Source organism: Echeneis naucrates, chromosome 12 (assembly GCF_900963305.1).
Source record: "Echeneis naucrates chromosome 12, fEcheNa1.1, whole genome shotgun sequence".
Classification (NCBI taxonomy): domain Eukaryota; kingdom Metazoa; phylum Chordata; class Actinopteri; order Carangiformes; family Echeneidae; genus Echeneis; species Echeneis naucrates.
The window spans coordinates 3,409,152-3,481,240 of record NC_042522.1 but is presented as its reverse complement, the minus strand read 5'-3'; the positions used below and the strand labels follow the sequence as shown (position 1 = coordinate 3,481,240).

Genomic DNA, 72,089 nt, shown 5'->3' with positions numbered 1-72,089 from the left:
CGTGTGGCAGCACACCTGTACGATTGGGGTAGGGTACAATTATTAAATTTATATCAATCAAATAAAGCCAGACAATGCCACCCTAGGAACTAGTTTTCACAGTACCAGCACAAGGCACTCACGTCTGTTTTGCTTTAGTTGAGAGATGTGGTTCTGGTTAAAATACAAAAAAATACTTTATTGCACAAATTGATAAAATTTCCTCATAAAAATAACATGCATACAGGGATGTGAAGGGAAGGGAGGACTCTAACAGGGCTGGAGCTTACCAGTGGGGGGAAACTGGGGTAATGAGGAGGTGAGAGGGACCCCAGGAAAAGAAGCACCCCAGTCACTCGTGTAACTCACACATGCAAACACACAAAGGAAAACCAGGGTGTGGCACAGCACACAGAAGGGGACACCAGGACCACCACCGTAAGCTTCTAGTACCTGAAAGGGAAAGAGGAATAATTAGTGGGGAAACTCAAATGAACCATAAGACCCATAAACCAATAAACAAAACTTTCAGGGGTTGGCAGCAAACAAATTTACAAAGTTACCAAATTAACATAAACTAAATTAATTTAACTGCCAAAAATAATTCAGGGTGATAATTCAACAGAAACAAAGAAACAAACCGATTTAACAAAAACTAAAGTACACAAAAGAATCATAAACCGCACTAGTCAAGCCAGCAGTGCAGTTCAACAAACAAATGAAATAATCTAATTTAAAGAAAAAAAGTACAACTTAGTCAAAATAACATTAACAGAAGCTAATGATACAACTCAGAGATAAACAAAACAAAAACAGTAAATGAAACGAACTAATTTAATCCACTTTAAGTGGTCACTAAACAGACTTAACCCCGCCAGCTTGCACAAATAAAATATAGACCCAAGGAAAACGGGCTAAGAATATCAGCGCATGCAGTCCGGTGTTAGCTGCACGAGCTGGCTATCCACGCTGACCACCCATGCGGCGAGGCAACAGTATAGTGGCCACTGGCAGAAGCAGGGCAGGAAGGTAGCAACACCTTAGCAAGGCATGGCAAGCAGCAGCTGTGACATGTTTAAAACCAACTTACTATGTTTGTGGTATGTTTAATACTAACACATAATAACACATAATAATAATAATAATAATAATAATAATAATAATAATAATAATATGTTCAATACTAATACTAATACTAATTGTGATGTGCTTAATACCAATACACTATGATCCTGCAATGGTTACTGTTACAAGTTTAGACTGTGTGAACAATGAGAGAAGTAAACTGTTCGTCTCAATGCTACATTCACACAGAGGAGGAGATGAGTCAGCATAACGAGAGAAGAGAGATCACTTTGAAGGGAAATATCCACGCAGGTGCAGAGCTGTGGGAAAAGTATCAAACTCTCTCAAATTGCCAGTTACTGATAAAAACGCATGCTATGGCCTTGTCCTTGAGAATAGAAGCACTGAGATGAGACAAACGCATAGCCTTTGAAATGTCTGAGATATTGGGGGGGGACTGAAAAAACGATTATAAAGCTGTGTTTCAGAAGGGTGGATCAGATCTCACTGGTGTTGATGCAGAATTGACTCTGCATTGTGTGAACTCCAAAGATATTTGCTTTTAATTAAGTCTAGGTGACAGTACTTGAACAGCTCCGACTGATCTTCTCACATCAACCAACTCGGGGAAGTATGGTGACTTCAACACAACGCAGAGGAACAAAACTGTGAGGCAAAGCAGCAATAGTTCCCAGCCAGCAACGTTACACGTCCCACCATTCAATGTCTACCAATAATAAAAACCAAAACCAAAATAAATACTAAGGCTGTAAGCAAAGAGACATGTTGATGTGCGCTGTACATACTGATCAGGCTGCGTCAGACCACAGGTGGAAGAGGAGAGCTTCACACTCAGCTGGCTGCAGTGACAAACCGTGGCTGCCAATAAGCCACATACGTCGGAATGGAGATTCCCTGAGAGTCGCTACATTGGCACAGTGTCCAACAATCCAACCTCTGCACCAGCAACGGTGAGAAAGGGGAAGTGATGCGACTAGAAAGTGGGCGGTCCTCAGAGCCAAAGAGCAAGAGGGTGACAAAATGGGCACTGCCTCCTTATATACAGTGGCCCCAGGTGCTGATTGGTTAATAAGCTAAGGGGAGCACCAGGTGGCACACTCACTTGCCACGAGAGCAGGAATGATACATCTCATCCAGCTACACTCAGTTTTGCTCATATTGGGTGAAAATCTTAAATTTCACATGTGTGTGTATTTTCAGAGTGGGGAGATCTTCAGCTAGAGTGCCGAGCTGAAAGATTTGTAAATCGCCCTCACAGGCACATAGTTTCTCCAAAGTAGTAGAGATGCTTGTCCTCTCTTAAAAAAAACTGTGTCTACTTTAACAGTGAGCCCAGCAGAATTTGACCTGTGAGCCTCTAAAAGACACAGTCACCCCTCGTGTGTGCCACTTCTTTCAATGTTATTTCACAGGAGAGGAGGCGAACCGTCAGTATTTTCCATATATTTATAAATCGGTCTTGTGTCCACATTTTAGATCCTAGAAACATTAAAATACAGACATAGCTTCAGGAAGTTGTTGTGGCACTCAGCTTCTGGTCAGGAGTTACCGGTTTGTCACAAATTGCCCCAGAATCAGAGCTTCACCGAGCCAAACACTTACCCTTTTCAGGTGTCTCAGATGGTCGACATGACAACTCCTGAGCCCCTGATCTTCAGGCAGGAGAGGTCTACAGGTGCAAGCAATGAGGTAATCAAGCATTCCTCTGATATGTGAGCAGTTTACCAACGATTTCACTGACATTTCTAATCAAGATACCTTGATTACCTCATGCTCAATTTTGAGAAAGCTTTAGTTGCTTTAGTTGCAGTACATGAAATATTCAGGGTCAAAGTAGTGATGTCACTAGGGGGGGAGTAGATGTGAAAATAGTCCAAAAACTAAATACAGTAAATGTAGATTGTGTTGACAGGCACATACTTTGAACAAGACCTACAATTTTTTTCTAAAAAAAACCCCAAACAAACAAAAAAAATACATTTTTGTCTTGTTTGGCACAAGGGGTTTACTCTAACAGGAACAGCACCTGTGTTCTATATGTTGGTGAAACTATGCATGTGATCGTTTTCGGCACAAATTTTAAAAAGAAAATATCTACTAGCTATTAAAATCTGACATGATACAACCAGTCATCTGATCATCATTTTATTGGACAGCCTGTTACACTTATTCTCTCCTGTGATATCAAAGCCTTCTGCAGATGCTCACCCCCTTTGACCACACCAGAGGTAAGTGTGTCTTCTCTCTTCAGCTTTGCTAGCTTAATAGCATTAGCTTATATTAGTGAACCAACAAGCTATATATTTGAAGCTCGATATTATTCTGTCATGTTTTCATGAAGATGTTTCTATATTGCTGCTGGGTTGTTGATAACACTGACTTCAACAGAAAAACGTATGTCATTGTATAAAGTGTGTGCGTACCTATGTGCATGATCGTGAATGGCGGGAATTTTTAAAAACTGTTGGTTTTAAGAGCTCCCCAGTAACTGAGGTTGTGCTTGTAAGTATAAGATGTGATTTTTTTTTTTTTTTTAATTCATGAAGCCATACATAATTGCTTGAGATGTCCGTTTATATAGCTGCTAGCTTGGTGCTAATTCCGACTTTAACAGAATAGCATTTATGCAGTTTTGTGTTGCTACAATGGTTTTTCTGTTGAATATGTGCTGCTCTGTGGGTGTGTGTGTGGCTGTGAGGCAGTTGTTTTAACATGTTTGCTGATTCCACTGTATTTGCTAAATCTAGACATTATTCTCTTGTGTTTGACATTTGCTGAACATGTGCGTTTATATCACAGCCAGCTTGGTGCTAACAGCGACTGTAACAAAATAACATACACATTTATAACGGTGTGTGTTGCTGTTATGGCTCCTTAAGTAATAAGGAGCCATAAACACAACAATCAAAAGAAGATGGATTTAGTGTTCTTGTGAGCCAAAAGAAATGTTTTATTGACCAATAGAAAACTATTAACACAGGAACACAATTGTGGAGGAGTGTGGGATGATGTTTTTGTGCCAAATAAACTGACAAACATACAATAAAACTAATCTGACACTGAACTCAAAATGACCAAACAAAACCCTGACTCTGATCTTCAACACAGTGCTGAACCAAAAATAAGTACAAAGGTGGCACCAAGTCAGAGTGAATATTTTTTTCTGTGAAGAGGTGTTGGGCCTCCAACACGAGGTGAGACAAAGAAAGGCCTACATGTAAACCCTGGGGCCTGACCACGAGGTCACCTCCCTCCCTTTGTTCTCGGGAGACAAAAGAATCCACCTACAGACTCCATTTCTCTTCATTTCCCTTGCAGTTCACACCTGAAGTGAACACATCAGGAGGTTGCAGGCTCTTGTCTCTGGTTGGCAGAGACTTATCTACAACACAGGGAGCCGAAATAACAGGCTGTGATGCCACTCCCTCTAAATACGGACCAGGAACTTATCCTGTCCTCTTTTTGGTATCAGTATCCCTGAGAGCCCTACCATGTTTTTGTTGTACTAGCCACCGGCCTGTTCTGACTGGGCCGCCGCCATCTCCTGTTCCTGTTCCACGGCACCCCTGCCGCCGCCTCAAGAGTTTGCCGCACCCCTTCCTGAGTTCGGGGCCCCCCTGCTGCCCCCTGAACAACACTAGTTGTTCTTTGAAGATCTTTAAAGGGCCCCTGACCACATGTCCAAACACTAGTTCAGCTGGGCTGAACCATAGTGATTCCTGTGTAGCTTCACAGGTGGCAAACAAAACCAGTGAAACGCTTTCATCCCAATCCTTCTGTGACTCATGAAAAAGGTAGATGTCCAACTCTTGTCTCCTGTGCAGACCCCATCTGTCTAAGTCACATTTTATGAATCCCAACACCTACAGTACAGGCCAAAGGTTTGGACACACCTTCTCATTCAAATGAATGAGAAGGTTTTTTGTCTCCTTTTGTCTCCTTTTTATGGTTTGTCTCGAGTTAAAAATGAAAATAAAGGTTATTATATCTTGCCTCTCCCATTCTACCAACTGACACTCCGCACTCTGGGTTTGACGAAAAAGGAAATTTCCACTCGTCCTTTGAGTGCTAAGTATGAAAAGTTTCCTTTTTATATAAACACTGTTTAGTGTTTTGGAGAGAGCAGAAGTTTTCCTCAGTTTTAAAGTTTGAATCAGATTTCTACATGCAGGTATAAGAAAGCTAGGTGACTCAGAAGAAAAGTGAATTTTTTTTGGGGGTTCATTCCCATTCATTTCCAATGGGAAATTTCTGCCTTTTTTTGGGAACAACTTTGGAAAATTTTGGGCACTTAAAAGGGTTAGCCACCTATTGCCAGTGTCACTGTCGTTTTAAGTATCACACTACTTATTTGCTTGACATTTAATGTTTTTATTTTGGTCCATTTACACTGATATGGCAATATGCTAATAATACTACAATATGGAACACGATCTTGCTTTTCACCATTTCAATTCAAAAATAAAAATTGAAAGTCCAAAACTGACTTGCATATTAAACACCCCAAAATGGCTGCAGACAAGAACTATGAACCAAAAATCACAACCTCTGTATCACAAACACAACAATAACAACAATCAAAGAATAATGTGGCTACGTTCATACAGTGGCATACAATCAAAATAACAACCATATTGACTGGCACTCCGACTTAATTTCCATGTTTTTTCTAGAGAGAGAGAGAGATGCTCAGTCCTTCCCCCAGCAGCCTAGGCCTATAGCAGCATAGCTAAAGAGTAGAGGACTTTAACATTTTAACTAAGCTCTGTCATACAGAAAAGTTTTTAAGCCTGGTCTTGAAAATTGCTAAAGAGTCCGACCCCTGGGCTGATACTGGAAGCTGGTTCCATAGAAGAGGAGCCTGATAACTGAAAGATCTGCCTCCAGATTTACTCTTGGAGACTTTAGGAACCACAAGTAAGCCTCCATCTAGAGAGCGGAGTGGCTTGCTAGGACAGTAAGGAACTATGAGCTCTCTGAGATATGATGGAGCTTGGCCATTAAGAGCTTTATATGTTAATAGAATGATTTTAAATTCGACTCTATATTTTACTGGCAGCCAATGAAGAGCAGCTAACACAGGAGAGATGTGATCTCTTTTCACATTCAGATTTCAGATTTATTGGCCAAGTATATTTACATATACAAGGAATTTGACTTTGGTATGTGTTAACTCAATACAACAATAGACATGCAGTAGTATTATGTACAAATAGTACACATATAATATAGACATATACTGTGCAATAAAGGCTCCAATATACATAAAGGCACATATCAACATAATATACAAATAATACAATGGACAAATTAGTCCTAGATTAAAGACATAAATTTGACATTAGTAATAAGGCCAGTGGTGGATGATGGCTGTAAGCTGCAAGTAATAGTGCAGTGTAATGACATAGTAAAGGGAACATGCTGTATGCAGGAATGATGGGTATACAGTCTGATCAGACATCCCATAGCTTATGTAACATCACATTTCAGGAGGGTGATGGCAGTGGGAAAGAAGCTGTTCTTGTGCCTGGATTTCTTGGTGCGCAGAGATCTGTAGTGCTTGCCAGATGGAAGGAGGTTGAAGAGGGTGTGTGCAGGATGAGTGGAGTCTTTGATGATGTTCTCTGCTCTCTTCCTGGTCCACTCAGAGTAGAGAACTTGGAGAAAGGGCAGAGGGGCGCCAATGATCTTTTCCGCTGACGGAATTGTGTGTTGTAATCTGTGCTTGTCTTGATTTGTGGCTGCTCCAGACCAACATGTGATGGATGAGCAGAGGATGGATTCAATGGCGGCAGTATAGAAGATGATCAAAAACTCCCGTGGGATTCCATGTTTTGGCAGTTGTCGTAAAAAGTACAGCCTCTGCTGTGCCTTTTTAAGGATGGCACTGATGTTGGACTCCCACTTCAGATCTTGTGAGATGATGGTACCCAGGAACTTGAAGGAGTTGGCTGTTGGATACGAGGGGGGCAGTGCAATGGGGCATTTCCTAAAATCCACAATCATCTCCACAGTCTTTAGAGTGTTGAGCTCTAGGTTGTGCTGACTGCACCAGAGCACCAACCTGTCAATCTCCTGTCAATATGCAGACTTGTCACCATGCTGGATAAGCCCAATAACAGTGGTGTCATCTGCACATTTTAGAAGCTTGTCAGCTGGGTCTTTGGCGGTACAGTCATTTGTGTAGAGGGAGAAGAGTAGAGGTGAGAGGACACACCCTTGTGGTGCCCCATTTCTAGTTGTGCGTGTGCCAGACGTGACCTTACCCAGCCGCACATGCTGACGCCTGTCAGTCAGGAAGCTGACAGATGGCAGGAGAGACAGTGAGAGAGTTTGGCTGTGAGGATTTCAGGTATGATAGTGTTGAACGCTGAGCTGAAGTCCACAAACAGGATCCTTGCATAGGTTCCATAGGTCAAGGTGTTGTGGAATGAATCAAATCAAATCAGATTTATTTGTATAGCGCCAAATCATAACAAAGTTACATCAAGGCACTTTACATGTAGAGCAGGTCGAGACCAAACTCTTTATAAATTTGTTTAAAGAGACCTAACAGATCCCCCGATGAGCCAGCACTTGGCAACAGTGGCAAGGAAAAACTTCCTTTAAGAGGCAGAAACCTCGAGCAGAACCAGGCTCAGGGGGGCGGCCATCTGCCTCGACTGGTTGGGTTGAGAGTAGGGGAGAGTAGAGTAGAGAGAGAGAGAGAGAGAGAAAGAATGGGGGGAGATGTAGGCAGGAGCATGTTGCTGCATGAAGTTCATGGAGTTGAGCTGTAGTACAGAATTCATGAAGATACGGGACCAGCAGGAACATGGGATGGCGATGAGTCACCACCTGCAGGATGAGGACAGAGAGAAAGAGGAGAGGAACTGGGAGAGACAGAGACTTTGGCAGAACATGGTTAGTAAATGCAGTATAAATGCTTAGAACTGGGTGAAACTGTGTTTTTTAAGAAGGATGGTTCTTATCAGCGCATGCAAGGGGGGAGGAAAGGAGAGCGAGCAAGAGGGAGGGAGAGAGAAAGACAGAGAGAGAACCTCAGTCCTTCCCCCAGCAGCCTAGACCTTAAGCAGCATAGCTAAAGAGTAGAGGACTTTAACTTTTTAACTATCAGCTCTGTCATACAGGAAAGTTTTAAGTCTGGTCTTGAAAATTGCTAAAGAGTCCGCCCCCCGGACCGATACTGGAAGTTGGTTCCATAGAAAAGGAGCCTGATAACTGAACAATCTGCCTCCAGATTTACTCTTGGAGACTCTAGGAACCACAGGTAAACTTCCATCTAGAGAGCGGAGTGGCCTGCTAGGACAGTAAGGAACTATGAGCTCTCTGAAAGATGATGGAGCTTGGCCATTAAGATCTTTATATGTTAAAAGAAGGATTTTGAATTCTACTCTATATTTTACTGGCAGCCAATGAAGAGCAGCTAACACAGGAGAGATATGATCTCTTTTCCTAGTTCCTGTTAATATTCGTGCAGCAGCGTATCAGCGAATCAGCTGAAGGCCTTTTAGAGATTTGTTTGGACATCCAGATAGTAATGAATTACAGTAGTCCAGCCTAGAAGTTACAAATGCATGGACTAGTTTTTCTGCATCATCCTGAGAGAGGATGTTTCTGATTTTCCTAATGTTTCTCAGGTGGAAGAAAGCTGCCCGACTAACTTGTTTTATGTGAGGGACAAAGGACATGTCCTGGTCAAAAATTACTCCAAGGTTTCTTACAGTGGAGCTGGAAGCCAAAGTGATGCTATCCAGACTGATGAGATGATTAGATAGTATTTTTCTGAGGTGCTTAGGGCCGAGGGACAGTAACTTCTGTTTTGTCAGTTTGTCAGTTGTTGAGAAGTAAAAAATTTGCAGTCATCCAGACTTTTATGTCTTCAAGACATGCCTGCAGTCTGACTATCTGGGTGACTTCATTTGGCTTCATTGATAGGTACAGCTGGGTATCGTCTGCATAGCAGTGGAAGTTGATGCTGTGTTTCCTGATAATGTTGCCTAGAGGAAGCAGATAAAGCGTAAAGAGGATTGGTCCAAGTACCAAACCCTGCAGGACTCCATGACTGACTACAGTACATGAGGAGGAGCTGTTGTTAACATGAACAAACTGATGTCTATCTGATAAGTAGGATTTGAACCACCTTAGTGCAGTTTCTTTAATTCCAATTTCATGTTCCAGTCTCTGTAGTAAAATGTTATGATATATGGTGTTAAATGCAGCACTGAGGTCTAGAAGGAGAAGTATGGAGGCTGATCCATTGTCTGAGGCCATTAGAATGTCATTGGAGACTTTAACCAGCGCTGTTTCTGTGCTATGATGGGCTCTAAATCCTGACTGAAACTCTTCAAACAAACTGTTCCCATCCAGATGGTCGTGTAGTTGTTTTGCTACAGCTTTCTCAATGATTTTAGAAATAAATGGAAGGTTCGATATGGGTCTATAGTTTGCCAAAACATCTGGATCAAGATTAGGCTTTTTAAGCTGGTGTTTGATGACCCTGGTCTTAAGTGCCTGAGGTACATAACCCAGAAATAAAGTCAGATTATTCAAATATAGAATGAACGGCTCAATTAAATAAAAGATCTCTTTAAAGAGGCTAGTTGGTACTGGGTCTAATAGACAGGTTGACGGTCTGGATGATGAAACTATAGAAGCTAGCTCTGAGAGATTCAGAGGTGAGAATGATTCCAGATGTACTACAGGCGTTGCAGTTGATTCAGGAGTTGCTGTATTCAGTAGAAGATTATTGTCTAATGTAGGTAAGAGCTGATTAATTCTTTCTCTGATTGTGAGAATTTTATCTGTAAAAAAAAAAAAGTCCATAAAATCATCACTGCTCAGAGCTAAGGGGATCAATGGTTCAATTGAGCTATGACTCTGTGTTAGCCTGACTAAAGTACTGAAGAGAAACCTGGGGTTGTTCTTGCTTTCTTCTATTACAGCTGAGTAATATGAACTTCTAGCACAGTGGAGAGCTCTTTTATATGTTTTTAAGCTATCTTTCCAGGCTCTGTGAGACTCTCTGAGACTAACCTAAAAGCAGACATCAAGGAAATTGGCGTTCCAGTAACTTGGTAATCATACCACCTGACTCTGGTGTTGGGGCTGTGCCGTCACAGTATGTTGGTCCCGACAATTGCCTACATCCTTGTGCTTTTGTGTCTCATTGTTTGTCGCCTACAGAACAGAACAATGATGTCTGCAACCAGGAGCTACAAGCCGTCAAGCTAGCTCTGGAGGAGTGGAGGCACTGGCTGGAGGGCGCAGAAATTCATCATCTGGACAGATCACAAGAACCTCGCTTACATCCAAACTGCTACGAGGTTGAATGCTCGCCACTTTTTAACCCAATTTGACTTGTCACTCACCTTAACTCACTACTTTCATTGCAGCTATTTCAGAGTAAACACAAGAAACTTGTGCTACCAAAAAAAAAAAAAAAAAAAAAATGTACCAGACTCAGTGACTAACTACCTAACAACAAACTTTCACCCTGCCCTAACTAGGCCAGTGAGCAGTGATAGCTAACATGTCTTTGTAGTCATCAGGTGGGAACCTCCTTTCACAGGTGTTTCATCTAGTTAGTCCCGGGACACCTCCAGGAAGCTAGACAGTGATCAGTGGCATGGTCTCAAAGAGGCTCAAACAGGCCACACCCTCCACTTAAATACACTTCCTCTGCTTCTCCTAAGAGTTTGTCTATCTAAAGAGCCCCCCCCCCCCCAACATTTCCTTTACTCTTTTCCTTATGCTCTGTCCCCTTCCTCCTAACTCCCTCAACAAAGCAACAACAGATCTTGCTACAAACCCTCTACATCCTACTTCCACTGGACAAATCCTAACTTTCCATCCTTGCTGCTCAGCATTCTTTCCTAGAGCTGCATACCTGAGCTTTTTCTTTTCATATGCTTCTACAACTGAATCCTCCCACAGCACAGTCAGCTCTATGAAATATACTCTCATTCTATTCCTAGACCACACAATTATATCAGGCCTTAGCTCTGTACAGGCTATTTCCTGGGGAACAACAAGCTTACCTCCTAAATTTACCTGCATCTCCCAGTCATGGCATCCTCTAAGCTGCCTTGCCTCCTTGTTATCTTGTTAACTTTCCCTCCTTCTTGAACAAACTGAATTGCAACTCTCTTTGTCTTAGACCCTCCTAAATTTGCCTGCCTCTGTATAGCTTCCATGTTTGCAGCTAAGCTTTTTAAATTCTAATGTTTTTTAGCATTTTGCACTCTTAATTTTCAATGTTATTTGTCAAAATGTTTGTTGATTTTCATTTATCCCCTCTCCTTGTAGCCCTTATGTTTAGTATAATTTTGAATGCTTTGTGATTGTTTCTTCATAACTTCTCAAATTTGAATATATTTTAAGATACATTGTTTTAAAATAAAGTAATAGATTTGTTTGTTCATTTGTCTATCTCGAGTGTGTGTGTGTTTTCATGTTTGTATTCATTAGGTTATGAGCATTGTGTGTGATCTGGTGGTTATGCTGGATGTGTTTTAGGGACATGGACAAAATCTTGTTTTGGGCCACCGAAGTCCAAGGGCCATCCCTGAGCCACATGCTCAAATTTCTACCCCGACTGCTTCTGCCACTGGTTGAGACAAGGGCAAGAAGCAAGGGTGACATAGAGCAACCTCCTCTACAATAAGTGTATTAACTGACTGTAATTACAGTCCCATAATTTCTCATCATTACTGCTCAGACTTATGGGCTGAAGTGAAGACAGAAAATCAACTGGGACATTTTTACCATTTCATTTTTATTGCTTATTCATACCTTTACACTTACGGCCTGGTTCTACTGAGATCAGGAAGAACTTGCACTCCATACTAGATCACACATTCTTCACACCAATCAGCAGTTACAAAAGAATCAAACAGGATGACATTATTGGACAACATGAGAAGAGATTTGTGACATAACACTTCTCAAGCAGAGTTCATTTTAAGTAGACATATCTTCATAAATAATCAGAGAAAATCAACAGCCACAGCAGCAGCCAGCTGACATCATGTCTCTATCATCAAACCAAACCACAGATAATATGATGTGCACACCTTCACCTGCTTTTCCTCTTGTGACTTGAAGAGGAAGAGAAATTCTCGTCATGTTTACATGTTTGAACCCAGCCAGAAAGATTTGGTCTCTCATGAAGCTCTTCATCTCTGGTCTAATCCAACATTCACTGTGACTTTGAGAAACTCACAACTTGACCATAAAAATGTACATAAAAATCTGGAAGTCAAAGCCAATGCAGATGATATGAAATAGCTTATAAAATCAGTAAGGCATCACTCATGAACATCATCTGTCCCTGCATTTATCCAGAATTAGACACAGCAGATATAATGGTCTCAGTGTGTTGTTGTGACAAAGCCCTGTCTATGCACTCCCTGAAAAACTGAAACATTGATAAGTCAAACTGGTCAGAAGTCAATTGAAAGTTCAACTCTTTCATATTGTAGACATATCAGTCTCTCTCCCTAAAGCTGTTTATTGGGCTCTGGTAAATTCTTCACAATGTTCAGTTTTCAACACAATCCATGTATTTTTTTGAAGAGGAGAGGAATAAAAAAATAAGGTAGAATTACAACTAAAGTTACAATTAAGTCTATTTAATAGTGTTTATTCGGTTGCTCCTCCAATAACTTTTGACTGAGCTCAGCAGTGTTTACAATAACAAATTACAAAAAGTATTTCATCAGTACAGGATGCAGCACAGCTCGTAAAAAGGCCTATATGTCATGGAGGGCTCACATTGAGCGTGGTTATCAATGTTGGTGTTGACATGACTGTGGCAGGACAGTGACAGAAGGTTGATTGTTTGCCTAACAGGAGAAATCTACATATCTGTTATACTACTCAGATGACTTCTGGTCCTTAGAACAAGTGCTTTTTGCATTCTAGTTCCAAGAAGAATAAGGAATTAATTATTGTCGTGAAACATTTTTACAGGTCACCAGGTGTGTACATGTTCTTCAGAGTGCTGCTGCTGGCTTATCACAGAAAGATATGTCTGATCAACTCGGGGAGCATGATCACATTTGATTTGGTCAGATTTTTTCTAGGTTTGATATTTGACTGCCAGTCCATCACAGGGCCAACACACAGAAACAAACCACTAATCACACTCACACTCATACCTACGGACAATTTTAGAGTCACCAATTAACCCAAACATGCATGTCTTTGGACGGTGGGAGGAAACCAACACATGTACAGGGAGAACATGCAAACTCAGAACAGAAAGGTCCCAGGCCCAGAAACCGGGCACTTCCTGATCATATCAAGGTTTGTGCCTTTAAACATACACCTGAATACAACCATTTTATTATCTCCCAATGTTTGTGTGGTGTGGTAACTGAAGTGAAGCAGTATATTTACTGACTGAATAAACTGTTTCCTTTATCATCTGGCATCTGCCCGAGCCAAAACTTCTGACAAGTCTGTCATTGTTGGAAAGGAGCAGCACAGGGTCACTACAAAATCAGCCTGATTCACACTATATTCACAAAAAGAAATGGACCCTACACACAGCTCATGGATACTGAATCACCAAGTTCATCCCAAAGTTACTGAATGGTTCAGTTGAATTGCGAAATAAGATCATTCTGAGCCATGTGAAAGTCAGTTAAGTTCTTCAAAATCAAACTTGGAACATTGCAAGTGTTCTCACACTTTTGGCTACTTTTTACTTTTTTGTGTTTTTTCCTGCTTCACAGTTAAAGCTTACCACTGGTTTCTGCAGAATCAGATTAAAATGTGAGGATTCAAGATTTGTAAATAGCGGCTGGGTGTTCTGTGTATTGTTCTTTATAACTGACTATACATCAGTAAAACCAAAATAATTTTAAATACAGAGGAAAGTCATGAATGTTTACAATTGTAATATAAAACATACACACAGTGAAAGGTTAACACCACCTAAATATTTACATATTTAACAAAGAAGTCCTTCATTGTGCAACAAGGTCTGGAGGGTTCCCTCCCACCAACATCAGTGTGGTGCTTATCTGCAGCCTACACACTGGCTGCTATTTGCTGTACATCTGTCGCAAATAAGTGGCCTTTACAAGGATGAGTGAATGGGAGAGCATGTTGTGCGAGTTGTGACCTCTAATGGCGCCACAGGACACCAAATGACTGTTCATTCAAAATTGCAATCACATTGAAGTGAATCAAGGGTTTTTCCAGTCATTCTGACTGACTTGCACACAGAGAATAGTCACCAACTCCAATACGCCATCTTTACAGATGAGATGTATATGTACACCAAAGGTAACACAACAAAACTTCATGCACCAGATCTCACTGGAGAGATTAAGGTTTAGTCAAAACTGCTGCAAATAGGATCAGAGACTCAGCTCTGCTCTACAAAATAATAATAATAATAATAAAAAAAAAATAATAAAAATGCACACAAATGACTCTTTTGGGGATGATAGTAGGCAGGACCTTAGGTTGGTTTGCTTGATATTTGCTGGGATTCATAGGATCTGTGGGGTCAACCTCTTTGTCCATAATTTACCTCCTGTCCATGATTTGTCTCCATGGGGTCTTCTTTGAAGTTTTCACACTGTTCCATTACCTTCCTAACAAAAAAAAAAAAAAAAAGTTTAAAGGTGTTGTGCGTTAGTTCCTTACACAGGAGAATTTATGAAACTACCCTCCGCCATTTAGACTAGTTTCAGATTACACCTGTTTTTTCAAAGTCTGATCAGTTGTTAATCATTTGTGTATAATGTGCCCATTATATCCGTGTATTAGCTAGTATGAGGTAATTTTAAAAACTTTGAACATCAGTGTGTGGCAAATCAAAAGAGAAAATCCCCCAGACATTACTGAGGTATTTCATTGACCAAAGACCAAAACCATCTGTTTTGGTCTTGAGAGGTCAATATGAATATCATCTTAGAACCATGAAATCACGACTCATGTCATGTCATGTGAATGAGAAGTGATTTTTCCACATAAATTTCACTTCTAAAATAAAATACTGACACAGATAACAGATGTCACCTGTTGGAATTGATGGGACAAATTAAATGATAAAAGATTGTGGGGGATCCATTTATACAAATTTTTTATATGGCAGCAGTGGTAACATAAACCTACAGGGGTAAAAGTTTACAACTGGTAAACTTAATTCCTTGCATGTCCTGACGTTAGATGGGTACTCATATTGGACATTTCCAATTAGATTTAAGATGGCTGGTCCATTTAAGTGACAGTGATAGTGGTGTGCCTCCAGCTATTTCTGTAGAAAATAGTTCAGCAAAATGCTGAATTCCAGGGATTCCTTTTGTGGACAAATAGGAAAATATATCCCTTTAAAATGTTGTCTAAATTGGTGATGGCTTGTAAACCTTGTCCACATCATCGGCAAAGCCAGCTACTGTCTTTGACCATGGCAGAATAAATGTTGGTAAATACCTTACCAGTACTACAGAATGAAGTGCGGCTTCAAGGAAGCAGACCTGTGAATCACTCCTATATGTCAGGGGTTCTGAAACTGTTCCACAAGATCCCTTCAGGTTTGTTGGTTCAGCCATGGACCCAAACTGATGAAATTATTGCCTTCAGATGTTTTATTACAGAAAACTGCTTGAAACCTACAACCTTCAGTCAAAGATCAATGCTCCATATGTTGAAACAACAATGTGACTGACGATGAAAAACTAAATATTGCCATTAGTGTTGCCTTACTTTAGGTACATGTTCTCCCACAAGAGCAGGAGACCAACCAGCGACAAGCTGTCAACATGGGAACCTCAGCCTCATCCTTACAAGGCTACGTGTTATTTCTGATGTGCTAGTTAGGGTCAGGGTATACATCCATGTATGTGTTCTTGTATGTGGTTTTAGAAATAAAAGTCATAGAGCCTGAACTGACAGGAAATTATTTTTATTTCTGTTTCTTAGCAAAACTCAAGTGACCTAATTTGCTTCTGTGTTCAGTTCACCTAAGCTTTAATACATGCTCAAATGTGGCCTAAAAACCCCCAGTCCCAGTCAGTAACAAAGACAATCTAAAGCCATTACAATGAGTACTTACCTTGCCATGTCCTTTGTTTCTGGATGTGAACTGTCCAGTTCTAGCACTTTCTCCAAGAGAGTGATTCCTCCCTCTTTTATCAACAGGGGACAGTATTTACTCGCTGCAGGCAAAAGTGAATGGAAGACTATGAGAAATATCCCTGTCTAATAGTAGTCAGACATACTTTACTCACAAGACTCCTGAGGATGTAAAAACTAAGTGTTGGTCTTGATGTGAAAAGATTGAGAAAATCAGATACTCACAGTAAACTGACACCAGGTTGTAGAGGGCCCACGTGGCCCAGTGCTGGCTGACTGGAGAGATCCCCTGGGGCAGCAAGCGCAGGATGGGCTCAAATGACCTGTGAGACCAACAGGTCAGTTTAAAGATTCAGCAGACACAGGACTTCTAACACCAGACACCTCATAAAATAATATAATAACAAAAAAAACAGTCACATGCTTCTTTACTTGGATTTTACTCTATTAATGGTGTGACATATTTTTGGTTGTGCTTGTACTGTGGCTCCTTGTCAGGCTATTTCTTTAGGATAACACAGTTCCCAGAGGATCAATCTTACTGACTTCTTGAACTTTTTGTATAGACTCAGTGATTGAAGGGATTAAAATGAAGTTTGATGCAGCCATCTATGCTCCCCTTTCAGGGGGTATCATTTAACTTCTCATCCAGGGTCATCATTAGATCAAAATGTTTATTTATCCAAAGATAATAACCCAATACCTCAAAACTTAATTATATTCCAATTCTCTGGTTTTTGTTTGGTGGCCATTAAAAACCACTCTGAATATTCCATGTTGGTTTAACATAAATTCAGCCTTACACAGGCCCTGGAGTTTACGGAGCGACACTGTGTGTTAAACAGTTGATGCAAGATTAATGAGAACACTGGGCTAAACCTGTAGTTGATGTTACGGCGGGAGCTGACATCCCAACTCTGGATAGCATCCCACATTTTGTCCATCACTGTGTCTCTTCGTGGCTCATCCATTGCCCAAACCTCCGGCCCATCAAACATTATGTGAGAAAGCACCCCACATGCGTTGTATGACACCTCGATCCCATCTGCCTTACTGTCCAGCAGATTACTGTGAGAGATAAAATATTGGGGGAGGGCAAGGGATTTGGGGAGGGGAGTATGAGAATCAGATCTAATGAGAGGTTGACTGGTGTATGAAACAATCAAACATCATTGAAATCTTTTGAGCAGTTTACATGTCTTCATATAGTTCAATAAAATAACTATTGTGTGGGTTCTTGTGTGGTTGGAGGTCAGCTGTATTCAATGACGCAACAAAGATTAACATGCATCTCGTTCTGTTAGCCAAATTTTGTGTAGTCTCGTGCTACAGCCCAGTACGGTATGTGACGGTTAATTAGGTTCACAAACTAAATCTCACCTTTTAAAGCTCAGAACCGCTACAATCAGTAGCTGCAAGAGCAGAGACAACACACTGCTGAGTTAGTGTGAACGCAAAAACACACACTACAGAAACAAGAACTTGCTCAACCTCATTGGACAGAAGCCAAGCAAGTTGAAGTTATTCCATAAGGTGACTTGAAAACATAAGTTCACTGCTGATTGGTAAGAGAGAATTTTCATTGCTGTGCCACTGCTGTGTGCTCACTGTAGCCAACTACATTTCAGTTACCGTGATTATTATTCCACATTACAGTTAGAGAGGAGCAGCAGATGTTTCTCTGTTTGGTTTTCCTTTGTTAATGTGTGTTGCAATCAAAGAAAGGTCATGTTAGCTTCATGTGTAGTAACAACACATGACTGAAAGGAAACTACCTTTGAAAGAGGAAACTGATCAAGTATGTAAGATGAGTCCATGGAAATTGAATTGGTACCATGTGGTGGAAAAGTAGTAGGAGATAATGAAAACAGGTCCTTGTTGTTTTCTTGGTGAGAACAAATTAAGAACCATGCAGCTGTCCTACCTGAACACAGTGATGAACTGTGGGGTGACTAGTTGTGGCCTTAGAGCTTTGACCTCAGCAACGTTTCCCAAAAGCCCAAGCATGTTGCGGTGAAGTTCCTGCTTGTCTGGAAATTCCTGGATTTAGATCATACGGTAAGAGGAAAGGCATCAAGCTGCAACTAAACTAAATCAACATGACTTCAAGCTTGGTCTGACGATTCACCTGTAGACACTCCAGAAAGAGACTCATCCCATGGCAGTTCAGAAACATCTGACAGTTATCAGGCGTCTCATCAGTGATGTTCCAGAGAGCACTCCAGGAAAACTCCATCACCTGGTCGCACTGTGGCCAAACAAAAACTTTGAACAAAAGACTCTCCTGACATTCAATTTGGAATATCAATACTGAAAACATGTTTATTGCGATTTTAAATTCTTATTAACTTACTATTCATAATGGACCTTGTGTCACCATCATAATTAGTACTAATAACTAATTACTACTAAAGTACTAGTTTAATTTTAAATGCTGTTTCTTTAGTTATTCTGCTATTTGCCTATACTTATGCACTAAGCATCTCTGTCTCTCTCTCCCTCCCTCCGTCCCTCCCCAAAGCATGTACAGTACATTACATCTCACTAACTTTGTCTCTTCCTGTAGTCTGTGTTTTGTCACTGCCCTCTCTCTTCCTGTCCCCTTCCTACAGGTGCTGAATAATCTCTGCTCCATGTTCCTATATATCAATACCTGCTGCTACAATAGTTTGTGTAATGATAACCATTAGTTAACTATCAGTTATCATTTCCCATTTTTACTTCTGCTAAAAACTCTATTTCTTTTTTGCTGGAATTTTTAATGGTATCTTCTCTCCTCCTGCTTTTGTTCTGCCTCAATCTCTCTAACCCGCCACGGCCCCCAAACAACTCCATAAAACGTTTCGTCAAGACCTGCTCAATATGTAAAGTGCCTTGATGCAACTCTGTCATGCTTTGGTGTTGTATAAATAAATTTGACTTCAATCAAACTCGAGAAAAGATTAATGTCGACAAAGCAGAAAAAAGTTGCCAGAAAAAAAACTCACCATTCTGTCCTGTAGCTTCTTCTGAATTAAATGTAACATTGTCTGAAAAAAAGAAAAAAAAATGAATTAATCAAACTGTACTCATGAACAGAGTTTGGGGGTGATGTCACAGAAGTAGTCACACCACAGCAAAAAAATGTCAAGGGTCTGGATTGACAGTTTCACAAAAAGGAACATGTATTGTGTGTCACGTTCCTGGTTCCCTTCTAATTTTTTGTACTAAAAGGTTATAGCTGCAAAGGGTGGACCGACGTAATATTAAACCCTATGGATTAAGAATGTGGTATCACTTAAATTCATACTGTACACAAGTCAACGCAGGTGAGTGAATGCTTTTGGCAATATTGTGTATTTGTCCTCTTGCATCTGTAATGTACATATTTCCCTACTTTTTCATCTTTAATGTACATATTTCACTTCTGTTTTGCATATGCGGTCAGGACCAGCTGCAGCACAAACAATTTCCCCCTGTGGGGAAAATAAAGTGATTCCAATTCTGATTCGATCAATCTTGAACTTTTCTAATGACATTTAAAAGCTTGAAAAATAACAACTGGGGTATTTACAGAAGTATTCTGTCATTGTATTTTGTCAATTCAGCAAAGAACTTACAGACTTCAGGACTAGGGACAAGAGGTGATGAATACAATATTTTCATTCTCCTCTGAAATAAGAGTACACAGAGAACTTTATCACCTTCACAAATCCCATCTTCCCCACGGCCTCCTTGTGATAGTTGTCCACCTGACAGACCAAAGCATTGCAGAGGTGAACAGCAATTCTCTGGATGGACTCATCCTGTCTCGCTGGTTCCAAGATTTTCAGAAGTAGCTGGTTGACCCGACTGTACTGGAACTCCAGCTCCTCTGGAATACTGAAGTTACACAGTGTCAGGCAGCAGTTCCTTTGGACCTGGAGAAGAATATGCATCAGTAGGGATTATATAGAAGCAAAGTCTCAGAAAAGCTTTCTATCCCTAAACAGATCAGTTGCCTGTTTTCATGCATTGTCTAATTTACTGCCCTCTTGTGGTGGTGGCAGCAGCTAGCTTCACTTCCAACCAGTGGACTTGTAGTTTTTGCCATTTTGAGGCTTGACGCTAGGCATTGGGAATAATTGCTTGAGCCTTTTTTGTTAGTCAAGGTTTTTATATTGGCATTTTTGAGGGACTACACAGGAAATAAACAAGCAGTAGAGAACCCTAACCCTAACCTCACATTGGACAAGGGTGTGGTACACCCTGGACAGGTTGCAAGTCCATTGCAGGGCCAACACACAGAGACAGACTAAAACGAAGAACCACTCACAATCTCACTCAGATCGACAGTCAATTTAGAGTTACAAATTAATGAATGAAAACATGAATGTCGTTGGACGTTGGGAGGAAACCCATGAAAGCACAGGGAGAGAATATGCAAACTATACACAGAAAGGCCCCGGGCCTGAGAACAGAACCCGCAACCTTCTTAGTGTGGAGCATCAGCACTAACCAGCACTAACCAGATGATAGCGCACAGTTACTATCCCATCCTAAAATATGGTAATTTGTATTCATTCCATCTGTTTTAATACTAAAATATGCTAAATAGAAAATCATTGTCTCAGTGCAAGGCATAAACATCAGGATGATGGTGTATTATATAGTCTGCCTACTACAAGGTAGCTTGCTGAAAATCTTTTTTTGACCTTAGCTATAGAAACTCTTAGCTATAGAAGCTTTTATTAATAACAACAGAAAGCTCTCTGGGCTCAAAATGTAAAAGGGAATGTTAAGACCAACTAATCAATCCTCTCCTGTTTCGAAAATGGTCAAAAGGTATGCAAATACCTTTCTTGAATGTAGGCTGTACCTCCATTTAGTTTTCCAGATGGAATAGTACTTTTTTACATTAAACAAATACATTTAGGTACACTTGGTACATATAAACATTGCCGGTCCCAAGCCCAGATGAATGGGAAGATTGCGTCAGGAAGGGCATCCGGTGTAAAACTGTAGCTAAATCAATCATGCAAGTCGCAAGAAACTGACTTGCTGTGGTGACCCCGAACAGGGAAAACAAAATAAAAAATTGTATCTTTCACCTGTGAAATATTAGGAAAATCAGAAAAATCCTCTTGAGAGAGGATGCAGAAAAACTAGTCCATGCAGTCATTATTTCTAGACTGGACTACTATAACTCATTACTATCTGGGTGTCCAAGCAAATCTCTGAAAGGCCTGCAGTTGATTCAGAATGCTGCTGCACAAATATTAGCTTCTCTTCATTGGCTGCCGGTAAAATTCAGAATAGAATTTAAAATCCCTCTGTTAACATATAAAGCTCAGAGAGCTTATAGTTCCTTACTGTCCTAGTAGGCCACTCCGATCTCTAGATGGAGGTTTACTTGTGGTTCCTAGAGTCTCCAAGAGTAAATCTGGAGGCAGATCTTTCAGTTATCAGGCTCCTCTTCAATGGAACCAACTTCCTGTATCTGTCCAGGGGGCGGAATCTAGCAATTTTCAAGACTCAGATTCAAACTTTTCTATATGACAGAGCTTATAGTTAAAAAGTCAAAGTTCACTTTCTCTCTCCCCCTACCCCATGCACTGACATACTACTAACTACGTTTTCCCCAAAGTCTCTGTTTCTCCCAGTTCCAACCATGTGTAACCATTTACTAACCATGTTTTCCCCGAAGTCTCTGTCTCTCCCAGTTCCTCTCCTCTCTCTCCCTGTCCTCATCCTGCAGGTGGTGAATCATCACCAACTTTGCCCCTAACCCCCATCCCCCAATTGGTCGAGGCAGATGGCCGCCCCACCGAGCCTGTTTCCGCCTGACGTTTCTGCCTCTTAAAGGAAGTTTTTCCTTGCCACTGTCGCAGAGTGCTTGCTTATAGGGGGATGTGTTGGGTCTCTTTAAATAATTTAGTCCTGTATCAAAAGTTAATAAAGAGTTTGGTCTAGCCTTTCTCTATATGTAAAGTGCCTTGATGTAACTCTGTTATGATTTGGCACTATATATATATATAATTAATCTGATTTGATTTGATTTGATTAAAATATTCAAATAGGATAATCTTTGTAATTGTGGGGGTCACACAGCCTCACTCAACTTTAGGATCGAAAAACCTTTCCACTTTTTGGGTTAGGGTTAGGGTCCAACACAGACAAAGGCCACCAAACATCATTCAAAACTAGTCCTATATATAGTCCTTACCTAACTAAGAATATGGCCAAGTTTACTAGAAAGCTAAAACCCTGATAACCCCAAGTCGAGACCAGGAGTCAAAACTGCAGTTTAGCACACTTCTCTGCGCCTCAGTCAGAGCGGTTCCCTGCCAAGAGTAGAAAGAGTCTTTGTATATGTTTATTTGCATATCTAGGTCTATAGAAACTGTGTCTGTCCCCTAACCACCTAAATTTAGAAAAAATACTATACCTAAATTCAACAGAAGAGGAGCTAAAAACAAAAACTTTACTGAAATCAAAACAGTCATCAATTTGGTTTCAAATAACACTGCGATTAAATGTGGACTGTTGAATATTCAATCACTATCATCAAAATCTCTATTAGTCAATGATCTCATAACTGATCATCGTATTGATTAATTTTGTAGAAGGGAGAACTGGCTACAGCATAATGAGTATGTCAGTATGAATGAATCTACAACCCCACTCATGTTATTTGGAGAGGGGTGGCTGCGATATTTCAGTCAAGCCTTTTTATCAACCCTAGACCAAAATCTGCCTGTAGGTCTTTTGAAAGCCTCGCTCTTAGCATTTCTCACTCTAACTGGAAAATTGAAAAACCAGTTCTCTTAGTTACAGTACCTGTACTCCAAATTCCTATCAGAATTTTCAGATGGTTTAGATGATGAAACTATAGAAGCTAGCTCCGAGAGATTCAGAAATGAGAATGATTCCAGATGTAAAATAGTCGTTGCAGTTGATTCAGAAGTTGCTGTAGTCAGTAGACGATTACTGTCTAATATAGGTAAGAGCTGATTAATTCTTTCTCTGATTGTGACAATTGTACCTGTAAAAAAGTCAATTAAATCATAACTGCTGAGACCTAGGGGATCACTGGTTCAATGGAGCTATGACACTCAGCCTGGTTACGGTGCTGAAGAGAAACCTGGTGTTGTTCTTTTTTTTCTCCATAATTGGCTATAGTGCATGAGGAGGAGTTATTGTTAACATGAATAAACTGATGTCTATCTGATAAATAGGATTTCAACTATCTTAGTGCAGTTCCTTTAATCCCAATTTCATGTTCCAGTCGCTTTAATAAAATATTATGATCACCCAGTTCTGCTTGAGGTTTCTGCCTCTTAAAGTTTTTCCTTGCCACTGTCGCCAAGTGCCTGCTCATCGGGGGATCTGTTGGGTCTCTTTAAATAATTTTAGAAAGAGTTTGGTCTAGAAATGCTCTATATGTAAAGTGTCTTAGTGTAACTTTGTTATGATTTGGTGCTATAAAAATAAATCTGATTTGATTTATATTTTTCTGCTTTAAATAATAAAATGAAAAAAGAAAAAGTTGAATCAATGAAGGCCTTGTCATAGCCATGAATTTTTACAAATATCATTTTTACTCATTAGACACCATTTTTGAATCCAACCCAAAGGCGTACCCGTTGTGGAACTCTGCGGCACCGCTATACACAGGATTGTTAACTTTATAAATTTACAAGGGGTTATTGTATCTACTTAGCATTTTTTGCATCTGTTTAGACTGTTGGTTAACTACTGTTAACCTGATGTGTGCACATGGTTGTGTTCATGTACATCCCAGAACCTCCATGGAGCTAACCATCTTTTACCATTCAAACTAGGTGAATTGACTTAAAACAAAGAACACCCACAGGCCAGCTAGCCACAGCATCAAATGACAAACCGTTGCATACCCATACACATATACATACACAGGTGCACAAAGATATACATTCATCTTAAATTATATCCTGTGACCATTGTTTCTGTTGAGATTGTTTTTGTGTCCTGCCTCCTGTCATCCCTATCCCATCTCTGTTCTCTCTTTCTATTCACTCCTGAGCGTCAGTCCAGTAGCTTTATTAATAAACCAATACCATTGCCAATAAAGGCTTAGGGTTAGACACAGATGGTGACAGGAGACGACTCACACAGTAAAAATGCTTCAGCACAAGGCCCCAGAAATATTCATACTGCCTGCCCCAGCTGCTGAACAGGACAGTTTAAAAAAAAAAAAAGAAAAAAGAAAGAGACGATGGTCCAGACAGTACTTACAGTAACCTCTTGGTACTCCTCCATCCCATTTAGTACCACCTGAATGACCTCTCTACGCATCCGAACACTCTGGTCGCTGCGGTACTCTGTGTTAGTCAGGTAGAACAGGGCAGCGCTGCCAGTCACTTGAATGCTCTTATCATATTTGTGGCACTTCAGCGCTGCTATGACAAGCTAAGAAAAGGACAGAGTTTACAAGAGAGGATTGGTGAACATTCACAACACAGTGTTGTCTCACCTCCTTACTTAAACTCACAATACCTGTAAAGCTCGGAGCAATTGGCTGCAGTGTTGTATCCTAGCAATGTCAAACAGCTGATTGATGGCTCTGTGGGCCAGCTCAGGACGAAACTCTGTGTATGCCTCAATAGCATTCAGGACCTGGTCTTCATTCTTTGATCCAGTCACCTGAAAAAGCCCAGTAACATATATACATTTTCACATTTATCAGTGCTTTCTGAAATAAGTTTTGAGTCAGTGGCCTGCTGGAAGACACATAACCTTGGATGGAATCTAGCCTTCTGACACATAGTGTCTTCATCTTTTAGTTTAAGGCCTAGTTATAAGTTGCTGGCCTAGACTGCTGGGGAATGCACTGAACACCCCATCCCTCCCAAACATTTATGTCACACTGCTACATGTCATCAACTTTCTATCTTTCCTCTCCTCGATGTTTGTACTATTCCCTACCGTCCTCTCTCTCCCTATCCTGCAAGTAGTGAATCATTACAACAGTCATTACGACTTTCAACATCTGTACATTTTAAATTGCATTTCATTGTTCTCTCTTTCCTCTTTCGAGGCAGATGGCAGCCCACCCTAAGCCTGATTCATCTGATCTTTTTGCCTTTTAAGGAAGGTTTTCCAGCCACTGTCAAGTGCTTGCTTGTGGAAGCATTCGTTTAGTCCCTTTAAATAATTCTATAAATAGTTTGGGATGGACCTGCTCTTCATTTAAACTGCCTTATTTTTTGCTGCTATATAAATAAAATTTGATTTGATTTGATTTAGAAGTGGTCTTTCTCAGTTCTGGCTCTGACCACCACTGATGGAAAAAGTGAACATAAGCCAGGAGTCACAGGAGTCAGGACTCACAGGACTCACAGTAAAGGTGAGAGTTGGGGTGAAAGAGCAAAGGCAAAAGTGATGACAGAGTGAATGTGGAAAAGCAAGGGTCTATATGAGGATGATAGAGGTTACAGGTTACTGTGAAAGTGAGGATGACCAGGTAAAATTGAGGGAGCGAGAGTAAAGCAGTCAGTGTGACAGAGTGACAGTGAAAGTTTGAAGGTGACAAAGTGAGGATGACAGAGTACATGACACAGAAATTAGACTTAGACACATAACATTTTATGAAACCAATCCAACCAGTCCCACACTGGACTCTGATGTCTATCATGTCAACAGCCTGTGTGAACGTTACCTTATAGGCAGGGATGTGTGTCACATTACAGAGGGTGGTGTCATATAAGCCCAGGAACTGCAGGGGCCTCTTTAGCTCTTGGAAAGGATAGATGCTGCTCTTGCATGGCTCAAGGCTGAAAGAAAAACACACCTTGGTTCATCAATATGTTCCATTGAAGCAGAAGTAAACTCTGCGGTTAGTCACCCACCTTGGCCGTCCCATAGCTTCTTCAAAATGTGGAACTGTGCAGTTGTCTAACATGATGTGACCTGACATGTCCAGTGACACCAAGTTGACCAGACGCTGCACAACTGCTGTGAGGATCTTCCTGTTCATTTTGAACTTAGACGTTCGTCTGCTCTCCCGTGAGATGTCCAAATGCCTTAAGTTTAATAGATTGTGAGGTGAAAATAACACACTTACATTAGTCATAATCCATTGTAAATTAAAGAAGAAAAGCAAGAAACCATGAACATCAACCGTGCCTTCATAACAGCTCATCAGATGATTAAGGATAATATAAATACCTTCATCTTCACCTCTCCATCACTGACACATAGGAGGGATTTAATAGCCCCACATTTAGATCATGTGTAACACCTGGTCGAAGCTTTTCACGTTATGCAGAAAGTAACTGATTTTCATTATTGCTGACACCAGACTACAAGTTTGTCTGATCATAATTCAGTGGTAAGAAAAACATTAAATGGTCACAAACTCTGATCTGATACCACGCAGTTCTAACCTTTTCTGTTCGTTAACAACAGTCATTTAACAACACAGCTCTGCTAAAACCCAGTAAGTAAACCTTCATTTAATAAATGTTCATCTCCTTCAGCTTCAATAACATGATATCAGAAACAGGCAGCTGAGCATGGGCAACACGACCACAGCTGGGTGATGATCGCAAAGGCCTTCCTAGGCTACGTTCACACAGCAGGCCCAAGTGGCTGAAATCCTATTTCTTCACCCGCTGTGAAAAACTAGATGCAACTGGGCCAATTTCATATGTGGTTCTCAATCAGATACAAATCTTTGTTTTGTTTAGTTTTCTTAAAGCTACTTCAGACTAAACAGCCATGGAACATATATCGGAATTCAATGAAACTTTTACATCACAGCAACATTTGACATAATTGTACACAGGCAGTAGTCATAAGACAAAAAACAAATACGGAAATAGAGGTACTCAGTGACATAAAAACTAAACACTAAATGCTAACATCAGCGGAGTACATGTTTGTCATTTACAATCCTCTCCTGTTTACTTGTGTACAGAGTGCTGCATATGACATCTTGTTGTTCTTCCTTGCATGCCTGTCACATACAGGTCATGAAAGGTTCACAATGTTCTAAAAGTTTAAAGTTTTAAAGTTTTAAAAGATGATGTGAAAAGCTGCATAAAACAATCAGATTTATAAAGAAATCCGAAGTGAGCACTAAGGCTTGCAGTGTGAACATAGGCCTGTTCTAAAAAGGCCTAATCTATTAAACTGGTGACATCAGATGATGGATTGCATTCGTTAATTCTGACTTACTCACAACATTAAGCTCATGCAAGTGGCCACCAAGAGCAACTTTCACCTACAACATCAGTCCAGTGAATTATTGCAGTAAGACAAAGAAGTAAAAGCATTGTTCCTCTTTACCTGAGATGAACGAGCTCCACCACTGTACAGACCAACTCCTCTGATAAGTCCACATTGTAGAGGATCAGCGAGGCCAGTCTATCTTTCCACTGGGTGAGAAAAGCTGTTCCCAGCAACTGTACATTTGACAAATCTAGTGAGGTGAGCGACATCAATGGTTTGAGCAGGGCTTCTGCATCCACTTCATCAGGCAGACCACCCAAGTTGAGCAATCTGAGGCGGTTGAACCCGTGGAAGTTAAAGTCCGTCTCTAATGCTTGCCTAGAGGCAGGGCCCTCATCCTCCTCCTCCTCACTGTCTTCATTGCAGGCAAGTGGGGCACCACCCTTCCTGTAGAAGATATGGCTGCAGCCAAAAAGACAGAGAGAGACCAAAGTCTCACGGAAGCAGGTGAGTGTTTTCAGACTGCGGGACGACAGATTGTTGCAGTAGGTGAGGTGGAGCTCGATTAGGTCCTGGAAAAAAAAGCACACAGGAAATAATTACTGAGCAAAACACTGACAGAGAGCTTCAGAATTCAACTTTAGCAAAATATTTCATTTGAAACAACTTCCAAATAACTTTAATAATTTCTTACATTGACACACAGTTACTGATCAAAGAGGCTGACTGTTATGGGCAGCCTTCTGTAATTTTTGGCAACAATGACCGCCTCTAAAAAAAAAAAAAACCTGTAATGACAACTAATAAATTCCAGCAGCCAATAAATATACTTTCCCTAGCAATAGATGACTCGCTTCCATCAGTGGGCTAATCATGACACTAATAAGATACTAATTAAATTACTTTCTTATATATTATTTCACTATATAGCTAAAAATAGTGTCCAGAGAATGCTTACAAGTGTCCATCATTGTGACACATTACAGAAAAATTCAAAAATTTAAATATTGCGTTAGGACCAGGGTTAGGCTTTAAAATGTGTTTCCAATGACCACCTATGTGATGTCACTGACCCACTCTCAGTGTTGTGGATGTGTTCACAGCTGAACATTGGTGATGGGCTCACAAAAGATACATCTTCATACCAGGTCTGAAGAAGGCCTAAAAGTGGTTTATGTCCACTGAAATGGTTAATCTGAACCCATCATTTTCCTTTCACATGAAGAATATGACCTGTAGTCCAAGATTCTGTAGAACCGAAAAAAGTATTGCTGCATTTTTTAAAAGGCCTTAAATAGCATTTTAAAAGACTTTCAACCTGGCAGTGAGTCAATCTGACTGAGAGATGGACTTAAAAAAATATAAATATACTCCTATCATAGCCTGAAGATGGAGTTTGTGAAAAAGTAAAACATTCTGGTTGAGATGGTCCACAGAGGTATACTTGAAAATGAAATTGTTCTACTACCGATGTCATCAGCATATTGTGAGCAATTAAAATGACTTATTTGTGGCATCCTACCTGTTTTCTAATGGCTTCAAGATCTCTGTCACGCACAAAGTCTTCTCTCAACTGTACCCTGGTCAGTCTGGTGCTTCGAGGGTCCGAGAACAGCTGGAAGAAGCTCTCTTCTGGTTCAAAGTTACTGTCTGTATGGACCAACTCTATATATCTATTTCCACAAACAAAATTTCCAATTTGAGACAATAATCTGCAAGATTGTAACAACACGGGGCAGTCTGAAAGACTGAAAATTGAGAATCTAGTTTACATACGTGTTGACCAGCTTGTCACATATTTCACTTGGAAGGAAGATGTCTGAGCGCAGGCAGACCTTGTTCCTGAACCCCTGGTAGCACATGGTCTTCCTGAGGTTCCTCAGGCAGAATACTGTGGCCAGAGTCATGAGGCTTTCAGGGTTGTCTCCTGCTTTGGCTGCCATGTTAGTGTCCTCCTCTCTAGCTTACATCAAAGACAAAGGCAGTGCAGGAGATCTTTAGAGGCTGGCTCAGCTCAAAGTTGAGGGTGAGATGCAATTTCATTTGAATACAAGCAGCACCCTGTTATTAAAAAAAAAAAAAAAAAAAAAATCACAATAATCCAATGTGTGCTTCCTTTTACCACTATCTTTGGCAATAAGTACAGAATAATTCTTCAAATTAATGTACTGAGCCATATCTTGGCCTGGGACCATGTCACATTTAAGAAGGGAAACCTTTTACAGTGACTGTCCCAAAAACAAACTGTAGCATCAAATGTATTACCTGAATGTACAGTTAAATCATAATGGATGTCCATGTCTGTTTTATTTAAAAAAGACTGGGGATCATAAGGCCTCCCTGCCACCAGAAGCCAGGCCATAAATACATTTTAGACTACCTGCAGGCACCGCAGGGTTGTGCAGGTTTAGCTTTAGTAAGTTGTCATGCCCTCTGTCAGCAACTATTTGTACCTACTATGCAACAACTTATTTTTACATTAATAAAAAAACAGTTTATTCTTTATGATGTACTGAGCGGGTGCTAGATATAATAACCAGCCTGTTTTGAGTTTTGGTTCTTACTATGGATTTGTTAGCCAACCACACAAAGCAGTATCCTGAGGGAGACACTGCAGACTGTCACTACATTAGCAACCTAGCTAGCTAGGTACACTACAACACTTTCCTGACGTTTCATAGCTGTTTACAAGGATAGATCAAGTTTAGCCTACTCACTCACAGGAATGCCAAGTCCTAAACAGCAACACTTATTATTGTAATCGAAGACTTCATTTGCCGATACGGTGTCAGGAGTGCGTTTAGGCGTCCTAATTAGCTTGTCGCTAAAGAAGATTTTCCCTGCTATGATGTTAGCTAACTAAGGCAGTGAAGCTAGCGCTAGCTTAATAGCTGTGTGTAGAGAGGCGGGCTGTCAGCAGTGGTCAACGGTGTTTGGGTGCACGGCTCGGCAGCCGGGGCTCTACCTTAGCTTTCGCCAAGGCCGTGTGTCCTGATGACGGCGAGAAGCGGAGCCTTTTTCAATAGTCTTCACTCATCTGATTTTCGTTTTCGTCCGATGTCAACAAACCGACTCCTCCTCCTTCTCCCCTTTCTCTTTCCCCCTCTTCCTCTTGTTCATCTCGCTTCCTTCCAGCTGATGTTTTTATTTTGAAGTCAAAAGGGAACAATTTTATCATTTTATTACACTTACGGTTTACTCCAATTTGACCAGACATCAGTATTTCATAATTCTAATGAAAAACATACTTAACTGTGATAGTAACAGACGTAATGGATGACGATTTCTCTTTAAAACGATTAATTTCTGTGTAACCAAACTTGTTATATATATAAGCATGATTTGTGCCACGTAAAGACGTAAAGAGATTACCACAGAGTTCCCAGGATCTTTAGGGACATACGCAAACACGCATACGAGAGCAGTACAATACAGTACAATAAGGGACTCATATCACACTTCATATATGCATGTTTATTACTGTGTGTTAAAGAAGCCTACAGAGGCTGAGCCACGGTCATTTTGTTCATGTCATGATGAACCAGATCATTAATAAATAATGGGCTACACAACAGAGTTCAATGCTATCTTTGTTAAAACAATGGCACATGACCTTTTCTATTATTTGTTTTTACAATATGTACCTTGTTATTTTAGTCATTGTCAGTTATAAGAACTGAGTAACCTCACTGCAATTATCCACTAAACCTCCATCAGGGGTCCCACTCTGCGGATGAATTCTCCAAGTTCGAGACTTGGCCACCTGACACTTAATGGGATGACACAGAATTACAGACATAATTTGTGAAAGTACTGAAAAAGTTGTTGAAAGATTAACTTTCTGCTCTGGATTAAGCCACTAACTGCAGCTTTGTTGCTTTTCTTGCAATTTGTTTTAGATGATTAGATTAGATTAGATTTCCTTTATTGTCCCACAATGGGGAAATTCAAATTGTTACAGCAGCAAGATTTTTAACTTAACAACAAAGAAGAGACAACAAACAAACAAGCAAACAGCAGAGACACACAATAGCAGGTAGTACTACCCATAGCAGCAGTTGTAACTGGGTAGTTAGAAAAACATTGCACATTATGTATTGCACAGTATTATTTATTTTCACAGTATTGTTCTTAGTGTGTGTGTGGACTACTGGGGGGTCAGTCCTGGTCATTACAGTCTGGTCAGTACAACAGTCTGGCAGCAGCAGGAAGAAAGGACCTACGATATCTCTCCTTCACACATTTGTGGTGAAGTAGTCTGTGACTGAAGGAGCTGCACAGTGCGCTGATGGTGTCCTGCATGGGGTGGGAGGCATTATCCATCATTGATGATAGATTTGCTATCACCCTCCTCTCTCCCACCCTCTGCACTGACTCAAGGGGGCAACCCAAGACATTAACATTATCAGGTTATCGAGTATCTTCCTGTCAGCTGTAGAGATGCTGCTGCTCCAGCAGACCACTCCAGAGAAGATGGCTGATGCCACAACAGAGTCAAAGAAGGTTTTCAGGAGCACTCCCTGCACTCCAAAGGACCTGAGTTTCCGCAGCAGTTAGAGTCTGCGCTGACCTTTCTTATAAATTTCATGGGTGTTATGAGTCCAGTCCAGTTTATTGTTCACTTGAACCTTGGATGTTCACTGGTGACAGGGGGGCGTGATTGTCTGCCACTAGCTCCTTGGTTTTCCCTGTGTTTATCTGGAGGCGGTTCCACTGACACCAGTCCACAAAGTCCTTGATCAGTTCTCTGTATTCCCTGTCAATGCAGACAATGGCAAGTCTCTGCAATGTTTTGCATAGTGTCTCCTTTCTGTTGTTAGTTTACAGTAGTAATAGTCACAGTTTTTTTCTGCATGCAGTTAATTTTCTTGATCTCCTCTGCCCATGCCCCTGCTACCGCTTCAATCTGAGCTGTTTCAACCACCCAGTTCCCTCCAAATGCTGTGCCTCTATCCTAATCTCTTCCACATTAGGCCTCAGCCTCTGGATCACTTCAGCAGAGCAACCATAATCCATTCACCTATCTCTTTTCCCTTAAGAGAGTTTAATATGTCTCAGGGTGCTTTAAACAGGTGTCTGAGACTAGTTCTAGAAAATCAGAACACGTTGCCCATCAAACTGTTTATGCACCAAAGGGCAGCTTATAGTAGTGTTCACTACAGTGTACACTACTAAAGTAGTGTAAAATGTTCAATACACTTTTGGCATTTTACAAAAACAAGCGAAACGAAAACACACACAGACACACACACACACACACACACAGTATTTTTTTTTTTTTTATATTTATTGATTGATTAATTGGTTGACACCTTCTTGTTGTCAGTCCACTAGTGTTCATCTGTGAATGGGAAGTAAATGTGATGACTGGTTGGGAGTTACAGAGGAGATGAGAGGAGTAAAAGTACAAAGTAACAGTAAGGGAATTGATGGTTTAATGGTATTTTCTTTTTGCTTGCACAAACTTATATCTGGCAGTAACTGTTGCTAGAGCTTGTGAAAGAAACAGGCAACCAGCAATTGCCCTGAATTTTATTTATTTCTTATTACCCTACTTATGCTTCATAGATCTGGTTGCTTGTTTTTTTTGCAAGATCTGGCAATACTCTCAAGGAACTCTTAAACCCAAACTTTATTGGAGGAGAGAGGCACTGTATTAAATAATCAATTATTCATTAATCATAATTAATTCAGCACATTTGGTCTGGTGCAAGACACACTTGTCTCCTAGTTGGGACTGGATCCCATCTTGTAAGCTACTCTCATATACACATATATATATATATATATATACACTTCCGGGCCAGCTGCATTGCGAAGTGATGAAATCAAATAGCTGGGTACGTTGTGATGTGCTAAATTCAGTGAGAAATGAGAAATGTCATTAATAAAAAGCTGAAGTATCTGATGTGTAGTGAGCCACAGCAGACAGGCGTGTAGGAGGATCCTCTCCCTGCCCAAGCCACGTCCCCGCCTGCTGGTGGTGAAGACGGAAGTGGTATGAGGACTTCCCTCTGTCTAATTTCTCGTGGATTGAGTTTAATCAAAACACACCAGACATGTCAACTGCCTACAGGAACAGGTGAGATACAGACAAACATCATCACCCATCGTTTATTACAGCATCTAGCATCCAAGCCGCAAAACTGACATTTACTTCAGGTATCTTAGTTAAAAGCGGTTCAGTTAGCCAAACACGAGCTAGCTTCTAGCCTCTAAAACACACACTTCATACTTGCTAATGTGATTTTGCTTGCTTTGGTTGTTGCATGCTGGCGTTTTAGGTGCCATCTATTCCAGCAGCCTAATCGTTTTTGACCGCGTTTGCCTGTTAGCACATCACCTGACACATCATACTTCCTTAAGCCTTAGCTGCCATTCGGCTAACACAAACTGCTGACCGTGTATAACAGATGAAACCAATGTGGATTATTTTAAAAGCAACAGAAGGTAAATGAGCGAACAAGAGTTCAGAAACACATATTCGCCCATTTCGACCATTTTGTCTTTATCAAAGCTTTAACTTATTATTTTTTTCACCCCACAGTGGAAATCTGTTGTTAATTATAAAGAAGGAGAACTGTAGCTATACATATTATTTGAAAGGGTTATTGCGCCTCTACCACCCAGGAGGTGTTGTGTTTAGTGATGGAGTGGTGATTTGTCCTGACTAATGATTTCATAGGAAAATCAATACAATGCTTAACCATGTAAAAATAAAAGTCTTGTCATTAACCTCACAGACCATAGCAAACAAGCACTGTTTTTTAATTATAATGATAATAGTGAATACTTCTTAAATTTACACAGTTGATAAATGGAAAGACTTTTACATGTTGAAACCTCCCTACTGAACATTGTTGGGAGCATACATTCATGCTCTTAATGTTCTTACTAAATGGCTAATGCATCCTCAAGGTTATGCCGGGGTTTTATTTTTGGATTTTAGTTCTGCTTTTCCTTCCATGAAAACACATATTCTAAGAAGGTTAAGTGATTCTAACATTTATAAGGGTCTGATTTTCTTGATAGAGCCCCTCAAAAGGTGTGTGTCAGGGGGAGTATGCCAGATGTGCCAGATGTGTGCTTTTCCCCTTTTTAACCAATGAATTAATAATCAAAAAATTATTTCAAAAAGGGCTGGAGAATGTCAATATTGATGCATGTAGTGATAGAAAAGGTTTCAATGACAGTGATGTGGCTTTTGTTCAAATTCCCATCTTATATCATTTACAGTTTCTGTCACTGACTAACAACCATTACAGGGAGCTGTTGTCAGTTCATTGCATTCAACACAACAGGCTACATAGGTGCTTCATGATGTCACCACAGGCTGTAGTATATTAGGTTCTGATATGGTATGCTAAATGTGTACCAAAATAAAATGTCACTGAACAAGTTTCCACAAGTCAAAATAAAGTCAGTGTGTTGCTAAATGTGATGGAGAGGAGTTGACTAGCTCCAGGAAGGCATCAAGTCTGTCCACCATCTGACGCAGTTCCCGTCCATTGAATATTCTGAGAAGCTGAACATGAGGCACTACAAATGTTTAAGTAAACCTGTCCATAAAACAATATCATCACCCCACATTTGTTTTTGTTGTTGCTCAGAGTTTGGCTTTCTTCTGTATTCTGTAGCAACTCTGACCCCTTTTAGATAGTCATTATCGAGGCTGAACCTCTTTTGTCAAGATCTATTTACACAAGATCAGCTTGTTTTTGGCTCTCTCCTCTGCTCTCAGGGCTCTGGAGCCACAGGTGACAGCTGCAATCCCTCAATGACAGACTGATATTAGTGCAGTGTTAGCAGAGCATTAGACACACACGCACAACTACACATAGACAAAGATGCACACACAATGACTGACACACTGACAAGGGACAGATCTGATTTGTGACCCTCTGACAGACATGTCCACCATCCATGTCTCTCATTTGTTCCAATACGATTTCTTCAGAGAACAGCAGAACTTTATCTTTTATTTACATCGATACTGCACTGCTAGGATAGAGGTTACCTTTTTGCCATATGCTGCCCTGGTTTGAGGGCTTCACCGAGCCAAAAATCAGCTCATTTTCAGCTCTCTGCCTCTGCTCTCAGGGCTTTGTGTGTGTGTGTGTGTGTGTGTGTGTGTGTGTGTGTGTGTGTGCGCGCGCACGCGTGTGTGCGTGCGCGCGTGTGTGTGCGTGCGCGTGTGCACTGTAGGTGCAGATTTCTCTGTACGAGTAGTTCAACTGTGGACACCCACAGACAGAGACACACATTCACAGACAGATACAAATGCACACATGCATTGAGAGGAAACACACTGTTAAAGTCAATGTTGTTTACTTTGTTAATACGTGACTGTGGGAAATAGTTGGCTCTAGGAACACCACGTTCAACACCATATTCCCATGGTGTTGTCCCTGCAGCCCTGCAGGTGCATTCCATGACTTATTGACGCACTGCTTTGGGAGAAATTGATCAATTGACGCAGACACACACAAATAGACATATACAGACACAACTGTACAAAGAAATTCAATGAAAGACAGATACATAGACAGATATAAACACTGACTGACATACACAGACACTGACGCGCGCACACACACACAGATGGGGTTAAAATCAATGTTAATCACATGAAACAGAGGGAACAAACAGACACACACACACAAACACAGAAAGGATTAAAGTCCATGTTGTTTAATTTGGTGATATATTCCAAACACACATACATATACACAGATACACATAGCTAGATGCACACACAGACACTGACTGACATACACACAAAAACAAAATCACTGATGCTCATGCAATACACAGAGACACACATGGGGTTACATTCCATGTTGTTCACTTTTTTCATACACACACAGAAACACGTGCACACATACAGTGGGTACAGACCCCTTTAAAAATGTCATTCTTTGTTATATTGCAGCCATTTGCTAAAATTCAGTTACATTTTTTCCTCATTAATGTAGACAAAGCACCCCCATATTAACAAAAATTTGTCAAATGTCATTGTCTTGTTGGAAGGTGAACCTTCAGCCCAGTCTAAGATCCTGAGCACTCTGGAAAAGGTTTTCATCTGGGATATGTCTTTACTTGGCCGCATTCATCTTTCCTTCAGTTGCAACCAGTTATCCTGTCCCTGCAGCTGAAAAACACCCCCACAGCATGATGCTGCCACCACCATGCTTCACTGTCAGAATTGTATTGGGCAGGTGATGAGCGGTGCCTGGTGTTCTCCACGCATACCGTTTAGAATTAAGTCCAAAAGGTTTAATCTTGGTCTCATCAGACCAGTGAATCTTATTTCTCATAGTCTGAGAGTCCTTCATGTGTTTTTTGGCAAACTCTTTTCGGGCTTTTATGTGTGTTGCACTGATTGGTGGAGGGCTGCAGTGATAGTTGACTTTCTAGAACTTTCTCCCATCTCCCCACTGCATCTCTGGAGCTCAGCCACAGTGATCTTTGGGTTCCTCTTTACCTCTCTCACCAAGACTCTTCTCCTCCTATTAAATCAAATCAAATCAGATTTATTGATATAGCGCCAAATCATAACAAAGTTACATCAAGGCACTTTACATATAGACCAGGTTTAGACCAAACTCTTATAAAGTATTGAAGAAGACCCAACAGATCCCTCAATGAGCAAGCACTTGGCAAAAGTGGCAAGGAAAAACCTCCTTTAAGAGGCAGAAATCTCAGACAGGAGAGATGTGATCTCTTTTCCTAGATTCTGTTAATACTCGTGGAGCAGAATTCTGAATCAACTGAAGAAGGCCTTTCTCAGATTTATTTGGACATCCAGATAGTAATGAGTTACAGTAGTCCAATCTAGATTGCTCAGTTAGGCCAGACAGCCAGCTCTAGGAAGAGTTCTGGTTATCCCAAATGTCTTCCATTGAAGTATTATGGAGCCCACTTTGCTCCCAGGAACCTTAAGTGTAGCAGAAATTCTTTTGTAAGCTTGGCCAGATCTGTCCCTTGCCACAGTTCTGTCTCTGAGCTCTTTGGTAGTTCCTTCAACTTCATGATTCTTATTTGCTCTGACATGCACTGTGAGCTGTAAGGTCTTATATTAATTAAACACAGCTGGACTCCAACGAAGGTGTAGAACCATCTCACAGATGATCAGAAGAAATGGACAACACCAGAGTTAAATACACAAAAATATTTTAGTTAAATATTAGCAAAAATCTCTACATTTCTGTGTTTTTCATTCTTTAATGTCAAAATGGGGTGCTGTGTGCACATTAAAGAGGAAAAAATCAACAAATGATTTTAGCAAATGGCTGCAGTGTAGCAAAAAGTAAAATATTTAAGGGGGTCTGAATACTTTTTGTACCCACTGTAAATATTGAGAATCACAGAATATATTAATGTATTTGTTCACTTTGTTCATACATTACTGTGGGACAGAGATACATATACACACACCAAAACAACTGAGTTTTGGTGAAGCTACATACTTGGCCAACATAAAAGCTTTGGAAAACTGTTACCACACCAGCTAAAACACAGTCTTCATTCATAAAATGTTCACAACTGTCTTCTTAGAAGGCTCCGGTCTGGTTCACAAGAGCCTTGTAGAGAGTGTTTTTACATTTCATCTTCCAGCTTGGTGTGGTGACTTAAACCGTTAATCTAAAAACAAACTCTAAGATTTTTGTCATGCCTAGTAAAATAGATTGTATACCTTTTACGTAAGTTCTTTGAAACAATTTTTACCTGACGGTACAAGTAAGAACATGAGGCGCATTGGGAATGATGACTCTCATCCTCTTTTCAGCCAGTTTCAGCCTCTGAACTCTGCGAGGTGCTCCAGCGTTCCTCTGGCAATCAGAAATATTCATTGGAGATGTCAGAAATTGTTGGAAAACCAAAGAGCATGGGGATTGAAGAAATCTAAAAGTTTACAGTAGATTTCATATTTCCACCAAAGTTGTGGAATGTATGTTTTTATTGTTTTTGCCTAAATGTGTTGAAGCTTAGAAGAAATTGTCTGGGTTTCATTACTTAAAACAGTGTCTTGGGGTTAAATTTGCGTAAAATGCTAAAAACAGAATTCTCAAGTCAAAATCTTTGCTGTAAATGAGGACAGGTCTGGTTGAAGCTCACTTTTTTTTTTTTTTTCCTATTGTAGTTTCCTCCTTGTTTTGGTGCTTATTGCACATGTGTATGTTCCAGAACCGGCTCTGTGGTGATGTTAGGACACCCTGCATACAAAATGGAGGCAGACAGCCTGCAGATTTGTTTCATTTTTAAAATTGATTTTGGGATATTTTAAATTGATTCTGAATCGTGAGAATTGCGATTCTTATATGAATTGATTTTTTTTTTTTTTGGAACAACCCTAGGATTAATACTTAGCTAATTTCACTTTTGTTTATTTTAGCCATTGAAATGTCAATATAAAACGTTTTGGAGGAAACTGCATGCTGAGAAAATCACTGTCAGACAAGACAGATTTGTTTGTAGCCTCTTGCTTTGGAATTTAGTTCATGTCTCTTAACATGTGGTGTACAGTAATTTAGGAGATTTGGGACCCTTGACTGCTTACATGCTTCATCATGTAGGATATCCGATTGTAATTTTTTTTTTTTGTCAGTATAAACTTATCCTTCATTTCTTTTATGTGCCAGCCTTCAATTTCAGATATAGGGCGATAAAATCAATTTTATGAATGAACTCTTATTTGTAGTTTAGGACTTGTTGGAATCATAATAAAATGTTCTGTGTAATGCGTTAGTATAATGCGTGACTTCACCTATGATTAAAAAAAAAGTGCAGTTTTTCACACTGAAAAAGCACTTATGTCAGCTTTCAGGTGAGGAGAGGCAGGTGTGGCCAGGGAGCAAAAGATTTTTTGACTGTATCAGCGTCATGGTGCTCTGATTTTAATATTGACCCTGTAGAATGGACATGCAAAAGAAATGAGTCACTGTGACTTAGACGTAAAAACTGTATTTAACATTGGTTATTCACCGTACCCAGAATAAACATCTGGATAAGTACAACCTACTCACTCAAAGGCTGATACTCCCCTTGGGCTCACATAGTTCCTGTAGAGTGGGCTGAACTTGTCATGATGTAAGTTGCACATGTGCAGCGATGCTCAGCTTGGTCTGCCGTCCGCCGACAGGCATGTATGACAACTCTATTTGGACAAAAATGGAGTCCGACTTAAACACAGTTAGCAAGAAAATGTGAATTAATGTCTTTTGGCATTTTGGCTCTTAACCACAATGGGAAATTTTGTTAAAATCTTCCAAGGGAAAATCAAAACAAAAGTGTTACTTGTTTTGAATAATTTTTTCTTCATCTGTAGTTTGTTTTCAAGACAAAACAGACATCAATTACAATCCTAAATCGTATTTAGTGTTAAAAAAGAAGTTGATGAAGAGATGTCACCCAGCTCTGCTGGGATATGACATTTGGTATGTTTCAGCAACAACTGGAAAATTTTGACTTTCTGACCTTGTCTTGGCTCTGATTTCAGAATACAGGATTTTAAAGTCACCTTGAGTGAAGAAAATATCAACCTGAAGACCCTGAGGGACCTCTGCTTCAATGGTAACTTCAATGGACCCTTCCTCATATGTGTTGTGTTCATGTTTTTGTGATGTGTTTAACCCTGGCTCTCTTATTTCATCATCTCAGGAATTCCATTTGAAGGAGGCATACGAGCTGTCTGCTGGAAAGTGAGTCAGCTGTTTCTTTTAACCTTACGTTTGTAATGTATTTGGTGTAATGTATTAAATTTTTCGTATCCTTTGCCTTTATCCTACTTACCTGTTACAATGATGACACTGCCAGTTTAATACGTTTCAACACAATAATCATTTCCTTCAAAATAAATTAGTCTAAAATGATGGGTGAAATGATAGTCGAAAATTGGGTGAAAAAAATAGTAATTTCTGAAATCTTAATAAGATTTCTATTTCTCGACTTGTACGTGCAGCACTTACAGGCCCTTACCATCGGCTATATTTGGACTGTCAGCAGCAGGTGAATGTGTTTTTCACTTTCATGATCATTGAGCAGTGACAGGACATTAAACTGAAAGCTGAAGACCTATGGCAGGTTGAATATAACAGATTCCATCAACCCCAAACAGTCTTTACAGCTCAGTAGGATAGAGGACATGGGCTGGCTGAGAGGCTTCAGCATCTGCAAGACAACACACCTATATGTGAGGATGGGCAGGAGGGATGGATGAATGTGTTGATGCAATTTACATGGGGCATCACTTTTATGGGCATTGGTAGTTAATTGGTGATGGCCATCAAAATTGACATAGCTATTATTATAAAATATTCATATTAATTGCTGTCTTTAACATGAGAGTAAATTCAGCAATTCAGCCTCATGAAATACTATTAATTTGGATCTCTGATTAATAAAATAACTACAGCCAAGTTACCGTATTACAGTAGAATGATTCAAAGTTCTGCAGAGACATGGTTGGCAATATTCCTTCTTGTGTGAGATACAGAAACTGGACCCCAAATAGCAGGTACAAGAATCAGTAGGTAGTAGGGATGCAACGGTACAGATTTGGGTCATGGTAATGGTACATTTTCAATATCTTAATATAAAACTACTCACTAGAAAAGGCAATATATTGCATGTAAAAATAATTAATCCTTTGTAGATCTCAATCTCTTTCTGGACCTGCTCTGCCATGGAGAGGGTACTGCTTGTGGTCTGAGTTGTATGGATAAGTTCTCAGTCTTCAACCTCAAACAAATGCTACAAGGCTGACATCCTGTGAGCTCCTCTTGGCTGGAAAATACAAACAAGTTTAGTATAGCACAAAAAACAACTATTTATTCTAGACTAGATAGATAGTATATGCTTGAACTTACATGTCTGCCTGCTTGGGCCTCCTCCACCTCATCATCATCACCCTCACCTTCACCTTTTACTTCTGACTCACTCTGATGAGGGTTGTCTATTGGAAGCAGAGTGCCCATAAAACAGCAATACTTAATGACAGAAACTGTAAGATGGGCATGGACATAGTGCATATGAAAAGGATGATAAATTTGTACACTGTCTCTGACTAACATTCAGTAAAATACCTCAGCTGCTGTGACATTGTCAGTCATTGCTTTCTCAACCCTATCTCAAGCTTCTACAACACCAACTCCCAGTCTGCCTTTAAAGTGAGGATCCATCAATGTGGCCTCCTGAAGGAAGTTCTGAATGTCTTGATCCTGTAATGAAAACATGGTTCAGTTTCTAATAGTAAATATGGTGTAGTTTGCCTTCTTTCCTTGTGAACATAGATATTGGCTGCAAATGGATAGCACCTGGTATCGTTTTTCGAGATCTCCCTAGACCTTCTCTTTTATAGCAGCCATAAATAGACTGTCATCATCGGAGGTTGAATAGTGCCTTCACCTTTGTGAGGATGGCTGCATGTGGGGGGCTTGTCACTTGACACGCAGAAGGTTGAGCTGTACAAGACTTTCATGCATTTCATGAATTCCTTTGCCTTTTCGAAATAACTATCTGTGAGCCTTTCTAGTCTATGGAAAATAAACAATAATGTTAAGAACAAAAGTTAAGTTGACATCGTTGAAAGTGACCCTTTTGTCCACTTTGTCACCTGTCCCTCTCCTTTGGCCTTCTTAGCCTTTGATTGAGGCAAGCTGCCTGGATTGCAGAGAACTGCTCCACAAACCGCTCCACCATAAGGTATAGAGAATTCCAGCGAGTCCTCACATCCACGATAACATTATGCTCTGGCAAATCTAAAGCACAGACGTTTGAATTACAATAAACTACTGCTTATATTTAATAGTATTACTTTTCAAGATGTAATTATAAATATATCTATGCTATTTACTGAGGAGTTGCTGCTTCTCTCTCAGAACAGTTTTGCTTATGGTGGAGCGCTTCAGCCACACCACCAGTGCGTGGATCTTTGCACGCCACCTTGTCACAGCTTAGATGCCGTTCCTCTTCTGTGTTGCCAGGTTGAGTGTGTGGGCAAAGCACCCAACTTTTAAAAAGGTCAAGTTTCTCAGGGCAACATCCATGTTGCTTGCTTTGTCTGCTGTGGCAGCAATGACTTTTCCAGTGAACTCCTCAAAAATACTGCAGATTTCCTCTGCTACCACTGGCCCTGTCTTAGATTCATAAACTACTTAATTGCTCAACACTTTCTGCTGGATGCTGCCCTTGTAAATGTCACTGTTAGATAGTGGTCCTGTGCCATGCTGGTCCATCCATCGCAAGTAATTGCAATTTTGCTGACCTGTCGCAGCTGCTTGATGACATTCTGTTTCATAACAGAATACCACACAGGTATAAATGCGTTGGATATGTCATCCTTGGATGGTGGTTGGTATCTATGATTGAGGGCAGTGCTCATCTGCTATATATACATATATATATATATATATATAGTGTACAAGTTAGTCTTGTACACAGAATGTATTCATGGAACAGAGGTGTGGCCTACACACAAACACTCAAATTCTATTTTGATGTCATAGCCCATATTTTCACCTGAAAGATGGCAATTCCCCCGTGAAAAATGGATGAAGCCCCATCACCACAAATTTGATGACTGCCCTGTGGATTTCCTCCACCTTCTCTTTGGGTAGTGCAGTCACTGTGGTAACTTTAAAGATAGAAATAAAAATTTTACTATCAAAATTGTTTAAAACATACCCCTAACTCGTCAGGTTACTACTAGTAGCCTATTCTGTTCAACATTTTGTCTTCACATATTATGACTTTTACTTTGAGTAGAGAAATATCTGACACTGAGCAGAAACATTTAACACACAGTATAGGTCACGAAACAGCAAGCCTATCTTTAGCTAACCCATTTATTGCGTCCCTGTGTAGTTGCAAATTGTGGCTTCTTAACCTCTAGTTAAAACTCAGCAGCCAGGCCGACGCTGGCTTCTGCTGTTGTTGACATGCTCGGCCTCATATCACGTATTTTGTCAAATACAGTGCAATATTCATCTTTTAAATAAATCCCATGCATTGCCAGGTATTTCATTAAATTTGAAGTGTTACTTCCCTTGCATGCTATTATTTTGTTGCATCTGTTGCATGTTGCTGAGCCTGCATCCTTGGCTGTGAAATGCATCCAGACTTTTGAGAATTTTGCCTTTGGCATCTGTATTGATCCTCTCACTATTATTGGTACCCAATCCTAGCATCGAGGTGATGTAGACCCAGTGCAAACTGAGAAGGCTGTGATTGGTTTGCTTGGTAGCAACGCATTTCCGGTTCCGTATTTCCAGATTCCTCTTCCTCTGTTGCGATGTAGATGTTGCAGGATAGGCTTAAACTACAGCGAGATTCTCTCCCTCTCGGTCACCATTGTTCACTGTGACTAGAAAAGTCGGAAGCTACACAAAGAATCAACTTGACACAGCACTAACTTCGGGAGAGGAGAGCAGCCTCCTACCGTTCAGACAGTATATTGCACCGTGACAAAATGGAGTGATGGAGAAGTTTGAAGGGTCCCCGACGGCGTCACGGCAACGGTGTAGGTACAGCATTGAGCTAACACAGGACCATAAAGCTTTAAGTACAATAGCCTTCTGTACATGTCAGGAAAAAAGGCGAGCCTTACCCCCTTCATTCACAGCAGTTCAGCCTGTTTTGTAGAGAGAATTTAATTGGGAACAGAATTGTTTTGTAAAGTTGTAAAAACTGATGTTCATGAATGTTTTCGTTGAGGAAAAATCCTCTCTGAATTATGGAACTGATTAGAATCATTTCTTGTCAAAAAATATGCTTGTATGGACTTTGAAACTTCTGTATACTGTGCGCAATTGTTTCTCTCTCTGCTTAGACGTGGCAGAGAGCAAGGAAAATCACAACCTCAGACGTCTTTGTTTATTACTTTATAGGCTATAGGCTAATTATCCATATCAGATATTATTATATTATTATATATAAGCAACATCCAGTTAGGTCGTGATATAGGCTCACAGGGGCAGACTGGAACAATAATTCAGACCGGCAATTTCTATTTTACCAGTTAACAAATGTTCCAAACCATAAAAAAAACAAACCCTACTTTAGCTCTGAAACAAAGACAGCACAAGTGATTATCCAAGTTCATGTAAATAATTCAGGAACAGATAAAACCCTGTTAGATTTTGACATTTTTCAGTAGACATCGTTTCTTTAAATAACTAAACTAAATGTCTGCTAAAAAAATAAGATTTACAAATGACAAAAAAAATTTATCTGGATCAGAGTTGATTTATTGTACAGATGCTTGAGCATTTCTAAAATGAACCAAAGCAGCATAAATTGACTGCTGTGTTTTAAAGCAGCATGATGCAGACGTTTCACATTCAGAGGTTTGAGGTGGAGTTGCTGGGTTGAGTGGTTTATTTGTCCTGTTGAACATAAGCGCTGTGTGAAGCAATCAGAAAAATATTCATCTTCATTTTATTCATCTGATTTACCGCTTTTTTATACTTTTAGCGGTCCCTCTCTTCATTCACTCTCTAGCTCTCGCGACCAAAACTGCTAATAACAGTGTTCACATTGCCACTCTCCATTAGAGCTAAATTGTGGTCAAACACGGAATTGTCCCAAAATTCTTTGAGCTGTATTTCAGTACTATGCTTGCACCTAGTAGCTAGTTATGATGCACATATCATGCAAAGTGTACCAACTGTACCTTACTTGCTCTTAATCAAAAATAGGCAATGTAGAATATAGAAAGTGTAGTATCTAATAAAATGAACAAAATTTGAACCCACTCATTGAACATGACATTAAGTGTACACTGTGCTTTGCTTGTTGAGTGTCATTTTTCCGATTTCATCGTAGTCTACACTAAATCCAAAATGAACTCACACCGCAGACTTGTAAGAGGGCCTCTCCAAATTTTCTTTTTTCTGAGTCCTGTTCACTTGCCATTTTTTGCTCAAGGTTTGCTCTCAACTCTCTTTTCCAGTATTTGCATGCTGAGCACTGATCGGCTCTGAAGGCAGCATGAAGAGCGTGGCACTGGACCTGTAGAGTGCGGTGTTGCTCTCTCTGCTGTGAGCATGCGCTGTACCAAGTTTTGTGATGGGCTGAAACACAGCAAAATACTGTTGTTTGCCTTTGTGTATTGAACCAAACAGGACATGTTGAATGGTTCAATAAAATATTAAACAATTTTGCATCCCTAGTAGGTAGTGATGAAGCCAAGTTTGTAATGGGCATAGAATGGGACCAAACTCAGGAAAAAGGGTGGCCAATCATGCACTCTTTGGGTAGGCCAGCGGTTGGGTGGGCAGGCACATAAACAGACAGGTAGGTAACCAGGCTTTGAGGCAGGCAGGCAGGCAAACAGCGAGGCAATGGAGGAAGGTGTGCAGGGTGGAGGAGACAGATGGGAATTTAGGAACAGGGAATACACAGGGAAAGGAGAAAGAAAAGGCCTAACACAAATAGGCCAGCGGTTGTGTTTAAGAACACTTAATACAAACTAACAAACACAGGTACTACGCTTGTGAGGGCGTGTACAGACGTGTGTGTGTGTGTGTGTGTCTGTGTGTGAGAGAATGGTTTCATTGTATGTCATTTGGTCACTGTCACACAGACATATAAACAAGATGGCTGCTGGGGCCACATGTCTCATGTGGTCACTGGAATGCTGACGTGACGTAAGCCCGTCAACGGTCTGTATAGCAACATCGCTTCTGCGCTACGTACAAATACAACAACAACAAGATGTAGTATGCCTACATCTGTACCAATCACCTTTGCGTCACAAGCAAAGTTCTTGAACCCTGGACTAGGGGTTGTATTGTATGTATTGTAATGGTACATTTTTATGCAGTAGAGTGTCAGGATACGTGACGTCAACACAGGTAGTGATGTGTATTCTGATTATGTTAGTCAGTCCTGTATTATGTTTGACTTGTGTTAATAAAGTAAAAAAAAAAAAAAAAAACACCTCTTGGCGATATTTATACATAACACTATATGGTGTCAGAAGTCGTCCGAAGTTGGCAAAGTTCCCACCTCCAGAGAATTTCAACTTCTCGCGGCCAGAGCAATGGCCAGAAGGTCGCCAATGATTTCACCGTTACAGAGTAGCAACAAACTTAACAAGGAAGACATAGAAGTACAGGTCTGTACGCTGCTCTATTCACTTGGGAAGGAGGCTGAGCAAGTTTATAAGACTTTCACATTTTCAGAAAAGGATGAGGAAGAGCCGAATGATAATGAGACTCTAATGGAGAACCTGGACAACTGCTTTGTGCCAAAAGTGAATATGATTCACAAGAGAGCCCGTTTCCATCAGCCACTCAACATCCAGGGGAATTGTTGGAGGAATACATCAGAAGCCTGCATGAGCTAGCAGACACCTGCGCATTCACCAATGCCAAAGATGAAAACATCCGTGACAGGTTGGTCATAGGAATATTAGATAAAAGGTTATCAGAAAAGCTACAGCTGATGCCTGACTTGACACTCAATAAAGTGGTGGAGCTAGTGAGACAGTCAGAGAAAGTTAAACAGCATGTCAATGAGCAAGGGGCTAATGCTAAGTGCACAAGTCAGTGAAGTAGCATACAAGCGACCGCCAGGCACAGATAAACCGAGGCGCTTGAACCACCAAGTAACATTACTGATCTGAGGAGGATCCTTGGAATGATCCATTACTTAGGCAGGTATCTACTAAACCAGTCTGAGGTTACCAAACCCCTCAACGACCTAGTAAAAAAATTATGCAACATGGGCTTGGACTGCAACTCAGGAGGAAGCCTTCCAGAAGGTGATATAGCTTGTCACAAAGTCCCTTGTACTATGTTGTTAATAAGCCAACTATTGTAAACGCAAATGCTAGTATTTATGGTTTAGAAGGAGTCCTGTTCCAGAACACTCACAAGTGCTGAACAACATTATACACAGATTGAGAAAGAATGTCTCGCAGCTGTCTGGGCTTGTGAAAAATTTACCAGATATCTCTATGGCTTAGACCTCTTTGCCCTGCAGAGTGATCACAAACCCCTGATTCCCCTAATAAACTACAAAGATCTCGATTCAGTTCCTGTGAGGTGTCAAATGCGCTACAACCCCAAAGCTCTATATGTTCCGGGAAAAATAGCTTATAATAGCAAATACCATTTATACATATCCCCAAGCAGCTGTGACACAAGAAATTGCAGAACTGAAACTGAAATACAAGCCTATGAGGAAGCAGTTCACAAATCATGGTCAGTCTATTCCACTAAACTGGACTTGGTCAAGCAGCAGACCCGAGAGGATGCAGAACTGCAGATGGTCCAACACTATGTGCTGATTGGATGGCCCAATTATGCAGTTAAGGTGCCAGACAAGGTAAAAGCCTACTACACCTCCAGACATTTTCTCACAGTGTCAAGACAGCCTAGTGTTGTATAACAATAGTAGTGCTGCAAAAGATGAAGATTTTGCAACGGATTCATGATGGGCACCAAGGCATTGTAAAGTACAGAGAAAAACTTAAGTGTAGTGCATGGTGGCCCAGAATAAGCAGAGACATTCAGGAAATAGTCTGCACCTGCAAACACTGCCAAGAGTCCAAACCCACTCAGAAAAGAGAACTCTTGATTACTATTCTACTACCTAGTCGCCCATGGGAAAGAATAGCAGCTGACATGTGAACTTAACAAACAAAACTACTTGGTAGTTTTGAACTATTTTTCATTGTACATAGAAATCTTCTCCAGATGGGGCTGCCCAAATGAAGTGATCACGGATAATGGTCCCCAGTCCTCTAGGAGTACGATTTCAGACATATTACCACCTGCCCCCACTGCGCTCAAGCAAATGAAGAAGCAGAAGGGGCCATACAGGTAGCCAAACAGATTCTGAGACAGGCTGATCCCTTTTTAGCACTCATGAGCTACAGATTGACCCCACTACAGGCCACAGGTGTGAGCCCAGCACAGCTCATGCTTGGAAGGCAGATTGGCACCACTCTTCCAACCTTGGAAACCAAGCTACAGCCTGTATGCCGAGATCTCCAGCATGTGAGACTGGTTGATGAGAGAGCAACACAAGGCTACAGATATGCCTGCAATGACAGATATGATGCCAGACCCTTACCAGAACTCCAGCCGGGACAAAGGATGGACAAAGACAGCCACTGTCCTTAAACAGAGTGGCTCACCACAGTCATACTTTGTCCAAACAGGCAGAGGAGTACTTTGAAGAACCTGACAACCTGTCACCTGAGACCCCTCCTCAGTGCTCCAGAGACTTCTGAAAAGTTTGGAGAAGATCACATCGAGTGTGATGGAGAGCAGCACTCACCTGCTCCAACAGCCAATTTACCACCTGATCTACTTCCAGCTACTGTGCCAGTGACTCCGGTACACATGACCTCCAGTGGCAGACTTGTAAAGCCACCAGACATATATGGAGAGTAGGTGAAATAGTTAAATCATAAACTGTGTTAAGTAGCAGAGTTCCGACTGTCACAAAGAGAGAAACTAAGAGACTGTTCTGTTAAACAAAAGAAAGAAGAAGAAAAAAATGCAGAAATTGCTCTTTTGTCACATTATAATGGTCATGTTGAAACAAAAAACACCTACTGCATGTAGATGTGTTGATGGGAATTCTTTTTTTCAAGGGATTTGTTGTTATCATCAGTCATCAGTCATGGTAATTCATGCACATGAAAGTACTGTAAAGTTCAATTTGTACACATCTTAAAAGACTCAAAGGATGATGTATCATAGTGGTACTATTTTACGCAGGAGAGTATCTGGATACATGACGCCAACACAGTTAGTGATGTGTATTCTGATTACGCTGCAGCTAGTCCATGTGCAGTCCAGTTGGTCAGTCCTGTGTAATGTTTGACTCGTGTCAATGAAGTCAACAGAAGACAGACACCGCATGCTAAGGATATTTATACACTACACTTAGAACTAGAATGGTTCTATGTTCCTGCGGTGCAAACACAGGATTGTTGGTACTTTCTCCAACAATTCTAAGAACTATGGAAAAGTTCCTTCGGTGCGAATGTGCCTATTGTGGGGCCAAGTTCAAAGTTTCCTCCTTTGTCTGTGGAACAAAGAAGTATGTTTTCTTGTCCCTTTCTTAGTGGGCTGTGGCCCAACAGATGGCTGGTCGAACAAATGGTTTGATAGATTTATGGATGGGTGGATGGGTAGAAAGTTTAATGATGAATAGGGATGGATAGATAATTTGAATGCTAATACATGGATGACAGCTTGACATGGATTAATGGTTTGATGATGGTGGCTGGATGGTTTGATGGATTGATAGATAATCTTCTTTTTGAATGAGGATCCATGTCCAAGGAAATACAGACATTAGGAAAGAAGGAGAGGAAGAGAAAGAGCCTGGACTCAAAAAGCTGCAATATGAACATCATATAGGATTCTACTGGATGTGCACTGAAGGTGAAGGCTGGAGGGAGACTCATTCCAGACAGGACACTGAAGAACATGGGGAGTAAAGCTGACAGGTATGAACATTCCCGCACACAGACAAAATTGTGGAAGTCGGCAGGAGACCTTAAAGTCTGATCTGACCTGGACAGAGAACCTCTCTAGCAAAAACACGAATGAAATCCAGGAAATGTAACCATGAACAGCCATTTGGCTTTCCTCAGTCTCAGGAGCCAGTTGAAGACTGTGAGTACTGTAGCAACGACTCTGACTAGGATGGATGCGTTTTTATTGCTGATAATGTTATCTAAGATAGGTTTTGCATGTGTTTTGTAGATCATTTTCATTACAGTTTAAACAATTTAATATACACATCATGCAATATTTGGTGTAATTTTCCATTGCTCTCCAAAATTGGAAATCAAACAATGGAAAGTTGGGTCCTTGCTGTGGTGTCTGAGTTGGTTGAGTAGCTTATTGTTTGTCTTATTTTAAGACAGTGACAGTAGGGATGTTGGTTGTTTTTTAATTTGCTCAGATTTTTGGGCAGGGCATTTGAATTAATTTGGTCATTTAGATGGTGAGACTTTGATGAAGATTTGCACTTTGATCTGAATTTCTATATGCTGTGATTAGTTGAGTTAGTTTAAGCTGTTTTTTTTTTTGTTGTTTTTTATTTTTACTTAAACTTTTATTAGGGTTGTATTTCTACATTTCATGTCACAGAACTCATGGAGCATTTTTCATGTTCAATCTAAGTTGTTATGACCTTTTTGCAGTATAAGCAATATGTGTCGACCAGCTCATTTAAAGCATTCGCCAACCATAGCTATCAAAGCAGTCGCAGAATTACTGTGAAGTAAAGTAATTGGTTTATGTTGTGCTTGTTTCTCCCTCTCTACAGATTCTTTTGAATTATCTCCCTTTGGATCAGACATTATGGGAGTCCTCTCTAAAGAAACAGAGGTCAGTGGAACATTTTACTGATCAACTGTTCTGGTGTTCACAGGTTAGAAACAGCACTGTCATTGTGAGTTTACAGCATGGTGAGCACAAAAACACTCCTGATATATTGAATGTTGCAGTTGAGTGTTATTAATCCTGGATGTTAGTCAAGTTTTTTTAGGGCTTGTTTTTATCATTCCATGTTTTACCAGGGTAAAGCCAATAGCCTACAATAGAAGCCAGATGTTCAAGGTGTCAAATGGTTTTGACTTGAAAAAAGTTTTTTAAATATATATATATATATATATATATATATTTTTTTTTTTTTTTTTTTTTTTTTCCCTTAGCCCCCATGTGTTTTACATGCTAATTGATTCACGCTAATCCACTTTCTATGAGCATTAGAGACGTAAACCATGTGGAAACATCAGCTGTCGCAGCTCAAACAAGATAACATTACAATCCCGCTTCCTAGAGGGGTAGGAGAATGACTTGAAAAAGTGGCCTTATATAACTTACATTAGCATTTTTAGCTACGTCCTGAACTCTTTCGCTTCGGACAGTGAGGCAATGAATAATAAGGTTTGTCACATTTTGCTGAAAGAGATGGGACACAAACTTGTTTACCTTAAGGTAGACGTAGAGCCCAGCCAAAGCCTTAAAGTCCCTTATCACCAAGCCTGGCTTTTAGTTTCAGCATCAGGTGAAATACAAAAACCAGAGTGTACATGTATTGCAGGCCAAGGCAGATCAGCCAGCCTTTTAAGGTAAATGTTGATTGTTCTGGTCGTTTTAATAATAATTTTCATAGCATTCAATGATGTATGATGCTTTTGTAAAGAAGTTATATGTAATGTATATATCTTTCATTGATCATTTTCATTTCAATTCAGGTTGACAATGTAGTCAGACAGAGAAAGACAGGGATATCATGCACTGATGTACAGAGAAAGTGGAATGCAGGCACAAGTAATAATTCTGAGCTGAAAAGGCTGAAGCACATACATTTTAAATGCCATAAAGCACACCACATTCATGAAGGCTCATCAGCATCCGACCACAGTGTTTGGGCATCACAGGATGACTTCGGCTCTGCACACAGCTCCTCGCCCTGATCCATCTAATCTTGCTAATATGAGGGTAGCAATACATGATACATTAGGGTTTTTTACTACACCCACCCCATTAAACATCCATGAACCACACTACTTCCCACCTATAACCACATCACCAATGCACTCCAGAAACCAAGGGATAACCTGGTACATAATAACAGCTACAATATAAAATTCAGATTAAGATTAAAATAGGCTACTGCATTGTTGAACATTTTTCTTATGTCTGAACTGAAATTATGACATTTTAAAACTGACCGGCAGTCCAAACACGTTACATTTTAACTGTTCAGAAAAGGGTAAAAGATGTTATTGCCTGACTAATACTGCAGTGCTCTGTCCTCCATACATATGAAATTGTACCTGTTGTTTTCGTGACACTGCTGTCAATCCTCTTTTAAAACCATTGTTTCTTCTCCAATAGTCTGTCATATCCCAATCACAAAGTAGAATGCCGGTGTTCCTCCATGGGCTTTCTGTCAACAAAGTGAAAAGAGCACACATATAATGTTTTAGGCGGTCTTTTAAATTTAAGGTTTTCAGCCATATCTTTCAGGTTTCATCATCTGTGGGTAGGCGGTGGAGACTGTACAGATTCTCAACATTCTCTCTTAGACTGGGATGCACGTTCAAAACATTGCTCTTGTAGCCACAAATTCAACTTCGTTTGGTTGTTAGTACAACTGTGAACAACGCAACATGGTCCCGTGAGATGCACAAGTTCATTTTTAAATGCTATGGAGCTGATCACAGGAAGTAGAACAGCAAACTTTCAAAACCTCTACAGGAAACAACAACTGCTAGCAAAGAAATGGCTCACTGCTACTTCCAGTGTCTCACAGGAAGTTGCACCCATAATTGTTTCTACATCAGCGCCCCCAGGTGGATAGCAGGATATTGTACGATTAATGGGGGCAGCACGGTGGCGTAGTGCCCTGTCGCCCCACAATAAGAATGTTGTGGGTTCCGTTCCCAGGGTGGGGCCTTTCTGTGTGGAGTTTGCATGCTCTCCCCGTGTCTGTGTGGGTTTCCTCCCACGCAGACACAGGGAGAGCATGCAAACTGACTCCCACTTAAACATCCATGTCTAAGTGACTCTAAATTGTCTGTAGGTCTAAGTGTGAGTATGAGTGGTTGTTCGTCTCTGTGTGTCGCTGCATGTTGGCTATGTGATGGACTGGTCACCTCAGGTGACCTGTCCAGGGTGTACCCAGGCCTTGGGATTGGCTCCAGCACCCTGGAAACAGAAAAGCAGTAGAAGATGGATGGATATGGTACAATATTGCAATAGTGGAGTAAGGTGCAAATGTCCATGAGGTTGTCAGCTGGCTTATGGGGAGATCTGGGGGACAGATCTGGGGGAACACTTTTTTGTCTGGTGGTTTTGGCAAACAGTACTCTGTAAGCGTCTACCAGAGGGAAGCAGTCTGAACAGTTTGTGTCCAGGGCGTGAGGGGTCTGCAGCAGTGATACCTGCCCAGTTCCTGACTCTGGACCTGTAGAGGCCCTGGATGGAGGGAAGGTTGACCCTAATGATCTTCTCTGCAGACCCTATTGTCCGTTGCAGTCTGTTCCTGTCTGTTCCTGCTTGGTGGCCAATCCAAACCAGATGGGGATGGAAGTGCAAAGAACAGACTGGATGATGTCAGTGTAGAAGATGACCAGAGGCAGGTTGAACGTTCTGAGCGGACTTCAGGTCCCAGGAGGTTGTAGTTCCCAGGAACTTGAATGAGTCCACACTAGACACTGTTTCGTTGAGGATTGTGAGCAAGGTAGGGTGGGTGGGTTCCTCCTGAAATCCACTGTCATCTCCACAGGCTTGAGTGGATTAACCTCCAGGTGGTTCACACCATTTAACCAGTTGGCGACCAGTTGGTCCACCTTGTGTCTATACACATCACCGTCCTGGATCAAATCAAATCAAATCAAATCAGATTTATTTGTATAGCGCCAAATCATAACAAAGTTACATCAAGGCACTTTACATATAGAGCAGGTCTAGACCAAACTCTTTATAAATTTATTTAAAGAGACCCAACAGATCCCCCGATGAGCAAGCACTTGGCAACAGTGGCAAGGAAAAACTTCCTTTAAGAGGCAGAAACCTCGAGCAGAACCAGGCTCAGGGGGGGCGGCCATCTGCCTCGACCGGTTGGGTTGAGAGAGAGAGAGAGAGAGAGAGAGAGAGAGAGAGACAGGCAGGCAGGCAGGCATTGGAGGGGGGGGGTGTAGGCAGGAACATGTTGTTGCATGAAGTTCATGGAGTTGAACTGTAATACAGAATTCATGCTATATGGGACCAGCAGGTGTTGCAGGAACATGGGATGGAGATGAGTCACCACCTGCAGGATGAGGACAGGGAGAGAGAGGAGAGGAACTGGATGAGGCCATTGTGTCTTCTGCAAACTTTAGAATTTTCACAGACGGGTCATCTGAGGTGCATTTGTGAGTGTAGAGGGAGAAGAACAGTTGGGAAAGAACACAACCCTGGGGGGCACCAGTGCTGATGGTGTGGTTGTTGGAGAAGATGCTTCCTAGCTTTACCTGCTGTCTAATGTCAGTGACAAAGTTGGAAATCGACTGTCGGGTCGAGGCTGGCATGGTGAGCTGGATGAGTTTATCTTTGAGGATTTCTGGGATGATCGTGTTGAACGCTGAGCTGAAGTCCAAACACAGGATCCGTGCATGTCTCTTTGGAGTCAAGGTGTTGGAGGATGAAGTGCAGTCCCATGTTGACTGCATCTTCCACCGACCTGTTTGCCCGGTAGGGGCAAAGGTTCTCAGGCAGGAAGGGGACATGTTGTCGGGTCCTCGAGCCTTCCTGGTCTTCTGCCTTCTGATAGAGCTGAAACACATCCTTTTCACAGATCCTCGGTGCAGGTGGAGGGTCTGAGTGGAGGGGGAAGGGTTTCTTTCTCTTTGTGAGCACTTAGAATAGACCATTTTACTGTTCCTTGCTATGCCAAATGGGCACCAAGCGTGTCAACAATATTAAGGAAAAAGCATGGCAGAGAATATTTATCATAATTTGGGTTTTACTTGGCCTATCAACACAATTTTAAAACTGGTATATAGTTTGGACTCCATGCATCCAATACACATTCAATTGGACACTCAGTGAGGTTACATCTTACCACTATTTTATCATCTTAAGTCAGTCTTATGATTTGGACACACCGGTGTGTCTCTCGACTCCAAGGAGTTAAATCATACTATTGCGCAAGTATATTTCATCTGGTCTTTGTGGTTAAAGGGATGCCAATACACAGATTGCAGTGAGAAGAGCTGAATGTGGTCTTTAATGAACTGAAATCAGAATGACTGTCTGATTATCTCACAGGGATGTGTACTGCCAATTCCTAAAAGAATTGATCATCCAGCCTGGCATCACCAAAGCCGACCTGGGCCAGTCCAGAGAAGATGTGACCATGGAGGACCATGTGAGTGACATCTCTTTGTTGTGCTGTTAACTTAGATGAGGTGGCAGTGTTCATTGAAAGGTCCCACTGCTGCAGTGACATGCCTGTAGTCTGATTGAGCAAAATCTCTGTAGGTTGTGACTGTACTTCTTCTACTTCTACTTCTACTTCTACTTCTGTACTTCTGTGATGTAGATCCAACTGTTCAGTTTAGAGTTTGTATAAATGTTTAACTGTTCCTGCTGGGTGTGCCTTGCACAAGAGCTACCATTAAATTATTTTAATCTGTGCAGCTCAATCTGGAACAGCCTGCCAGAGGTTGTTCCTGCAGAAAGCTCTTCAGCCCTATAATTTAAGATTCATTTTTAATCTCCCCGTTGTGTCTCAATGTTCTGTTCTGACAATTTCATTTCATGCATATCTGTTCACTTAGCAAGCTCTTTAAAAGCATTAGTGATAATGCAAGCAGAAACCCTCTCTCTGTTCTCTTTAAATCTTTTCAGCCTCTCAACCCGAACCCAGATAGCAGGTGGAACACCTATTTCAAAGACAATGAAATTCTTCTGCAGATTGACAAGGATGTGAGGTATGACCACGAATCCCTCCTTCTGCCATAGAAAGGAAGAAATACAAGTCTCCAAGCTTTTCAAGGTCCTAGGTAGAAAAACAAGTATGATGTTTCCAGGCGGCTATACCCAGACATGGCGTTCTTCCAGCGTCCCACTGAGTACCCTTGCCAGCTCATTCTAGACCCTCAAAATGACTATGAGACGCTGCGTCGACGGATTGAACAAACCACCCTGAAGGCTCAAACTGTGAATCGCAACCGCAGTGGCGTGACCAACGTAAGTGTGTGCTGATTTCATTATATTTATAGGATTGTGTTGTCTGGAATGTCCTCACCTGCCCTCCAGGAAAAGCATTAATTAAGGTGGACATTAATTTAGGACAACTGCCAGACTTTTTTTTCCCCCCTTCCTGTTCTCGTTACCCCCTTGGACAGAGGGAGATACCCAGTTTAGCCATTGGCTACTTAAGAATAAATTGATACACATCCGCTGGACTGGGGCAGGTTAGACAAATCAGTGACTGCAAGGAGAGCTAAAACTAGTTATTAGTAACCAGTACGAAGTGATGCTTTTTCATGCTCAGTGGTGCCAGGAGGGGCCACGGCAACCTTGATAAATTTGCTGGCCCCCCCACTGCATGCATTTCAAAAAATGCAATCAGCAAGGTGCTCTTACCTTCATTCACACATAGCACGGCCACGCCCCCTGGCAACAGGCTTTCAGAAAGCAGCAGCTCAGTACAGTAACATTAATATCAAACAAGAAACAACAGTCGTTGGTCAGGAGTGAAGAAAGAGGACTACCAGTGAGTGAGTAAGCCTTAACTTCTAAACAAGTGGAAAGTGTATAGAATCAGTAAACTTTAGCAGCTGGAGTGATGTGTTTTTAAGTGCTGAATTTAATTACCTTGCGAACGTTGGCTTGAGCTATTTGCTATTTAATGGGGTCTTTGAGATGATAAATCCAATTACTTAGTTAACGTTAGCTGGCACAACATGCTATTTACTTTTTGACATGATAAATTCTGTTGCTTAGCAAACATTAGCTGGCGATATATGCTATTTAACTTGCTTTTTGGCATGATAAAGGCTGGCGCTAACGTTATATGTTATATTTATCCTGAAATTCAGAATGGCCACCCCATGATTTTCAGTAGGCCCATCTGGGCCCCTCTATGAAAAATATCTAGAGGCGCTACTGCTCCTGCTCTGTCTGAAAAGGTGGCTTGGCTCATGGCAGAAACTTAACTGTTTCCTGACTAATTTCTGTTTTCAATGGCAGTCCAGGTTTCTACGTTTAAATCTCTGTCCAATTGACAGGAACTTCCTTCGAAATCTTAGTATCTTTCCAACAGATCAGAAACCACCAGGCTCCTGACAAGAAATGAGTATTCTCTTTCACCAGGAAAGAATCTTCTTACGTTTCTAGGGATTTAACTTTTGTTTTGAATTTAAACTGCATCGCTGCCTTGTCTACATTGTTTGGAAAAGGTGGTCACTTCCTGCTCTGTTTACAGGTCAGTTCCCCAGGAAAGGCCTTAAATCTATATCCATCTAATGAATATGAGGTGCTGCCAAATGGTAGTGAAGCACACTGGGAGGTGGTGGAGCGCATCCTCTTCATCTATGCCAAACTCAACCCAGGGATTGCCTATGTACAGGGTATGAATGAGATTGTTGGGCCAATTTACTACACATTTGCCACAGACCCCAACAGTCAATGGAAAGGTGAGTGACAACTGAGCTGGATCTAAACATTCCCCGTGTTTTAAAGGACAAATACAATTTCCTGTCTGATTCTGCTTCAAATGCAGAGCATGCTGAAGCTGACACCTTCTTCTGCTTCACCAACCTGATGTCAGAAAACAGAGACAACTTCATCAAAAGCCTGGATGACTCCCAGTGTGGCATCACCTACAAAATGGAGAGTGTATACTCTATGCTCAAAGATAAAGACCTGGAGCTCTATCTAAAGCTGGTGAGGTTGAGGCTGCAGGCCCACTTTCTCATTATCTCTTCTTTTATAGACGTTTCAATATTAACTGCCTTTAGTGTGAGAAAGCTAAGATAATGCTATCGGCCGTGTTCTTACTTTTCCAGTCTTTAATGCAGAGCTACTGATCACATCACACTAGTTTTCACACTGATGTTAATGTCAGTTCGTGGCATAAGCTTGCAATGATTTCTTTGGTTGTTGATTTGTTTATTCACAGAGATATGTTCACATCCCTTCTCTCTTGACAACCTAAGGTGAATCTTTACATTTGCAAATCATGTAGTAAGTCAGTCTTAAGAAGGGAAGGAAGGAGGAAGAGAGCTTAAGGGTGAGAAAGTTGTAATCGATCACGTCCGTCTAAAAAGAAAAAAAAAACAAACAAAAAAAACGAACACACTCAAGTGCACCATGTGCAATTTTCAGTTGGTGTGCTTCGTTCACTGTAAAGAGGAGCTCATTTCCCCTTCTGTGTGTTTATTCCTGCTTTCAACCAAACTCTGATGTTGTCAGCCCCTAAAACGGAGACTTGCTGAGATGCTGCAGGATGTTTTTGGAAAACTTCTGGATTGTGTGTAGGTCTGGACAGAAATTGAGACCTTTGGGGAAAAAATTACTGTTATTTTCACACAGAAGGCCCAAGGTGACTCAGGTGGGGTTGTTCGTATGAAACCACATGGATTTTGATCTTCCCAGATCAGATTTGGGTGACTTTCATGTGTGGTTCTAAATCGGATACAGTTCAGATTTTTTTTAAATGGGTTAGTCCTTGAGGCACTGCCTGAACAGCCATGCAACCTGTATTGGAAATTTGATGTGACTTTTTACGCCAGTCATAGTCGACCATCAAGTAATTGTAATTGTGCACAATAAGGACTGAAAAAGCAAAACCATGGCAGACAGTGGCAAGTGAGGTGGTCACTGGAGGGACAACGAATTAGATCTTATGAAATGAAATTAAAATGTTCACATCTGTGTCCTTTTTGACTTTTATCCCAGAATTCTCATTTAGTTCTTTACAGTGTACTGTGTCACATCGCAGCCATGACCAGTTCGCATTGGAGTGTGAACGTAGTCTATCTTGTCATGGAGCCCTCAGTCTTATCTGCCTTTGTCTTTGTAGCAGCTGCTTCCTGTTTTCACTGACTTGAACATGCTCAGTGTAGGTGGGTGGTTATTAACTGGATGAGTTAGGCACACATTTAACCTCACACCGAGCAGGTTCAGGGTCAGTCTTCAGCAGAGGAGACACACACTTCCACACAGCAGCTGGTAAGTTTGCTGTGAGTCTGGTCAACTGCTCAGATGGTGCTGATATCAGGATATTAAACTGCTGGTCTGACACTATTAACTAACTGGTTAACATCTTAATACACACATGAACTGGGTCAATGAAACAAAGAGCTTCCTGATCTCAGTCTGCATTTTGGTTAAGTCTTCACATAATATTCAAATGTCTAGTCTGCACATGAGTAACATCCTCTGTGCATTCTGCAGTGATGTAAGCTTCCCTAATTTTTTCTGCTATATTTTTTTTCCCACAGGAAGAGCAAAACATCAAGCCCCAGTATTTCACCTTCCGCTGGCTGACCCTGTTGTTATCTCAGGAGTTCCTCTTGCCAGATGTCATTCGCATCTGGGACACCCTGTTTTCTGATGAGGGCCGGTTCAATTTCCTTATCCTGGTCTGCTGTGCTATGCTGATGTGAGTTTTTGACACTGCACCCTCCTACAGCAGTGACACCTCTGACTCTGAATCCATGTAGAGAGGCAAGACATGCAGGGTTTTAGAGAGGGGGAATGGTATGCATGAGGGAGTTTTATATTTATATGCTCATATTATATACATCCTAACCACTGGACTATGGGGTCACCCCAATCACAGTTTCTTCTTTGTCTGTTCACAGACTGATCAGAGAGAATTTACTCGCTGGTGACTTCACAGTGAACATGAGATTTTTGCAGGTAAAGCCTATTATTAATACAGTAATACACTTGTGGTAACGCAGCTAATGTAAATTTATAGACTAATTTATCCCTCTGATTAGGATTACCCAATCTCAGATGTTCACACCATCCTGACGAAGGCCAAAGAGTTGCAGGATAACTCCTAACTTGTTCCCCTCTCCTCCGCCTCCTACCCTCAGATGTGGTAGGTAAAGGTCAAACATTAGAAACATTGTCATGTCTAACATGGTGTGGAGGACTGCAGAAGAACCTGGACAGGCATGCTGGGGAAACTGGCACTCTGCTTGAACTGGATGTGTGATTGGTTATTGGGGGATGCTGTAAAAAACTGGAGGACATACTGATACCAGTGCTTCCTCAGTTAACTGGAGGGGCCGGCTGTCTCCAGTTCGTTATCGGGAAAGGCTGCCTCAGTCGTCTCTCCTGGGAAATGCGCTGTGCTCTAACACACTGAACCTCTGAGGGAGCTACATTAAACTTCCACTGCCAATGTTACTCTGTTGTGAAGACCTGGAGCTGAAAATTTGACTTAAATCCCACTGCAACCATGTGTGAAGTCAGGCAGAGCATTAAACTGCAGTCAGTGAAAACATGGATTGGTTTGTGGGATTTTCTGTGAGTTAAACCATAAATTCTTGAGCAGCTGTCCTAAATGTAGATAAACATTATTTGATTTTGAAACAATCAGCAGAACCTGGATCTTTTCATAATAAACTTGATTCATTGAGCCCTTTCTGAAGTGTTCATATCCATAAAAGATACATTTCAGCGTGGTTTCACATCTCATCTTTTCAGCTCCTCTCTGGAGCTAATTCAGCAACAGACCACTGAGTGTCAGTTCTTCAATTTGGCCCAGACAACCTTCAAACAGATCTCGATCTCCATTGCAACTTGTGTGTTCACTCCTGACTTTAATACTGTCTACTTGTGATGAGATCACCTGAGACCAATGGTTATACCATGTCTGGACAGGTTTCACCTCTTCAGTCTCTTGGTGCAAAATGATGGGATGAAACAAATTCAGTCAACGCAGATCAGCTATATTGACCTCTGGCCTGTAACTACAGATTATGTTCAGTGTGAAACAGCAGCACAAGTGGGGTCTATTCTTTGGTCATATGATCTGTGTGACAAGTGGTTCATTAAAAGTCTTGATTTTCCCTGTTTGTGTATCTGCAGCAGGTGGTCTAGTCAGAGCTTATCTTCTGTAGCAGACACAGCAATCTTCAATATTGTCAAGACTTGTGTGTGTGCGTGTGTACAGGCCATTTAAATGTTTTTTAAACTGCTCAAAAATCATGATTATCAGAAGCTTTGTTTTTAAAACTGAAGAGGATTTATTGGAGTGTGTTTCATGATTACATGATGAATAACCAGTCAGAACTGTCGAATTAGATGTCTACTGCAAGAAATGAAAATTTGAATCAATGTTGTTGAAGTTTTGAAGAAGAAAGCAGTAAAACACAACTCTGGAAGGGGAAGGAATGTGTTGTTTGAGATTTTTTTTTGTTTGTGCCTTTTTTCTTTTCTTTTTTTTCTTAGAAAACACTAACTTAAGGCCATAAGTATTATAGCCTGCTGTTGGTTTACTTATACTTTGGCTGGTGAAAGCTTTACTTAAGTTATGGCTATCTGACAGTTTTATATTCTTCAGCCTTATCACAGCAAAGATTTCATTGATAAGGAAGAGGACAAAAACTGTTTGGAGTCATATTCAAGCTAAGATCTGGCACTGCGATAGTCTCCATTACCTTAGAGCTGTCCAGACTCATCAGCTCGCTGCCAAGGACTTGTGATGTCAAAGTGAAAATATGTCCACACATCTTTACTAATCTAATAAAAAGTCCATAACCGAATTGACTCTTTGACTAAAGTCTGTGGCTCCATGCTGTCAGTATGCTTTTGTCTTATTTATCGCTCAACACCTTTACATGTACAGTGAAGTCTAGCAATGGTTAGAGCTCAATAAAACCATCTCATAGGACTTCTGTCCTTGTCCCAGTATACATGCTGGGGAGTGACATTGATGTATTTGTTGAAGTCATGTTACCTCCACAACAATAGGTGGCGATAAGCACTGTTTCAGCTTGCGGGTAATTGGCTACTACAAATTGGCCTATGACGTCACAGACCACAACAGAGGTGGGAAGAAAAAAAAAGACCAGTGAGCTAGCAAGTTAGCCTCTGTATCCCACCAAAAATGACCTTTTGCTGCAGACTTTGCCATGTTCGACGCATAACAGTTAGCCGGCTTCTTTTGTCTGACCACCTATGTTTACGTTTTAAATGCCGTTTGACTTCTGGGTCATAGCTTGCGACAGTCATACTGCGCATGCAGTATGACTGTCCATATAAATGCAGTATATTGACTTTCAATCGCATTATCTGGGTGTGTTTGTCTGACATTTATAAATTCAACTTCACTCGAGCTAGCATGTTTACATGTACTTTAAAAGTCCAGTTTTGGTTATACTAATGCAAGAATTCATGTTTTTTTTTTTTTTTTTTTTTTTTTTTTTTTAAAGGTGCCTTGTAAACGTAGTGACTGAGTTGAGTGTACAGCAGTGGCGGCTGTTGCTAAAAAAAAAAAAAAAAAACTTTTGGGGGGCGCAATTTACCTTGGCATACATAGGGGTGTAACGGTACACAGAAGTCACTGTTCAGTACGACCTTTGTACATTTTAGTTTCCTTCATATTGTTTGTGTCCGCCACTTCGCTCAGCTAAGACCATAAATGAATTGTCGAATCAAATTTGATAAAAAAAAAAATAAATAAAAAAAATACAGATTTGCTGCTGATGTTTCTTGACGCACACAGCAGCGCCCCATGACGAATCTAATTCAAACCAATTCAAAGAGAGACTCAGGTCACATGCTTATCAAATGAGGGGTTACAGGGGATTCTGTTTTACTAGCGCCCCTCACATCAGAAATGAATAAAATAAAAACCGTTTTAGACCCAAATAAATATTTAAACAACATTTATTAATTTAACTTCTCCAATCAACTACTAAGATCTTTATCCCAGGGATAGTAATTCAATAAAGTGCATGGTTTCAAGAGGCTCAGTTGTACTTTACATAACAGAAGTCCTTTCTGTTCTATGAAGTTTACAAATTCTTAGTCCTATCAACTGTCTGCACAGACACCCAAAATCTGCTCACCTTAACATGAGCAAAAAACGGTTAGTACCCAAAGTTTTTTTTTCCTTTTTTTTTCATGTGAGGAAGTATTGAGTCTCTGTGGGACCGTCACTTAATCATATGAACATGATTCACATATTTATCTTTTTCTTATAGCTTTGTGTGTACGTGTAAGTGAAACCATCGTCTGTCAGTTGTTAGCATGTTTCCGGTTTTCTAGGCTTAGTTTTCTATAATCTGTATGCCACATTTGTACATGTGTTTTTACGTTTGCATACTTGCATTAAAATGAACTATGGTCTAAGGCAAACATCTCTTGGTTGTGAACTGGTTTAATGAAACCTGATGAGGTTTCACATGGCCACTGAGGACCAGGCATGTGAGGGCCTGACTGCTGTGTCTGAATTAGAGAACCAGGATACCCTTAAAAATGAATTCCTTCACTATTGGGGAGGACATGCTGTGACTCCAAGGACTGACCAAAGGTTTTTGTTGTGTATTTGGATCCCATTGGATTCCACCTCAGCAGCAGCTACTCTTGCTGTGGTCTACACGAGTATATAACATAAATAAATAAAAGCATTTTACACAACAGTACATAAGATAGTTAAAAATTTCATTACAGTATGTGAAAAAACAAAACCCTTGTAGATGGCCTCTGCAAACATCTTACCTGAGCTGCATATGAAAGATTGTTTATCCAACTCAGCCGTAGCCCATTTGACCTCTTCCTGTGAGGTGAGTTATGAATGCCACACAGGAGCTCTCAGTGGGGTAAGAGTGAGGCTGCAGATCAAAAGGCCTAGAGCACAGTGACAGGAAAGAGTGGCAAGTAGAATGATTACCATCATTCCTCTCTATACTAGGTGGACAGGCTCAGGGTGAATGGAGGGTTGAACCTTCCTGAGCTCGGCAGCAGGCTGAGGATTTCAGGAGAGTGAGCATCCGCTGTCTCTGCAGGGAATGATCTTGAAATTGGTTCGTCATAGCAGATTGAAAAGTGCCCTGTCTGACGTGCAACTGCTGCACACCACATAAGGGAAGACATTTGCTGCTCATAATCATGAAGCTTCCTCCCCTGGGTATGGCGAGCCAAACAAAAGATGCCTCCCTCTGCCGAGTCTGTCATGGCCAGATTATAATGTAAAAGTTCTGTATCAAACTGGGGCCTTTGTGGAAGTTTTCATCTAAAAACACTGAACCACAATCCTAGTAAATACGCAAAGACCACTGATTGTCTGGAAGGGATATGTGTAATGTGCAATATAGGAGACAAATTTTATACACAGGATACAAGCAGTGTCTCAGAATCAGAGTTCTGCACAACATTTATAGAGCTTTTGACTGCATTCCTGTTCCAGATCATTTTAACTACATCCTGATATAGGGGGTCAGAAGGCACATCTTTACCAGGCTCAAGTTCTGTCATGATGACTAGCAACCTATTTCTACATACAGTGCTCAGCATAAATGAGTATACACCCTTCGAAAGGTAACATTTTCAACAATATCTCAATGAACACAAAAATAATTTCTAAAATGTTGACAAGAATAAGTTTTATATAACATCTGTTTAACTTATAACATGTAAGGTTAATAAAATGTAGATAAAATTTTTAGTTTTACTCAAATTAGGGTGATGCAAAAATGAGCACACCCCGCTGAAAGTCTCTGGCGCAAAGCAAAATTTTGGACTGCAAATGTCTAATTTTACAAGAATCGACCAAAGGTGAGTCTAATTATTCATTACACAGCATTGTGTCCAGCAGACAGTTGACTGACTATATATATATATATATATATATATATATACACACACACATACATATATATACTAAAGGAACTGCACTAAGGTGCAGTTCCAGTTCATGTTCCAGTCTCTGTAGTAAAATATTATGATCTATGGTGTCAAATGCAGCACTGAGATCTAGAAGGAGATATATGGAGGCTGATCCATTGTCTGAAGCCATTAGAATGTCATTGGAGACTTTAACCAGTGCTGTTTGTTCCCATCCAGATGGCCATGTAGTTGTTTTGCTACAGCTTTCTCAATGATTTTAGAAATAAATGGAAGGTTCGATATGGGTCTATAGTTTGCCAAAACATCTGGATCAAGATTAGGCTTTTTAAGATGGGGTTTGATGACCACAGTCTTAAGTGCCTGAGGTACATAACCCAGAAATAAAGTCAGATTAATCAAATCTAGAATGAACGTCTCAATTAAATAAAACATCTCTTTAAAGAGGCTAGTTGGTACTGGGTCTAATAGACAGGTTGACGGTCAGTCCGCAGCTGGGAGGCAGAAGCCCCCGGAGTCTACATGATGCTAAAAGAGAGGACCCTCTGGCATCGAGACCAAACCATCTACAAGGGATCGTAGCTGGGATTCCCAAACAATCAGAACGAACTGCAACAACAAAGAGCATTCCTTCAGCATGTAAATCCCTAATCACCACAAGTCCTTCACAAAAACAATAATTTCGTAAATTCTTAAAAAGTTTAAGTAAAAAATACCTTCTTGTTGGGGGACTCAGGTGGGATGACCAATTTGTGGCTGCGCCCAGTGAAGGGTGAAATTGGCCATCGCCTTACCCGATGGCGGTAACCAGTACCATTGTCTGTTTGGAAAAAGACAAAATGGATAAAGATTAAAAAAAGAAAGAAAAGATTTCAAAACAGGATATCTTAAAAACTGTTTGTATTTTTATACAATCAAAAACGTGCAGGAAACAAAACTACACTACACACTTAAAAATATTTTAAAAAATACATAACATGATAAAATTGCTGAATTACCCACGTGCACAAAAAGGTGCACACATCACATCTCCGGAATGGTATGGCTGGATCAGACGATCCAAACATCTGAGGAGACATGATTAAAAAATTACCCATAACATTGTGGAAAATTTAGATGTTTAACTGAAAACACTGCATTGCTTAAATTACTTTGTGTGTTTTTGTACCAGTTGTGGTAGGAACATACATTGTTCACTGGAGATTGGGTGCAGGGGGTCTGTGTCCCTGGTGGGGTGGGCACCTTGCTGGTCTCCTCTGGCACTGGGGAAGACAGTGTCTGGACCGTCTAAAGAAACGCACACTGTTAGATACTGCACTCACTAGCTTTAAAAAAAAAAAAAAAAAAAAGGACTAAATTTGACATTTCTACTTTATTTCCGTGCAGACAGTTGTCACTGCAACATGAAAGTTTATATACTCTAAGTACCAGAAGAGTGGGACTCACGGACTGAGGCTTGGTCAGGTCGAGCTTCTTCCATCGCAGCTTCTGGGCCTGGGATCATCTTCCCTTCCTTGGCATCCTGTAGGATAAAACTTAAGAGATAGAATAAACAAGCAACCCTAACACTAACACCAAACAAATAAATCTAGGAGTGTCTTGCTGTATGTAGAGAATGTTGACACACTGAGTAGAACTTGGTCATCAGAAAAGCCATCATAACAGCTCAAATGAATCACTGCTGTTCAGCTAATAGCGGAGTAAGCATCAAGCAAAACGTGATAGAAAGGCACAGCTTCAACAAATTTCAAATATTTCAGAATAATTTTTAGCCTTACCAAATACAGCAATGTATTTGAGATGTTAAAAGTGCAAAACACACAGTAGCACTTGGTCAGCAGAAAAGCCATCATAATTCAACTGCATCAATGCTGTTCGGCTAATATCGGAGTAAGGATCAAGTTCTCCATGATATAAAAGCACATCAAATTTAAGACATTTCATGATGTTTAGCCTTACCAAATACAGTGAATTTGGCTGTGATGTTAAAACAGCACCACACTAAACTAAGCGCACATGAGGGCAATTTATAAATATTTTTTTCGATAATCATGGCCACATTGATGCAATAACTGAAGATTCCTTCACTCTAAGTCACCAACCGTGTGTGTCTGTATTTGTGTGTATATGTTTCTCTGCGTGTCTGTATGGATGTATGTGTCTATGTATAGGACTGTCAGTATATTTGTGTCCCTTTGCATGTGTCTGCCTGTGTTTTTGTGTGCCCGTTTGTATGCGTGTGGTCTATCAGTCTGTGTCCTGCAGTGTAACACAAATGTCAGTAGTAACAGCTGATCAGCAGTCTGATGACATCACTGACTGCAGCTGTGTGTCTGAGCTTGGATTGCATCATCCTTCTCAGAAAGCCTCTCACTCTGGCAATTTGTGACAAAAAGGTAACTCCTATCAGAAAACCGAGCAGACGCTGAGCGCCACAAGTGTCTGAAGCTGTGTGTGTATTTTGGTGTTTCTAGGATGTAAAATGTGGGCATGGGAGCGAGTTAAAAACACATGAAAATGTGAACTCTTCTCCTTCCAGCCAGAGAAAAATACATGGGGAGTAATAGGAGAGAGGAGGGGTGAGCATGTCCTTTAGAGGGGCACAGTTCAAATTTGGTTTGTCCCACAGTTAAAGTAAAGACATTTTTCAAGAGAGGACAAGACTACTACTTTGGAGAAAATTATGTGCTTACCTTGAACTATGTGCCCCGAAGGCAATTTACAATTTTTTTTGATAATCATCAGCTCACCAACGCACTCTAACTGAAGATTCCTCCACTCTAACCACCAACATTCTGTGCAACACACACACGGGAAACTAAAACTTTCAGCAGAAATGAGGTGAAACGAGCATTGCTATGGGCTTCAGCTCGATCAGCTGCAGACGTTGATGCATAGCTTCACAGCTCCCACAGCTTTGAGAAAAGCCCAACAATTTATACGTCAAAACATGCAGATCAATTGGGAATGGTGTTATCCGTTTTACGAGTGCTCGATGGACTAGTCAAAAAAACCCAAAACAAAACACTTTTTTGTCAAAGCTAGAATGGAGCAGCTCGTTAACTTGAGTGAGAAGCATGAAAAAAAACCATTTTCATTTGGATCAAACCCACCCCTATTTGGTGCCACACTGCTTTGTAACAAAAATGTAGTCCAAAGTGCCGGTATAGACCAAAGGTGTGTGTGTGTGGGGAGGGGGGTCACCGTTCACTATTTGGAGTGAGTTTTTCACCTTTCAGCAGAATACAACAGAAGTTTCTCACATTGCTTCACAAATTACTAAATACATGCTTCCTGTTGATTGTCTGCTCAAATTCGCTTTATTTACCATTTTCACAGGAGTCCACAAGCAATTCACCATTTAGAGAGTTTTTCATATTTAAAAAAAAAGCTAAGTTCTCAAATCTCTTCACAAGCTACTAAACACACGCTTTCTGTTCTGCTGGTATTTTGCTCATCTCACCATTTTCAACTGGAGTCCACGAGCATTTCACTATTTAGAGTGAAGTTTTCACATTTCAACAACAAAAAAAAAAATTCTCATATCTTTTCACATACTAAATAGATGCTTTCTGTTGATGTTCTGCTAGAAATTGCTTATTTCGCTATTTTTGACTGGAGTCCACAAACACTTCCCCATTTAGAGTGAGTTTTTCACGCTTCAAAAAAAAAAAAACAAAACAAAAACAAAACACACACAACCAAAGTTCTCAAATCTCTTCACAAACCACTGAACACATGCTTTTTGTTGACGTTCGGCTAATAATAGCTTATTTCACCATTTTTAAGGCAGCGTAGCTGACAAGAGTTCAAAACAGCCTTCGTCCACGTTGTAGAGGGAACTGCCCGCAATGGGAGCCGGCTACAGTGGGGAGCAGAGAGGGTACACAATCAGTCACAGGGATATACCAACATTAGCTCACTCACGCACAATGCCGGCATCGGATAGATAGTCCCTTTCTTCGGGGAAAGGGAGCGGTGCCTCAGGTGCGGTGAGAAGTCCGATAGCCAACACGGCACTCTCCAGCTCCGTCTCGTTACACAGTCCGTCCCTTCAGCCCGTCGCGCCGCATCTGGCTCCTTTTTTCAACCTGTCCTCTCGAGGGGGGAACCTTGATTACAGACTCACCTCACCTGTGGACAAAAGCAAAACCCAACAGAAACACGCCCATTCCCATCACAATTTCCGCCCCAAATCCCCACTCAATGCCCCCTCCTCAATCACTGTTCGTGATCATAACTCCAGTCAGTTTATCCTCTTATTGTCGCAATGCCCATCCGTGACATGTATGTGTATCTTTCTTTGTGTAAGTCAGGATTCGGGAGTGTTGTGTTGTTTTTCATGCATTTCTTAATATTTTTAATGATATCCGCTACATTACTTAACGTGTAATCACGAGATTAAATCCTTGTTTTCATTATTTATTTTAATTTTATCAGGCACGTCAGTGGGCAGAGAGGACCCGATGCCTGTTATTGTTTTCCTCACTTTCAATTTTAATGACATCATGAACGTTTGTCAACAGATGAACACGAAATTATCCTGAGAAGCACAACAATATGATCGGTAAAGTCATGGCCGATCAATTTTGGCCAATTCTTCTACGACTCTGAGATATCGATCGGGGTTTGGGACGTCAGCAAAACCCCACATTAGCGACCGTTGCTATAGTGAAGATGCCAGCTGACACCGTAACATCAGCTGTTCAATCACTCTGCAACTCCCAACAAGTGGCGGCAGCAGCAGGGGTGCTGCTTCATATCTAATTAAACAATGCAATTATAATATACTGAAATGATAAGTGTGGTTGCATTACGATTCAAATGTAAGTATATTCTGTTGCATTACTATCAAATTTAAGTACATTCTCTTAACACCCAGACATATTTGAATGTGCAAATAACTTTAAGTTTAACCCTCCTGTTGTGTTCCAGTCAAATCTGACCGATTTACAAGTTTCCTGTCTAAAAAAGTATAGTAAATTTCATCCGTTTGTCACGAGGTTCCATGACTTTGTTCACACATGGCATTTGAACACATAAAATAAATCTAATATATTTTTTATAAAAAAATGTGTTTTATGGAACTTTATGGAAAAAATGGTCATCAAGACTACAATTAGTGTATAAAACAGAGTTCAAGCACATATCTACTCTCCTTTCTCACACCTAAACAAGCAGGTGACACACACACATGCACACACAGAGACACACATTCATACACACGCACACACCTTTTGCCCCTTTATTTGCCCCTTCCATTGCAACCTCCAGCAACAACCACGCTCATCAGAGGAGGAGGAGTCAAAAGAAAGAGGTGCCAACTGTGTGCACCAAGAGATAAAAAAACAAGCTATGTGTACCACAGATGTGGTGTATACAGTTGCAAAGAACATGCCATGACCTCAGCATATTGCCCAATATGTGCATGAGAGGGCAAAACTGAGGGCCATGGACATGACATTATGGCACTGTCTTTTCAGAGCTACAATAGAAAACTGCAAATGTGGTCAAGCAAGCTTTGTAGCTTGCTTTTGTAGTATAGTTGTATTAAGTTTTCCCTGTGTACCTTCCCCTGTGGTATTTGTTTTCAATAAATAAATCATACTAGTCAGTTTTGACCAGGAACACAAAAGTTGTTATTTTGGGCCACAGTCTAGATAATTTGACTTGTTTAAAAAAACTGACTTTGGCAAACATTCACTGAAGTACTCTGTGATAAAAAGTACTTAAAAAAAACAAGTGGTATGAACTCAGGAACAAAAAGAAAAACGGGTAACAGTTTCAGTCTTAAGAGAAGATTGGCACTGAGAAAGGCCTCAGCTTTGAGGGGCTGCTTCTGTTGCTTCTCTCTGTAAAGATTCCCTCAGATGTGGCCACAATACACAGTCTCCGTGCCATCACATGTGTAAGGTGTGGGTAGACTGAAGCCTTGAGCACTCATTCTGCCTTTGCTTGATCAATGAAATTGAAATGCATTAAAATTTTTGCTTCTTTTCCTGCCACTCGTTTTCAATTCCCACCTGTTTCCAGCATCTCTGTGTGGGTGTGCTGGTGACTGTTCTCTCTCTGTGTTGTGTGTAGCCCCCGCCCCTCGCCCTCCCGCTTTTGCTGCGGATCCGCAGCAGTTTACATACTTGAGTATTTTTCGTGTGCAAGTGTGGATGAATTTGTGGGGCTGATGATGAGGCGTGGGAAAGTTCATTTGCATCCAATTCGGACATTTTTCACCTGTTAGGCTTGTTGTGAGACTGCCTGCTTAACTCACCTACGTACTGCACACTTTCAAGTGAACCATAAAGTCAGGTGCCCTTATAAAGATTGTAACTTTGAAAGCAGTGTCTACTCCACTTTCAAAACGCACAAGAGAAGAGTACACAAGGAACATAACTGGAAGAAGTTCAAGTCAGAAATCATTGGTTATAATTATGTAAGCCATGACTGCGATATTGCCCATGAAAATTGGTGCCTCATAAGGCTCCTTACTTTTCTGATTGGTCACTGTGGGTCCCTGAGGGTGACAACATGTGACAACATGTGGAAAATTCTCATGCTTCTCAAAGGCTAGCTGTGGCATCAAGGCATACTGAAGAGACACTACATTTCCTGGGCTATAAGATAGCAGAGCACAGACAGCTGTCAACATTTCCACATTTTCGTTAAAGGCCAAAGCATCACTATGTGGAACATTACCCTCACCTTGTAAGGAATTTGGTCCACTGTCAGAAGTTTGGACAGTGCGCTTCCAGAGCAAGCATAAGTTCTTTAAAAAGGCAATTCACAATGAACAAAATTTCAAAAATGTTGCCATGACACTTTTTACAATACATAAAAAAGCAGCCAGTTACCATCTTTACTGTAGCTCATTTTTCAGACCATCAGTTGAGATGACAAAAGTAACCCAGTTTTGCTTGCCTTTTTCCCTTTGAATGTTCAGAATGCAATTGCTCAAAACATTTCAAAGGCAGGATCAGTTCTTGAGGCATCAACTGTTTGTGTAGATGGAATCGAGTACCATCCCATGCTCATGCTCAGGTCTCCCTGAACTTGCTCAGATTGAAAAGATTGTTGCAGCTAACACTGAAATTCTATTTGTCTGCCACAAAATGACAGCATGATATTGTGTGCATTTGAGATCTTACCAACTTCCCTCTACTGATGTCCCCTCTATGTGTGTGCTGAAGATGTCAGAGCTGAATGATGTCCTCCCGTTATCAGCATACAGGGTGCAAGGAGAACTTATGGTAACATTGAAGTCATATGTTATTTGCTAAATATATAACAAAAGAACTGAAACATGATATCCTTGAAACTGGCTTAGACCATATTTGCATTTACAGCATACCCAGAGAAGGAACATTTTGAAGGTGTTGCAAAAGCCTTAGTACAAACTCACGTGTGTTTCTAGCTGGGATG

At 40.8% G+C, this 72,089-nt stretch overlaps 2 protein-coding genes and 1 long non-coding RNA gene across 8 annotated transcripts; 1 reads left to right on the top strand and 2 right to left on the bottom strand.

The window, feature by feature from the left end:
* Window positions 1–11,844: 11,844 nt before the first annotated feature.
* LOC115052412 (protein zer-1 homolog) lies at window positions 11,845–30,423 on the bottom strand. 6 transcript variants are annotated; one of them, XM_029516493.1, is made up of 16 exons: window positions 30,296–30,423; window positions 29,107–29,289; window positions 28,853–29,003; window positions 27,448–27,902; window positions 26,007–26,180; window positions 25,817–25,931; window positions 24,655–24,801; window positions 24,394–24,567; window positions 19,842–20,057; window positions 19,146–19,187; window positions 18,287–18,406; window positions 18,083–18,198; window positions 17,038–17,226; window positions 16,384–16,481; window positions 16,139–16,241; window positions 11,845–14,675 (listed from the first exon to the last, which is right to left on the bottom strand). In XM_029516493.1, exons 2-16 carry the CDS (start codon window positions 29,271–29,273, stop codon window positions 14,588–14,590), a joined length of 2,355 nt encoding a protein of 784 aa, XP_029372353.1. In that variant the 5' UTR covers window positions 29,274–29,289; window positions 30,296–30,423; the 3' UTR covers window positions 11,845–14,587. The 6 variants fall into 6 exon arrangements, with proteins under 6 accessions (XP_029372353.1, XP_029372354.1, XP_029372357.1 ...); XM_029516494.1 differs by having other exon boundaries at window positions 29,107–29,391; window positions 30,296–30,408; XM_029516497.1 differs by having other exon boundaries at window positions 29,107–29,293; window positions 30,296–30,362.
* Window positions 30,424–33,307: 2,884 nt separating this feature from the next.
* LOC115052030 (TBC1 domain family member 13-like) lies at window positions 33,308–60,467 on the top strand. The gene is made up of 12 exons (XM_029515910.1): window positions 33,308–33,412; window positions 39,830–39,903; window positions 39,991–40,031; window positions 50,629–50,690; window positions 55,125–55,224; window positions 55,707–55,789; window positions 55,889–56,048; window positions 57,289–57,499; window positions 57,586–57,749; window positions 59,309–59,469; window positions 59,672–59,729; window positions 59,813–60,467. Exons 1-12 carry the CDS (start codon window positions 33,390–33,392, stop codon window positions 59,876–59,878), a joined length of 1,203 nt encoding a protein of 400 aa, XP_029371770.1. The 5' UTR covers window positions 33,308–33,389; the 3' UTR covers window positions 59,879–60,467.
* Window positions 60,468–65,125: 4,658 nt separating this feature from the next.
* On the bottom strand, window positions 65,126–67,035 carry LOC115052311 (uncharacterized). Its single transcript, XR_003841353.1, has 5 exons — window positions 66,120–67,035; window positions 65,862–65,960; window positions 65,676–65,740; window positions 65,390–65,493; window positions 65,126–65,282 (listed from the first exon to the last, which is right to left on the bottom strand). It is a non-coding gene; the product is annotated as an uncharacterized LOC115052311 (long non-coding RNA).
* Between the last annotated feature and the right edge of the window lie 5,054 nt (window positions 67,036–72,089).

Excerpts from the sequence above, each read along its gene's own strand:
- LOC115052412 (XM_029516493.1), bottom strand. The coding sequence starts at position 29,273 with ATGGCAGCCAAAGCAGGAGACAACCCTGAAAGCCTCATGACTCTGGCC. Across the intron at positions 29,004-29,106 it reads TGTGACAAGCTGGTCAACAC|ATATATAGAGTTGGTCCATA; the intron begins GTATGTAAACTA and ends TTGTGGAAATAG. Across the intron at positions 18,199-18,286 it reads TCTTTCTGGAGTGTCTACAG|GAATTTCCAGACAAGCAGGA; the intron begins GTGAATCGTCAG and ends ATCTAAATCCAG.
- LOC115052030 (XM_029515910.1), top strand. The coding sequence starts at position 33,390 with ATGTCAACTGCCTACAGGAACAG. Across the intron at positions 39,904-39,990 it reads GAGGGACCTCTGCTTCAATG|GAATTCCATTTGAAGGAGGC; the intron begins GTAACTTCAATG and ends TCATCATCTCAG. Across the intron at positions 40,032-50,628 it reads TACGAGCTGTCTGCTGGAAA|ATTCTTTTGAATTATCTCCC; the intron begins GTGAGTCAGCTG and ends CCCTCTCTACAG.